This window comes from Moschus berezovskii, chromosome 1 (assembly GCF_049115385.1).
Source record: "Moschus berezovskii isolate FMDL1 chromosome 1, NW_MosBer_1.0, whole genome shotgun sequence".
Taxonomy (NCBI): Eukaryota; Metazoa; Chordata; class Mammalia; order Artiodactyla; family Moschidae; genus Moschus; species Moschus berezovskii.
This window is the reverse complement of record NC_142460.1, coordinates 144400321-144471107: the sequence shown is the minus strand read 5'-3', so window position 1 is coordinate 144471107 and position 70787 is coordinate 144400321. Positions and strand designations below refer to the sequence as shown.

The 70787-nt window shown below is 46.9% G+C and overlaps 2 protein-coding genes across 2 annotated transcripts; one reads left to right on the top strand and one right to left on the bottom strand.

The window, feature by feature from the left end:
• Window positions 1-24544: 24544 nt before the first annotated feature.
• ZIC4 (Zic family zinc finger 4) lies at window positions 24545-38949 on the bottom strand. Its single transcript, XM_088834002.1, has 4 exons — window positions 38878-38949; window positions 36121-36205; window positions 29534-30151; window positions 24545-25023 (listed from the first exon to the last, which is right to left on the bottom strand). Exons 1-4 carry the CDS (start codon window positions 38947-38949, stop codon window positions 24545-24547), a joined length of 1254 nt encoding a protein of 417 aa, XP_088690128.1.
• Window positions 38950-43642: 4693 nt separating this feature from the next.
• On the top strand, window positions 43643-47114 carry ZIC1 (Zic family zinc finger 1). The gene is made up of 3 exons (XM_055418998.1): window positions 43643-44624; window positions 46043-46206; window positions 46917-47114. The coding sequence occupies exons 1-3, from the start codon at window positions 43643-43645 to the stop codon at window positions 47112-47114; spliced, it is 1344 nt and encodes a 447-aa protein (XP_055274973.1).
• The last annotated feature ends 23673 nt before the right edge of the window (window positions 47115-70787 follow it).

The following is a 70787-nucleotide window of genomic DNA, read 5'->3' as shown; positions in this document are numbered from 1 at the left end:
AAGAATATTATTAACACAGAAGTTAATGTGTACTATAGAATCATCTAAAAGATGTTAAAGTTTTAGCATCAGCCAAATGCAATCATTTTACCTTTAATGAACTGAACTTTAATTTCATATGCAAATAGATTTTCAGCAAAGGTTTTCTGAACTACTCAACTCATAATAAATCAGTTACCTTCATTTCTCAACTGTAGTTATAAACTAATTTTAGATCTATTTTTTCCTCTAAGGAAAATAACATTACTATAAGAGCTTGATTATTTTCAGAAATGATAAAAATCTTTCCTCCTTTATTTTCCATTAAAGTTGTGTTATTCATTTGAATAAGAATGGTTTTGGCAATTATGTATCAATATTTTGTGTCAATAAAATTACTATATGTCATCTTGAGCACTGCCAGAAAAAAACACATACAGACTTCACAATATAAATATTTGATGATATTTTAAGTTTGGCCAAAAATATGCACAATTTCTATATGTCTTCCAGCAATAGGATTGAATTGATCATCTCTCTTCAATTTGCTTTATTATAATAGAATAACTAAATGAACACAGAGACTAAATAATTTTTGACACCTAGAATATATGTGAAATATGTTTTATATAACAGATATTTTCTAACTAGATGTGGTTTATTAAAATGTATCTACTTAAAACTAAGCAAATTTGGAAATTTCTTGGTTTCCTAAACTGATTTTTACAAGAACTAGACCTGAACCTCTTTTATATTCATCATCATGGGTTGTGAAATCTAGGTCCCAATTCACCCATAAGCCTGAACAAACTTCATCTTCCTCAAGCACAACTATAGGATAGCTGGAAACATTGCTAGAGGTTAGAAACATATTACTGTCCTGCTTTCTCCATATCATTGTAGAATATCTCAAAGGACTGAGCCCTAAAATGTGCACTCTACCTTTTTAATTTCTAAATTCTCTAAAAGATTGGGGAATGGTGACAAGGGGCAAGGAGGAAAAAGGGAATACCTAGAGTCATTTTACTTTTAAATGAAACAATTTTTTCAAATAGCTTAAATGATTATAAGTTTAAGAAAATAAGCAAATATTCTCTGAGAACTTAAGTCTTATTTCTGTTTATATCCAATTTCCTACATTCCTAAGCCTAAAGGCAAAATACACAGGCTATCATTCACATTGTTTTCTGTGAAACTTACAGACTGTTTTGAAATGGTTCATACCTACCACATTATTAATTAAATAACAAGGATAAACTAACGAATCTTATATGTAAATGAAATTCTTAAGGAGGAATTATTGAAAAATAGAGGTAGTATCCTTAATTTTCTTCTATATCCCTTAGGTTCATACATCTTTTGAGCCCCTCCTGATTCCAGTTCTCTGCAAGTTACTTGTTCTCAAATTTATCTTTTTCTTTTGCATTCTGGGCTTGTTGTTTTTACCTTTCTACTGCTTTTGTGCTACACCAAAATTCTATGGGGGACACAGTTTTTGTTAAACAAACCTCCCCCAGCTCTGACCCATAATCCCTGGGAGTGAAAAAGTAAATTCAGCCCAGAGAGCTAGAAAAGGGCTTCCAAGGAGAACTGGTGACCTGCCCACCTGCAGAAGGTTAAAGGAAACCTGAAAGAGACCTGGCCAGTGTTTGGAGAAACAATAGAGGCTCTCGGGACATTCAAATCTGCATCCCCAGATTGTGTGGCTTGAGTTTGTGCTTCTCTGGTCAACACCATCCTTTTGGAACAAAGTGAACACTCCACTCACCCAAAGGAATGACACTCCCTAAAGGGAGTACTTCAAATGCCCCAGTTCTTTTTAATTTGTCCTCTCTGTTACTACAGTTCTACCTGCCACAGAAATTAAGCCCTGGAAATTTGTGATGTGTTGCCATCTTGATGGCAAAGAAAGGAATGTGGAAAATTCTGAAGCCAGCTAGGAAACAAAGCCAAGGGAAGTTCATTTTTTCCCCCTATGTCAAAGTTCAGGGAAAGGCAGCCCAGCCCTCTAAATCATTTTGGATCTACAAAGTACTAGTTAAAAAGAGGGTTTAAACCAATTTTAGATTTTCACAAGATGTTTTTCTCCACCTGCTAAAGTATTTAGTTTTATTGGAGGAAGTATTCAGAACCATAAAGCTCAAAAGTCAAGAAAACTTCCCCAGTCCCACAGGGTTCCTGGGGCCCCGGAGAGCTTCTTCACTCTCATGGCTCCTCCAGGAACAATAAATCCTCCAGGATCTTCGGGTTCGTTTCCTAAACCTCCCCATTACCAATTGTCCTAAGCATTAGTCCTCCAGTTCTCCCCACTGTTCCTCTCTCCTCCTTCATCCACTTCCCATCTTTGTGGAAAAGTCATTTGTAGAACTACAGTCTTGTGTCATGGGTGTAATCAAACAAGAATTTCTTGACTCCCCCAAATATAAACTTTCCTCCAATACCAGTTTTGTTTCCTGATTATCTTATTGACTGTTTGAAGGGGTGGGGGGAGAGAAAAAAATTAAAAAAGACCAGAGAGAGATGTGTATCCCACACTCCAACTGTCTTCTGTTTAACTAGCAACTAGCAATCATCCGACATTAATTTATACGGTTTGCACAAATACCTAAGCTATTTAAAAGGCTGCTCTGGGTCGTGTGTGGCAGGGAACATCTATCTGGTGAATAGGCAGTGTCACACGGTAGCATGCTCCCTTGTCAAGGCCGATTGTGTTTTAGGCAAACATTTGCGCAAACATAAAGGCAAAGGTCAAGGACTGTTCAGTCCCAGTATGTGCTAATTCACCTAGCGAACCAATGGGGCAAAAGTTGCATTTTATATGCTCGCCCCGCCAGACCCAAGCGCAGAAGTCGCGCCTGCTAATGAACAAAATCGCCTCCGATCCGCGATCAGCTCTCTTGTCAACTTCTCTCTGGCTTCCTAAGTAAGTTTCTCTGGGCTTCCTCAGCGATAACTGGCAAAGATTTGTTTGCCAACGACTGGATCGGCTCTGCCCAACCCTTGGCGCAGCTCGCGTTTTTTCCACTCTCCTGAGTAGGGGAGAACTAAAACTGATTAAAATCTGGCTCATGGAAGACGCTTGCAGGTTACTGTTTAGTGCGTCAATGAACGACCACTCGGCAAGGATGCCTAAATATTCGTGTCATGAAATACACAGCAGACCATCAATATTATTCAAATCACAAAACCGAATCCCAGAGCCGCGGGTTCGCGACAGTAAGTGCATATAAGTACGCATCTCCAACACATATCTGTGGAAATGTGTGTGCGCGCGCTGGGAGCCGCCTTTCCTGTTTCTTTGGGGCCACTTTTCTACAATTCAGCGAGCATGGGGTATCACTTTCCGGTGAGATGTGTCTCTCACACTGATACATGTCTACACCAACTCCCACAGATCACTCCTAGTTATTTTTCCCACCCCTGAAAAAAAAAAAAAAGATATAAGCGATTTCGAGTGGAAGTCAGCGTAAGCAATTCGGAAGTGGAAGACTTTTAGGGTTAAAGAAACGCGCCAGCGCTCCAACCCGTAGGGTTCACTTTGCATCAATAATCATCTGGGCGAGAACCAATGGCTGACTTTTTCCGAAACCCTCCATTTAAGGGGAGTTTTTTCCCCTGGTAAACCGGAGGGTCTCAGCTGTGCGCGTCCACAGGCAAATAGTTACACGTGCAAAATTCATTCCTGCGAGGCGAGCCCCTGGCTCAGCTGCAAAGCGGCGCGGCGCTCGCCCGGGGCTAGAGGCCAGGACTTGTTGCCTCTGCGGCCCGAGCGGCTCTCCAAACCCTTGGCACTCTGGGCTCCGGGGCCTCTGGGACCGTGATGACAGGGCTCGGGAAGAAAACGCCTCCTTGTAAAACACCCGCAATAACAGAGCAAAGTAGCAGGAGGCAGCCTTCCCAGAAGGGAGGCTGGAGTCAGTTTCTTTTCCCTAAAAACAACAGGAAAAACTCTCCCCGAAGTGCACTTTTACTGCTATCCAAAACCAAAGAGAACATAGAGGAAAAAAAAAAAGTAACTTACCCCGACCTGCCACAATACTACATTTTGGGCGTCCTTTTAACACTTTGATTCTTCTTTAAATGCTGCAGCCTTTTCTTTCCTCTTGCCAGAAACCAACTTTCAAACTAGCTACAATGTAAAAAATAAAAATACAAAAACAAAAACTAAATAAAACCGAGTTTTACCCTTCTCACATCTTGCCAGTTAGGATCTGCCTCAAGTACTTCTTCCTTCATTCTTTCTTTACCCAAATTTCCTAAACACCACCTGGGCAGCTTCACAAGGCTTAAAGTTTGTGTGGTTTGTGTGCGCAAATGTGCTAGTGTGTGTGTGTGTGTGTGTGCGCGCGCGCGCGCGCCCGCGCGGGTGTGGGAGCTAGTTGCTTTTAAAAAGACGTCGTTGTCATTCAGAGTAATAAAAGTGTGGCCCCCATCTTTGGGTGTGGGTTTTTACATGCACCTCTCATTTCAGTTAACTTTTTTCGAGCTGAGAAAAGCTGCTAGCTTACTTTCGGGAGACTTTGCTTGTTATTCATCTGTTTAGTCGCCTCAGAGGCACAAAAGCCGATCCGCGGCGTTATGAAAAATGGCCTGGGCGCGGAGAATGTCACAGTGGTCGGCGTATTATTTTAGCCTTCTTAAAAAAAAAAAAAAAAAACTCAGGGAAAGTTTGCTTTTGATGAATTCAATAAAAGCGAAGCTGCAACGGAAGAGATTTTCAGCTAAAATCATACAGCATGGGGCAGAGCTTAAAACAGCCAGATGGCCAAAGGTAGATAGACTCTCGGTTTCAAAACCCAGATCTGGAGTTCCTCCGGCTGAGCTTCTTAGTTTATTTAATCCCGCATGTATCTTTATTTTTTTTCAACTGATCTCCCCCGCTCTTTTTTCACCTCTTTTGTGGTCCCCCACCCCACTATCCACCCCAGAGCTGCTGGCAAGACCCCGTCTTGGGATTTGCAGAAGTCACTTTGCAATTTCCCCTTTGATAATAGAGTTAAACTTTGCAGCGCACGCAGCCTGGAGAGAAGCTAACTCTGAAGGCGGTAGGCCCGCTGTTTGTGACCCATCGTCAGGTTCTTAGTTCAAATGCTGCGGCCTTTGACAGCTAAGGCCTTTGAATATGAGGACAAATGTGTTCATCCCACCCTGCCGGACCGCGACCCCTCCCCCATCCGCAACGCGGAAAATCAAGAGCTCGGCTTACTCAAGTTTTTACCCTCATGGGTCCCTCCCATAGGATCCCAGCCTGAACAGCGTTAGAGTCCCTTGTAAATTTCTTAAGGGTCTCCTATAATATCCTTAGGATCTCCTATAATATCAAACAGGAACAGACTGGAGTGGTCACTGTGGCTTCATTCCGACTTGGAAGGGGAGTTGTGAAATTAACATATATCCTATTTAAACCTTGTTCTTGAAGTCTGATGTTGGCTAAACAGAGAACTTGGGCAGGGGACAGTGAAAACCGATGACAGGACTTAATACCTGCGCCCCTCCTCTCAAGATGTAAGGCAGGATCGGAAAGCACCCAGGATCCCATTCCTCAGACCCGGCCTTCACAGGATTTAATTTGGTTTGCCAGTTTGACCACTGCCTCCAGGAAGGCCTCTGGATGAACTCTGTCCTATAATCACTGAGACTCTCCAGGCTGAGATGGGTGTGAAGGGGGCGGGTCTTCAGAAGGAGTTGAGAATTGGGCGCAGCCTCTTCTAGTCTAAGCCCAGAAGACACCCACCCACCCCCCAACATACACATGGCAGACAGTTAGGGGCATGGCTGGGAAAGGGGACAGAACAATCCAGAAGAATAAGGATTAGCACTGGAGTTTCGACTGGATTAACACTGGAGATCCTGTGGGGGCAGAGAAAGGGGAGGTACCCCCGACCTGCCCCACCTCCCCAAGCCAAAGAGGAGATGCAGCCCAGGAAAGGAGAACCCTGGGGCCTTCAGGGACCCCCTGCTCCTAGTACCTGCTGTGCCATTTCATAAGGGCCCCTGAATAAAATCCCAGCCCTCTGTTTCCTTGTGGCTCAGCTGGTAAAGATTCCACCTACAATGAGGGAGACCAGGGTTTGATCCTTGGTCTGGGAAGATCGTTGATGAAGGGAAAGGCTACCTACTCCAGTATTCCAGCCTGGAGAATTTCATGGACTGTATAATCCGTGGGGTCGCAAAGAGTCAGACTCGACTTTCACTTCTGTTTCCTCATCTCTAAAATGGGCATAAAAGTAGACTCTGTTTCAAACTGGGGGGGGGGGGGTTTGGTTCATTCGTTTTAAATAGGACTGAGTACCAAAGAGCGTACAGAAGGAGCACAATGAACATTTACTGCCCTGTTGTCAGGGTTACTTCTGCTGTTTTTGCTATAAATGCTGTAGTAGGCTTTGTGGGGACAGTACCTTGAAGCATAGGCTCCCAACAAGTGGGTCTCCGGACCCACGTTCTCCCTCTCCCGGCTCTGGAGATCCAGGATCGGGTCCCTGGAAACCGACGGAAACCTCAACAGTCCTGGGGTTGGACTGGCTGTCCCCTTCCGCGTCGACCTGGTCCTAGTGGCTGCCTGGCTGTCCCCCTCCTTTCCCTGAAGAAAGCTAGGGAACCCACGTGCCTCTGGGAAGGACTGGAGTGTCCCCCAACCTGGTCTCTCAACAGTGCCCAGACTCCAGAGAAAGCCTGCACATATTGGAAAAGAGGAGGCGCTCGCTTTTCTTTCAGAAGCGAAGGGAAACCAAATGGGAAAGGGGAACTGGTGGAAAGATGTTGGGGTGGCTGAGAGGCTCAGGCCATGCACCAGCTCACTCCAGGTTAACACCTCGCAGCTTCCCTTGCAAGTGTTTTTTGCAGGGGATGCCTTTTTCTTTTTTTGTTATTTTTGCAAAGGGAGGAAAACTCTGTAGTGGGCCCCGCGGACCTGAGGGCAAGCGGGCGGAGAGGAGGGGGCTGGGCCCTCCGGAATGAAAGTTGTAGCCCCCAACTGCTCCAGGACTCTGGAGGAAAGCAGAAGATCGGAATCCAGACCTCATCTCTGAAATAACTACCATAATCAACGTCCCCATCTTGTGGGACAAACCGCACTAAAAATCCACATGACCTGAGGCTGGTTCACATCAACCAGCTTTAAGGGGCAGGTAGAGGACAAGCCCCTTTACCTCCACTTGGAGTCCTCCACTCCTTTGTGGTGTTGGAAGTTGAGAAAGGTGATTCCTGGTCCCCACCTGGTCTGAAGAGGCCATGAGAACCAGAGTTCCATCAACGTTTTCCCTACTTTGGGCATCTTGAACTTCAGACCTAAATTGGAGCACTCCCACGGGCCCTCAAGAGAAGGGGGTACCCGAAGAGAAGGGTATACAACAAAGTCCAACTGAGGCCTTGGATTCTCGCTTCTGCAGGGGAAGCTGAGTCAAGCATCTCGGACTTTAGGGCCGGGTCCGTTCCCTCCTCTTCTCTCCTCGCTGCCGCCCAGGTTCTTTCTCAGGCGGGTGACAGCGTTCCTGGTCGCGCATCACATCGAATATTTACACCCTCAAGAAGGACGGCGGAAGCGAACGGGATTCCAGGACTGACTTCAGTGCCTAGGTTGCTCCGAAATGGGGGGAATCTATTGACTTTCTTCTGAAGATTTCTGTAGTTTTCACTCAGAAAAAGAAACTGCCTGTGGCCAATAGACATTTGTGGGGGTGGGGTGGAACCATTTACATAACTGTCCTAACACACCTCTGACCTCTGGGCTGAAGATTTCATATGATTGATGAACAGCCTCTGCTTTGCGCTTTACAATTTTAATTAAACTACCAGACACTCAGCCCAGTTAAATACCTGTCCAGCTCTGACGTGATGAACCGTGTGGTCTGTCCAAGGCACTCGCTTAACCTCAGCTTTTAGGGCACTCCATTCAGACAACGCCACTGGGCCAACGTTTACTCACGACACAGTTCACCCCCACTCCCTACCCAAAATATCCCTCTCTTCCTTTTTCCCTGTCTTTCTCTCTCTCCCCCTCTCTCTCAATTCTCCCTGTTCTCGGCTTTCTGGGTCGGGCAAGTATCCATAGAAAGGAACTTGGGCGCAGGGTGGATGGCTTTCCCACCCGAAGTGGAGCTCTCGCATTAATTGTCCCAATAAATTGAGATATAGTGTGCATAATGCAACGGAACAATATGGTTATAGTCCACGTGTATGACTTAATTAAGCTATTTGCAGCCTGATGCTGCAAGTCAACGGGTGTGCAAGTGGATTAACAATTGCCTGCTCCCGTATCCTCAGGATGGCGCATAATTACTTTACTAGCGGTACATATCAATTTTTGATGATTGCGGAAGCCATGCTCGCTTCACCAAGAAGCCGCTTAATAACTCTCAGTTGTGTATTAAAAAAGTAGTGTTTGGAAATATTTTGAAGTCGCTCCCAACGTTTTTATAGGTACTGATGGTGGCCTTTAATGGGCTGCCATTTTATTCCTGATGTATATTTTATAAAGGGGCAAAGGCTAAACTCCTAAATCCCTGCTCCGAGAGAGAATTGGAGTCCCCCTCCTGCTCTCCACCCAGCGAACGCCTCGCGCTTCGACCCAACCCGAGTTGGCTGACGGGTATGCTGTGGATCCCTATAAAGGCCGGGGCGGCATCCTTTAAAATCTCTTTCAGATTCCCCGTGCTCTCTCTCTGTCACACACACGCACTCACACACACACACACATGCACACGATCTCTTTCTACTTAAAGATGATTCAGAGTGACTATGAGCTCCCCCTCCTTCCAGGAGCCTCATCTCAGCTCCACAAACACCACTGTGTCCTGAAGGATGTATGTCCCTCATGGATAAGCCTAAGAAAAGCAAGGCGTCTGGTGGCCCAGCGGGAAGTGTGTATAACACGGGTTGATAAAATTTGCAAGAGGGCTAATAAAATTACACAACCTGATGACAGAGACATTGACATTTTGACTTCCTCAGTTCCTTGTCCTTTGTTTGGAGTAAGATGGCGCCAAAGCCCCCCCTCCCCCACTTCCATCCTGGTGGCCTGCTGGTTGGGGATGGTGATGACGATGTGCATTTGTTTCCTGTGATTTACTATTTGAATCTTAAGTCAAGGCTGATCGTTTGACCTCTCTGGATTGAACTAAATTCATCACCTATAATTTTATTAAAAAAAACCTCGTGGCCATCAATCATGAGAACATGGAGAGCCAACGTTTTCCAGGGAAATGTGTCAACTTCACAGACACATGGCACTTACACCATCCCTTTCAAGCTGTCCTGAACTGAGCAGTCACACACCTAGGGTTCCCTCTGAGGACACAAGGTTAATTCAGCTCCCATGGGTGATGACATTTGAAAAGAGTAGCTCTTTGCTTGCCTAAGACCAAAGCTGAGTGAGATGATGCCAAGATTTAGGCTGAGTTCTAAATGAGTCCCCTTCCTTTGGACTCAAGAGATGGTTTAGGAGCTGTGCGCCCATCCTCAATCCAAAGAAAATTTTAAAACATCCCCAAAATTCCTGTGAAATCAGAATCAGAGTTGATCTCCCTCATTCTTAATATTGCTGCTGTAAATCACTTTGAAACTACAGTCTATCTCAGCCCTACATCTTTCTGAGTATCCATGTTATTGCCTTTTAGTGAAATAAGTGTTACATCAGTCTCATTAAAACAGTTAAGAAGGGTAAAAATTTCCAGTGGTTTTTAGACCCAACTCAACATTAATTCTTAAAAACTAAGGTGACAGTCCCTATTTTGGAGATTTTGTGGTTGAAGTCTATTTGTTCTTCTACCTGAAGCAGGTGATGTTTCAGCAGAGACATCTGAATGACAGCAGGAGTGAAAGACAAATCTAATAAAGCCTAATAAAGCATGAGCATCGAAATGTCATTAAACTTACAAAGATGAGACTCAGAATCACCAAAAAGGTAAATGTCTTCATTAGTCTGATCTCTGAAGACTGTCGAACATTTCATTAATTTATAATTTATGATTGTTTGACAAATATTGAAAAGTATGTAAATATGAGCCAGATAATGTCTTTTCTGCGGGAGATGAGGAAATGACCCAAACTGTACATGCCTGCAAGATTACACACAGGACCCAGCTCTCTGTTATCAAACTGTGCCGCCCCTTTAGCCAACATATTGTGCAAGTGACAAGTGAAATAGTGCAGATAAACCAATGGTTTAAAACGTAATAAAGACAACAGCCATTTGCATTTTTTACATTTTATTACAAAGGTAATTTACTATGACACATTTCTGAATGTAATTTATGAAAACATGTTAAAGCAATTACATCGCATATACAGCCCTCAGAGCTACAAAATTCAGATAAATAATAATATTATAGACCTTCAGAGACTTTCACTATTGAAAACATATCCTTTATTTCAAAAATGGGTTGTACAGAAGAAAATAATGGCATTAAATTTTTAAATTAAGAATAAAAGCTTAGAGAACAATAGAAAGTAAATGAATAATATTATTTGCTGGAGTTGAAAAATTAAACCTTTATGATGACAATGTGCTTATTTCACAGGGTTTATTATCAAGTTTTTTTTTTCCTCTCCTTCCTGGAGTCAATGTTAAGTGCAAAGTATTACAGGCGTTGGGGGACGGAGAGACAAGAGGAATGTCTGTTTCTTCTTTCAAACTTCTGAGCTCATTCTTTCACCCCATTTCTCTTTTCCTGAGCACAGGACTATCCCAGCTTTGAAAACTAAAGAAAAATCCATTCCCTGAAGGTCAGTACTGTCTGAGCTGATCCTTCAAGCAGATTTTCTACATCAGCCTGTCATGAGTTATCAGAATGGGAGAAAATTCTATGAGGGAAAGGAAGAGGAAAATTTACATACTAGAACAGGAAATAAAAATTGAAATTAACCAGGAAATGTTTAATTTCTGCTCTAATTTCCCAGACATTAATTTATTTCATAATAACTTCATATTATGTTTTAAATCTGGAATGCACAGTTAGATACTTTAGAGTCAGCCTCCAGCTATTCTTATCAACTTTGGCTGGGAAGGGGGGATCTACCTTCCTTTTGTCTTTATAGGTAAAATGTTTTGCAAATGCTTTAGCTTTAAAAATTCAATGATAAAAGCAAGCCTGAAATGGGCCCTTTTCCTGCCTGTGTGGGGAATGCCATGGGTTTATTCTGCAACCTTGAGACTATCTGCAAGGCCTGTTGTATTTTTGCTTATTTGCTTGGAAGATCCCTTAAGCAGTGTTACCTGCCATGATAGACTTACAGCCACAATTTCCCTCTCAGCCCTATTAAACCTTCAATTTGGAAAAAAAAAAAAGACCTTGACACAACTCAAATCCGAATTTGGGGGCACTGGAAGCATTTAAGAACTCTGCATAGCCCTCTTTTTCAATTGGGAAATGTAACCAGCTTCCAAAACTTTCCCCACGCCTCCCTATTGGAGGGCTCAACACACTCAAGTGGATGCACAGGTACAAGGGTTCTTGAAGGAGGCCCACAGAGTGCTGTCCAGTTGCCACACGTGGGCCATCGCCGAATGTGACACAGTACTTGAGAGGAGTGGGCAAGTGAGGCCCCGGTCTAGTGACCTGGACTCGCGAACTCTCTGCTCACGAACTTGTGCTCTGCCCCTCCCCCTACTATACAGAGCACGTGCCTGACGTTCCTTCCACCTTCGGGAGAAGAAGGTGGTATCCGGACACTCCTCCGCCAAACATTCCTCGGGTTGACGTCACTGATGGCCAGACCAGCAATTATCCCCCTACCCTACTGGTTCAGTGCCCTGGGTCGCCCTTCTACCCGGCTTTGGAGAGAATTCTCACTTTAACGCCAGAAATGGCCCCCACCAGCGATCCCAAGAGCAGCCAAGGCTGAGGCCTAAGTCTGTTAGTCCCTGGCCCTAGCCAGGTCTCGGTACTCCTCTTTGCCTCCAGAGCTGGACAGGGCCAAGGAGGTGGGCTGTGGGTTAGTTTTCACCAGGGTTAAGTCAGTCCTCAGTTCCAGCTTTTGTCTCTCTTGAAATGTTTAGGGGCTGCATATGCTTTCGTGCTGCAAACAGCAATTGGGGTCCCCAGGAGTCCCTAAGCCCATGCCTTGACGCGAGCACAGTTTCCCTGGACGACTGTGACTCGGTGGGCCTTCGGGTGATGGTCTTGAGCAATCACATTACCACACACATCCGAGCCAGAGCAGACAGGCAGCTCTGCTGCGCTCAAATACACGCTGAAAGTTCCTAAATAACTAAATTATTTAAGAATGAATTGTACTGACGATGAACTCTCTGAATTCAGGGACTAGATGAAGGAGGGAAATATAATGAGGGAGGCAATCAATAAATAGAAGGAGCGGAGGGAAGAAAATACAGCTGATGTGTCAACTGCAATGGGCAAACACTCTTCTAATAACAAATGAAACAATGAAAGGGCTGCATTGTTTCCTGTTAAGCGCTCCATCCATGACCCCATTTCTATCAGCACAGCCATGTTTTGATGACTTCGAGTATATGCAAAAACAAACTTTCCCGTGGCGTTATTTTTTTTTTCCTCCTTCTACTCTGCTTGTCAAGCTTTTCTTTACAAACAGTCAGATGATTTTAAAAAGAAGGCAAAGAAGAAGAAGCGGGGTGGGGTGGGGGTGTTGGGGAGGGAACTCCACCACCATCTCTACCCAAGAAATGATAAATAGCTTCGAATTGCTAATCGCTGGAGGGCGCGTTTACCAATTCATAATCATTTATTCTGGGTGATGTATGACTCTTACTCTTAAATCTGAAAAGCTTCTATTTGAAGGTGTAAATAGCTTTTTTTCTTTCCTGCAGTAAACCTTCCTGCATTAGCAGTGATTGATCTCATGTACAATTCGTCCCAGAGTGCTATTTTACAGGGGGAACACTAGCTTTTGGAGATTAACTGGGGAGTCTGTTACATATTAATGAAGCCGGGAGATATACTAACGTTTTGGTAATTTAGTTATTTGTGTCTGTAGCTATCGTCGTTATTTTCTTTTCGACCCCTGCGGTTGTTATCCATCGAATTAAAAGTGGTCCTCAGAATTATTTTTTTTCCACTGGCGACTAAACGCCATTTAATGTGAAAAACAAATGTTGACTTCTCTCTTGAAGGAAGTGTGTTTCTTGGCAAGACATCAAAGTGTTTTAAACTGTATTAGTGGGTGATGTTAGTTTTCTTACTCCGCGGAGCCTGTGCTGAAGTAATAGCTAACTAGAGGAAAAAGAAGTCTTGGCTTGCCTCTATCTTAGAAAAATTATTTGATCTTCTAGGAGAGGGGGGGTTAAAACTCTAGGATAAAAAGGTTCCTGGCAAAGGGTCCCCCAAAACATTTGGAAATCCAAATCAGTGTTGGGAATGGAGGTGGGGGACGAGGGGCGGAGATTGCTCATTGATTTGCAACTTGATAATTAATATCCCATCAAATGAGACATCAACGTCATTAATGTCTGTGTGTTCCCGGAGAGAGACTTAGTGAATTGCAAACCCGAATAAAAGCCACGTTCAGCAAAGAGATTGCTTCATGCCCCGGGATAAGATAGCACTACTTCTGTGTTCTTGTAAGGTTTTTATGGGGAAGGAGGTTTCCTAAAATGCTCTGGATTCCCACCGAAGATCTGGGGGAATGTCTGCGGGCAGAGTCTCTCCTGACACACCCCAATTTCCCAGGGTCTGTTGGGAACGCGGGACCACTGCCGATTGCGGAAATAGGGATAGGAGAGAAAAGCGGAAAGCTTTGGAGAGAGCGAGCGAATCGGTTTTGCATAGGAAAAAGTGGATTACCCATTTCCACTTCCGGGAATTGCCTGCTGAGTTCAGGAGCGGCCAGGAAGTGGCATAACATCCCCAAGGGACACAACTGACCCCTGGGTCCTGACCGTTTGAATCTTAGCCCCTTGGCCCTTGGGATCGCCTGCCCCAGGCCGGTGCGTCTCCCATCCCCCCAAGGGAGTCCCCTCTATATTCCTCTCCTGTAACCCAGTACCACTCTCCTTCCGGAAACCCGGATCTGGAGTTCTAGATGATTGGGTCCTTCCAGGGCATCGTTTGCAGTGAGGGTAGCTTCTAGACGCAACAAACTTTCTAGAACCGCGAAACACTGAAGCGTGATGGCGCCAGTTGGCTGGGACGCGCCCCTTTTGTTTTCGGGGGGCGATTTATGTTCTTTATAAAAATGTGGTTTGGAAAAATAGAAAGGGCCTTGAAAACGTTGTTACAATGAAAAAGGACAAATTAGAAGACATTTTCCGTGATCAAAGGCGGGAGGGCGAGCGCGCATGGGCATTCACAAAGCTTGACTTATTCACTCCCCTCTTTTGCAAGCCGGGGCAACAAGCGTGTCCCCCATTGACAAGGCGCCCTATTCAGACTGCAGGTGCGAAGTGGGCCGGCGCGCCCGGCCACATTATGTCAAGGTTGTTGGAGATTAGTGTTCGGCCTTAATAACTAAAGCGCTTGATTTACATTGGAAAAAAGCCCCCTCAGCCGTGAAAACAAAATCGTTGAACGCGTGATCATTGCGAGGGCGGCTGATATCCTAATACTCGTATTGTTCTCAGCTGGGCCCAGGCGCGCCCTGGCCTCCTCAGGAAGGGCAGAGCCTGAGTTTCTGGCCTTGGACCAGGTCTCCAATCATACTGTCTGGGTTCTGGAAGAAAAGGTGATGGATAGAAGTTTTACAGGGGCCTGTGGAAGACAGAGTGGGGAAGTCCCTAGGAGTCCAGATCTGGGCCCCAATTTTGGCAAAACCTAGGATGGGAGAATCGTGGGGGATTCACGGCTTCGGGTCCAATGGTGAGGTGTCTTAAGGCTGAAGGGCCTCCAGTGTGACTTTGGTGGGACAGCCAGGGGTGTCATAGGCAAGAACAGTCTTACTCCAAGGTGATGATTCTTTGGAAGTGACTGGAGAGCTGAAGGAACTTAGGAAGGACTAAGACACGCTCCCTAATTTGGACTGCTCCAGGCCAAGTGGCTGAACTGAACTGAGGAAGGCCAGAGTGTTCAGGCCAAATCGCTTCTTCAAAGGAGAACCCCACTTCCAAGGCATCCAGAACTGCTTGGAGCCCCTACCTTGCTTTTCCTGCACTTTCCCTGTTTTATTTTCCCAGAGATGATGGGAGGGGGGCAGTGTCTACCTTGGCCTTGGTCCTGCTTCCCCCTGTGTGGATATTTTAGGGCAGATTCTCTCCCCACCCTCATATACTATATTTGTGCCTCCCAAACTTCCCCCTCCCCGACCCATGAAAAGGAATGCAGAGAACAAGAGATAAGTGGTTGGGCCCTGAGATATGGATATGTATCTATTCTAATTGCAGTATCTTTTTTAGAAGTCTAGCTACTTAAGGCAATTTCCCTAAGATCTGCGCTAGAAGAATAGGTTTGGTGGGGACAAGGTGAGAAAGCTCTTAACTATTGTCTGGCCCTGAAAAGGTCGTAAGTCAGCGCCTTGGTAGCTGACCTGTCAGAGGAAGGTATAAAGGCTTTATTCATGCAGTCCCTGCAATGTTCTCAGCTCTCACAAAAGTGTTTTTTATGATTCGATTCTCTTACCTCTTTTCTTAATTAAAAAGCTGAACCATTAGAATAGCACCTGCATCATGTCCTGACGGGGCCTGCATACTAATTCCAGAGCCTTTACAACATGTAATTATAACATAAAATCAGAGATTGAATAAAACAGAAGGATTTTGCTCCCAAAGCCCTGCTAATCCCCTTTTAAAAGGGTCTGGTGAAATAATTCAGAACAGTATCCGGAAGTTGGATTACCGCTCCTTTATTTTTTTTAACTTTTTACAATGAAATGATATTTCACATTTAAAGGAAGTTATGTTTGTCTATAACAGTTTATATGTGTGTGTGTGTAAGAAAGTTGGCAGGTTCTTTGAATGATACAAAACATTTGACTATGGATTCCTTGCTTACTAAATGCAGAGCCAGAAAATGTAGAGGAAATTTGTACCGACAGATTTGAAACACATTTTCTCAGGTGAAAGTGGCTGCAATGTGATTGAGAATTGCATACGTGCATCAGCAATTGTTCTCCCTTCTCTCAGAGGAAATAAGCAAATCTTTTTGGGTGATAGGCTTGTTTTTTGTGACTTAGAATATGCACATTTCAGGCAAAACACTTTTCACTAAGAGACTGGGTGTACTTTTTTCTAACGCTTAATGACTACATCCTTGAGCTCACAAAAGCTAGATGCCTCCATTATACCCTGAGCAAGATCTTGCAGTAGCATAAGCCAAAGACCTTGAGCTGTCTGCAGTTTCTCCCCAGTTCTGGCAAAGAACATTATCCTCATCTGGCTAATCTGATCTTGCATGGGCCAGTCATCAGTTGCAGACAAGAGAAAACTGGTCATCCTTCTGATTTCCTGTATGAATCATCTGATAATATTGTGGTTGGGGTTTCCCCCTTTCTTCTTCCCATTATTCTACAATCACGTGGCACAGACAAAACCATAGAAATTTACCCGATTTGGGTTTCTTTTCTCTGCAGACATTTCTCAAGCCTGCCCATTTATTATTGAGGTTCAAAAGCATGCACAGCCTGCTTGACTTGTTTTGAAGTGATGAATATTTTTGCCCTGCATGTTGGCTCACACAGAGTCTAAATTGGATCTAAAGAAGCCCAAAATGTAAGACAGGTTTCAAGTTCATCTCCCTGGTCCTATTTATATTTCATCAACTTACATCCTGAAGTAATTTTTTTCTTCCTTTCTCTCTTTCTCTCTGTTTCTTTTCTTACACAGCTGTTTTGGATGTTTGCAAAACTACTGGAAGGTTCAGAGGCAAATGCCAAGAACTCTCTTTGTTGTCTAATGAGTTTCTCTTTTCTTAAATGATTTTGGGGTCTGGACTTGGTAATGTTCCTAGAAAACTCTCCGGCATTTTCCTCATTGAAGATATTTGGCTAAAAATGCAATGCTGTCCTGATGCCCAGACAGGAAGTTGGTGACAAATAGAACATGTTATTGTGGGATTCTCAGTCACTTGGTGACAAAGATATTATTAATTTTCTCAGAACAAGAATGAGAATTCAGCATGAAAAGTGATTCAGCATTTAAATGAGGATTCAGCATTTTAAACAACTATGTTTTTTTTAAGGTTCTGATGCCTTCCTGGAAGGAATGTGCCTTTGTGTGACTTTTGCCCCAAACTGCTCTGTCCTGGGTTGCTCACTTTAACCCCCCACTTGCACATTCCCGCCCTGCACACCTGGACCATGAAAAGGCCACATCTGGATTCAGAGTAACCGCAGAATTATGGTAAAAAAAATAAATCAACATCTGGGCCGGCTGCAGTGTCAGTGTCTTAACAAGTCATGGGAGTGACATTAAGACGATCCGGTTTCTCCTGCTTAGTTTTGCACAGAAATAAACTCGATTCCCTCTCATTTTTCTTGAGCTTTTAAAAATAAATGGCGTCTCTGCCTCTGTGCTCTCCTCCCTCACCCCCGCCCCCCCCCCCCCCCACTGAACCAGCATCTAGAACTCTCAGGGTACATACACTCATGCTGTTTCAGGACCCTCAGGTGCTGCCTGGAAAGACACGCCCTGCTCTGGAGCTTGAGACCTTTGAAAGTGCCTCACTTTCTAGGAGGGTCTGGAGACCTGATTCGGGGAGGAACTAAGGGATGTGTCTGAAAGATGGAGTCTTGTAAGTAGTCCTGATAACGACAGCGTTAACAACAACGCTCTAAATGGTTTCAAGGATTATCCTATTTACTGCTCCAGGCAAACTTGTGAGGACCATTCTTGGAAATTCTCTTTCAGCAGACAAGGAAACTGAAGCACGAGGCCAAGGGTGGACAAACCTAGCCAGTCTTCCCCTCTTACCCGCACTTTCCAGTCGGTGCTCGCATTGGAAGTAGCGAAGAGGCTAAGGGGTCCCCAATCTTCCCTCGAGGCTACCAGTGTGGGATAGGAGGTGGGCAACTTCCCTAAAGATTTTCTCTAGGGTGAACTAGCCAGGGGCACTCGGGCACCAGTGACCACCCCCTCTGCCAAAGGTCACACCATTCAACTTTTCTGCCAAAAATAACTCTTCTCCCAAAGAAACCCGAGCACTCTTAGGGGCAGCGGCACGCAGGTGCCCCAGCACACTTGACCTGTCCTCTCCTTCCCTCTCGAACCTGGCCAGTTCAACCTCGGGTCTTCTACCTGAGACCCGAGTTTCGGGGTCGGGGGAAAGGGGACAAGGGCGGCTGCCCTCCGCACATCTCCTCTTGGCTCCCAGGGAAGGCTGGGCTACGACTCCCCGGGCGACCCCGCGGCACAGCGTGGTCCCGGGCGGGCTTGGGGAGGCATAGCTGGAGGGTCCGTGGTCTCCTCTGGCGGCCGTGAGGACTCCAGGCAGAGGATCAGGCCCAGGGTGCCCTTTCTCATACTCACTTGCTCCCCCAACAAGGATTCCGTCGGTGAACCGGCTTTACTGAGCGTCCTCTCCCACAGAGGCATGGCGCAGAGACCCAAACAGCTGGAGAGGCTCTATCCCGGCCCAGAGCCGGAGGAGGGGGGCCCTTCCGCGAGAAGGACGGGAGGGGGCGCTCACCCCAGGACTAAAGTCCAGGAACCTCTTCCCCCGAGTCGCCCACTGACTGCGACGTGTCGCGGCTGTTCCAGGGGCCGTCCCCTCGGGGCTGTCTTTTCACACTCGCGCGTCGCCCTGGCACCTTTGCGCGCCGGGGTGCCTCCGGCAACCTTCTCTGCAGGCCTGCCACCCTAGCCCTATGACTTGGTTCTCCCAAGGTGTTCTCGAAGGGAACCTAGCATCCAGACCTCAAGAGCCATTGTCTTCCCACTAACTCAGCTCATCTCAAGCCCCAGCCAGGCACTCGAAACCCAACTTCTCTTTCATTAGGAAGGGGTCCGGCGGATGCTGTGCCTACGCATTCGGAGGGAAGGAGCAAGGCACGCGGGTGACCAGAGGTTCAGTGACCGCAGGGGAGGGAGGAAGAAGGCTCTGATGGTTCAGGTGGTACTGATATATCTGAAATAATTTCTCCAGTGGCCGGTTGGGATAAGAGCTTCTCCATCAGGTGCTAAAATTCACTGAATCCCAAGCTCCCAATCGGAGCTCAGATAAGAGTCCTGTGGGCTCTAGCCACACAATCTTCGGGGGGAGGTGAATGGTCTGAGCACCGGCTACTCCCAGAGGGGAATGGCGTCCGCTGGGAAGACTCCTGCGGGCAACTGTACTCGAAATACCCTCATTAGGGCTTATGTTCTTTGCTGTGCTTAGTCATTCGGTCGTGTCCGACTTTGCGACCCGGTGGACTGTAGCCCGCCAGGCTTCTCTGTTCATGGGATTTCCCAAGCAAGAATACTCGATTGGGCTGCCATGCCCTCCTCCAGGGTATCTTCTCAACCCAGGGATCGAACCCACTTCTCCCGCATTGCAGGAGGATTCTTTACCCTCTGAGCCACCAGGGTAGCCCCATCAGGGCTTAGGGAAGACTTGGAGGCAACCTGCCCTCTCTTTTTCTTTGTTTTATTCCTGCCAGGTACCAGGCATCTCTCTAGGAAGTTAGAGGTGGTTTGTGAGAGGTTGAGGTACAACTGCAAGACAGCCCTGCCAGGAACACACTGAAAGCATCGGCCTAACTTTTCCCCTTATGCAATGGAAACCAGTTATTGAGTGCCAATGTTACTGGGGTGAAATTGGGGGCGAGAGAAGTCTTCTTTAAAAAGGGCCGCTTTGGTGGGTCCTTCTGTTTTCGCTGCTCCGAACGACTAGACTTTGGAGATGTATCTGGAAGTCATGAGGGATGGCAGAGAAAAGGAGTGGATACTGCTGGGTGGGCCCCAAATCTCTCCCAAGATGACGAAGCAATAACAGGACACTCGAATGTCAAAGGGAAAGGAGAACATCACATCGTTTATTTCCAAAAAAAAATAGGGAAACATACCTCCGTGTACACAAATATCTTTGGAGGGAAAAGCAATCATGTGTTTAATTCATTTTTACATATTTACAGCAGATTAAGCCACAGGTTTCAACTATATTTTCGTTCAACAATCACTTCCAGTGAAATACATAACAACTTTTTTCCTTTCAAGTTAGTTCATAATTTAAGGATGCTAAGGGGATAGATAATAAATCACTAACAGTGTGGGTAGAGAGGGTACCAAATAGTCTAAGGTTTCAGCCAGGCTTTCTTGTGTGAGTAAATTATGATCACAAAACATTTGCCTGTCTGTATAATTCACATTCATTGCAATCATTACATTTTCCCATAAATTAGCAATATAAACAAACATGTGGGGACCTTCAGTAAACAAATAAAAATCAATATAAGAGACAACATTTTGTAGCAACTATAATAACAGCATGGGTTACAGCTTGGGGAAACTTCTTTACAAATCATTTAGTCAGCACACACAGGGGTAGGGAGGCTGGAACATCCTCCTTTATGTAAAACACCTTTAAAACCACATCAAAATGTCTGGGGAAAGCTGGACTGGGTGAAAGTTTCTCTCTCTCTTTTTCCTGGGCACAAAATGAAATGAAGGACTGCACATGTGGGTGGGGGAGCGGGACGTTTGCATGCACTTTGGGGTCGAGGACCTTCTGAACTCCAATTGCCAAGATGCTGAAGGAAACAGGAAATTATTTAAAAAAAAAGTCTCTCTCCCTCAAGCCCCTCTTCTTTCTATTAATGGCAGAAAGGGCTTGCTGATAGCTGCTAGTGGGAAGAAACACACAATGTGTCTATTTTTAGCTGAGATTGTCTTTGAAGGAGCAGGAAATATGAACAATTGCTCTGCTGCAGCTTTAGGTTCCAAGGATTGGGGACAAGAATAGTGGGAGCTCGAGGGGTCCCCGGGTGACCTGACTTGGACTGATTGAGTGCAGAGCAGCAAAGAGAGACGCAGACCCACAGTGTGGGCTTAGGGTATCTACCCTCTGCCTGCACTGTCTCTGCATTCTTTCCCTCATGTCCCAGAGCCTGGGCAAAGAGCCCCCTCAACATCTGCACACCTCCACAGGCTCTGGACCTGATGTCTCTGCAATGCTTTTGTTTTCCCCTTGGCAGGACTTAGCCCTAAGTTACCAGTTAGTGTAGTGTGCATGTATTTTTTTTTTTAAGAAGTTAGATTTTATCTCTTTAGAAACGGTTTGAAACTAACCGGGCAGAGGGAGTTTGACAGAGAGGAGAACAAATCGCTGACAAAGAACCTTTTACGTTTCATCAGCGTTGTTAGGACGACAAGGAGGAATGTCTCAGATAATAACTCCCACTTCAAAGATTTCTCAGCTGAATAGAAAGCGGACCATCCTTTTTATTCAACCACAAGGACTGGCACTAAAGAAGACTCCACTGTTTGATTTTTTTTTCCACCGTGTTTATTTTTCCCCTATTCACTGGGGTACTTGGATAAAATAAACAACAAGACAATTAAGGGAACATGGACTTCTAACTTTCCTTCCATCTTCCCTATCCCCTTGGCCTTGGGCTCTTAAGTCTGTGTCCAGGCCAGCCAGGCCTGAGGGGTTCCCTACACCCCACCCTGGGGAGAAACAAGTTTGGGGGTGAGAAACTTCTGGGACAGAGGGGCCGAATGAGCTGTGCTGGGGGCCAGAGTGAAATGTCCCAAAGGCACAGTCTGAACTCCCCAGACTCATACAGGGCGGTTCCTGCTCCTTCTCCCAAGTCCCATTTAAATTCAGGCCTCCAACCTGCTCCAGAGGCAGAGAGCTGCTTGGCACAAAACCGAGCTGGGGATGCTCATTTGTTAAGCTTCCGAGCTTGCCCTAAAGTTATTTACTCCTGACCCTGGAGCCTCTTCAGGGCGCAGTCAAGATGCACGGAGTCCAGCTCCTCCCTTTCCTGAAAGCGTCCCTGGTGTCAAGCGCCCCTCCCCCGCATCAGAGTGCAAGGTAAACCCCTAAACGCTGGCAAGGCAGGTCCTAAGGAGGAAGTATATACTGGAGAGCACAGTGACAGTATTAAATGGCGTGAAAGCAAAGGTCAGCGCAAATGTATCTTAATAGAGTGTCTGCAGTGAAGTGTGCCGCCTTTGAAGCGGCCGCTCCCCGCGCGTATTTCCATGGCGAGCCTAACGCGGCATGCTGATGCACCGTCAAACTCACACTTTCAACCCCAAAACCCGACTCTTTGAACAACCCGAGTTTGATTAGACCTTTCTCCTTTTCTTTCCCCTCTTACAAACCATTTCCTCGCCTTTAGAAACTCGCCATCAAACCCAAATGCGCCCTCTGATCACCGCAGAAAGCAGAAACAAAGGGGGCTGAGCGGCGATTCAAGCGGCCCTTTTCTTCCCTCACATTATTATCCATTTTTATTATGATCGGGAACAAGTGCCCATTCGCGTGGGTTTTGTTTACCGGAAATTAAATGAAAATGATTTAGTCCGCGTCAAACAAAAATATATACTTGTATACACAAGAAAAAAGGCCTGTTAGACGTAAATATTATGTCCTTAATGAAAAGCCTGGACGGGCTCCAGGCTCGGCCTTTCAGGATTTCAGTGCGACTTGCCCATTGCCATAGAAATCCTAACTTACCATGAAGATGCACCGTGGCGAAGAAACATTGCTTTGTGCGCGGCCCCTTTGATGTCGCAGGCGCGAGATGCGGGCGCTCAGCTGCGCCGGGCGAGATTACCTTGCGAGCAACGCGGTGGACATCTGTAACAAGCAAATGAAAAATTAAAGGCGATTAGTGATCGACTACGCATTTTTTATTTTATTGCATTATTTTGCATGGGGGTGGAAGGAAAAATGGGGCCTAGAAAAGCAAGAGAAAGAAAGGAGTCCTCTTTGGAGACTGGGACATTTTTTAACATCTTCAGAAGAAGCAAGTTCCCCAGATGTCCCCTGCACCTTGGCGGCGGGGCGGGAGTTGCTGGATGGGAGAGAACCGTTAACAGCCGACCTCCAGCCCTTGGCCAGACGGCCTCTGGGCCCTATTGTAGTGGGGGCAGGGCAGGAAGAGGACTGCAGAGCCCCTTCCACAAGGGAGGATTCACTAGAAATGTATTTGGAAGATTCTGGTTTTTATTAGGGGTAATGAAAACAGTCCCTCTCCAGTTAGGACGTTATTTATCTGATGGAAGTGCATGGCGATGGGGCAGGAGCGACAATCTTCCAATGGTGTCTGAAGAGGAAGGAACAGAAGAAAAGCCAACAGAGTGGCAGAATCTGGGCTGGTTTGCTGTGTCCAGCTTTTTAACTGAGCTCCTTGGGGGCTCCCCATAGGTAGGAGTATCACACCTCTACTTATCTCCAAATTCTTAAGGGACTGGGATGGGTCTACCAAAACTTTTCCCTGTCTTTTTTATCTGCCCCTCCCCCCAAATCTTAGCAAGAATTTTGAGGCAGCGCCATCATCCCTTCAGAGGGTAACTGACTGGGAACCAGGCCCTGATCTTTCCTCTCCCTTGGCAACAATTGCAGACTTTTCCTTTTCCCTGCCCCCAACATCTGGTTCTTTTTCAGGGGATTTGGTACCCAGCACATCAAATACACATTCAATCTAGACCCATTGGGTGTTTGCCTTCAAAATATTTATTCTTGCAGTTTGTCTCTTGTCCCATGCCCCCCCCCCCCATTTTTAAAACAAAACAAACATTGTGTGATTTTTGACAAAGACCATCACAGAATTGCCGCGATTCACCCAGACACTGTCGCCTAGGCGGGATCCCTTTGCTGTGGAGGCCTAGGGTCAGTGACGTCATTGGTCCACTCTGCATCCCAAACCGCCAAGCACCCACAAGATTCCACAGGCAGCTCCTGGACCAGGGTGGGGTGTGGGGAGAGCGTGACTGGTCTGTGGAGTCCTCAGAGGATTGACTCCCAACCCTTTAGCACACTTTCTTTTGTATTTCCTGTGTTGGGACTTCTCTCCTACCCCGGGTATAGAAAGCATACCGCAGCCGCAAACAAGACCGCAGACTGTGTGCCTGGGCCAGTCTATGGAGGAGGGGCATATAATCCGCAGGGAAGGTGCTTAACCTCCCCCTCCCACACCCCTACCCCCCACTTCCCTATCGTGTCCTTTACAGAAGTGGCTGGAAAATTTTCGATCTGGGACTTGAACAGCAGGGAGAGGGGAAGTGTAGGGAGGCAAAAGAGGAGGAAAACAGGAGGGAAGATAACGGCTCATGAGTTTCCTCTGCCATCTTCCCGCGTAGGAATTCCAAGGAGGCTCCGACTGGGAGCTGGGAAGGGAGTAGGGGTCGCAGTCGGAGAGGCCCAGGCCTCGAGGAAACCATTTCCCATTCTGTGAACCACACAGGGCTTTGTGGTCTTACTTTTGCCACCTGCAGTTGCCAAGATTGCGCAGAAACTCTAAGATGTTTTCTGGTTTTTTTTTTTACCTTCTGCCTCTTTCTCTATTTACCTTACCCCAACCCTGGCTTCAAGCTACCCAGTCGAGGGCATCTGGGTGGGTGGGCAGGGTGCTGGATGTGACTGCAGAATCCATGTGGATACCATATTGATATTTTGAGACAATGTACATTATATCAGCATATTCGGTGAGCTCTACCCCTATTGGTGGTGACCTTCCTCCCTGCTTCCCTCGCTTCCTTCCTCACTCTCTCTTCAAGCCTCAGTAACCCGGCCTAGACCTGCCAGTCAGTGGACGTGGAAGCATCACCCACAGCAGCAACCTTAGCACAGGCGGCGGCGGCGGCGGCGATAGCGGCGGGGCCAGGCGGCGGCGCGGGGCTTGGGGGCGCCGCGGGGGCAGCCGCTCCGGGGCCCGCGCCCTGACACACGTACCATTCGCTCAGGTCGGCGCCCCGCGCCGCCACCGCCGCCGAGGAGGCCGCCGGGGGCTCGCGACCGAAGTCTGACGAGGGCGACACGAGGGCAGACGGCGTGGCCGAGTCGTAGCCAGAGTTGGGCGGAGGCGGCGAGCGCCCGTGCACCTTCATGTGCTTGCGCAGCGAGCTTGGGTGCGTGTAGCACTTGTCGCAGCCGCGCACTTTGCACGTGTAGGGCTTGTCACTCGTGTGCACGTGCGAGTGCTTCTTGCGGTCGCTGCTGTTGGCGAAGCGCCGTTCGCAACCCTCGAACTCGCACCTGAAGGGCTTCTCCCCTGGTGGAGGCAACGCAGAGACATTAGTGCGCGTGGGTAACATCGTTACCCTTTCCCAGTTTCTCTTCCATTTTTGGGAAGAGGGCCACACACAAAAAATTCAGAAACCTCTTTCCCCATCGCAGCAGGCCCGGCACCCCCTTCCCCCACTCAGAGCGCGCCCCCCCCCGAGCTCTCTCCTGCAAGCCTCCAGCCCTCCCCCTCTCCCGCCTGGGCCTGGGGGGAGGGGAGGGAGGAGGAGCGACAAAGACTCCATCTTAGTCGAGTTGCCTTCCTTGGAACATCCCGATCCACTCCAGTTGTTTTCCTCCAAATTTTCTTCACTCGGAGCCAGAAGCACCTTTGCCCGGAGAGTAGAGTTGATTGAGGAGCTCGAATCTGCTCAATTTAAAGTTGCTGTTCCAGCCAAGCGTCTCTGCTCGCCCCCCTGCTACCCGCCCAGTGGTCCACCCCGCACACATCTAGTCCTGGCCCACATTGTTTCCAAAAGTAGGTTTTGTGCAAACGCCAAGACGATGGAATAATTTCAGGATGCGCAGCCGATGCACACGGCGTGTGCCTAATGTGGACTCGTGCTGCAGGGAAAGGTATTCTGAGAAATGATTCACTTCAGACGCGATTTTTACGGGAAATGGAGCCCCCTCCCCCTTCCCCTTTACCCCCCGAGGGCAAACATTTAGCAGCATTCTTCAAATCTTGCCTAAACTGTCCGGGATCCCTCCAGATACGCGCGCAGGCAATAATATTTTATTATGCTGCTCCAGCGGCCTCCTGGAGACTGTGCCTCGGGCAGCCGTCTCTCCCAGTCCAAACTGACTGTGAGAGGTCGAGCGGCCTCCACAGACCACCCACGGCCCACGGTCCGGTCTCCCGGGTCTGAGCAGGGAAACCAGCAAGGCAGGTTCTGCCCGGGCCGAGCGGGATCTGTGGCCTCTCCAGTGATCCCACCCTTGGTCGCGGCGGCTTCAGGATGAACGCAGCTGCTGCGGTCAGGCCAAGCCTGGCTTGGTGGACCGGAGGGCAAGCGTGCAGCCGGGATAGACCCGGGAGGTCTCGGCTTCGCGGTGCGATGCCCTGTAGAGCCGCGGGAAGGCGCGAGCGCGCGTTAGGGTGGAAATACTGGCCTCGGACCGAGCCCCAGATGGGGAGCTCACAGCCCGCTGGGTTCGCTAGCGTCTGGGGGAGGAAAGGACCCCAAGAATCCGGAAACCCAGGTTTCTGCTGGAGCTGCAGATGCTGCGGGAAGGAGGGGAAGAAATGTCCGGGCGCTTTAAACACTTGGAGGCTGTCGGGCGCCCTGGGTGGAGGGAGAGGCTATCAAGCGTCTGGATAAGGAGGAAGAGATGCACGGCTGGAGGACTGTTTGCCTTTGTGGTCCTTCTCCCGCCGCTTCCAGGAGAGATGAGTGCTTTGGGGCAGGTTTAAATAAACAAAGCCCCTGTTCCCGAGTCCCGTGGAGGCTTAGGATGAACCAGAGGTTTGCTCACAACCCTCGCCTCCGCCAGGCAGCGTGTTAGAAGCCCAGGGCTCCCTCATCGCGCGGCCGCTGTGAGTTCCCACTGCAGGAGTATTGTTAGTTCAGTGGAAACACTGGACAGTGCTGGCATCTGCCGTTTCTCGGCACACTTGTATAATTTTATTTTAAAAAAATAGGAGAACGATGCAGAATAAACCAGTGTCCCGATATGCCTCTCCTTTTCTCCCTTCTGCTCCCTGTTAGCATCTGCAAAACTAAAACTTTTCTTCCTCCCTTCCGTCTTCTCTTTCTAAAATCACTTACAAGAACCATGTAATTCAGAGCCTGCAAAAGAAAGCAAGATTTGCTAAGACAACAGAGGAGAAATAGAATTTGAGGTTGATTGCAACCCCCAATATTGCTTCCCTCCCCGACCCATCTTGTGAGCGCCTTGTTGAACATTCACCTAAAACAGAAACAATGATTTCGTCCCAGCCGAGGTACTGAGGCGAAAAAAGCTGGGCACTGAAGGTGATACGGGCAGACTGGTAGTTCGCAGGCCCAGGGGAGGCCAGGTGAGGCCGCGCCCCGGCGCCCTCCCGGCCTCTCCCCAGCAGCAGGAGGAGCCCCGGACTCCTCGCCTAACTCTGCACACCCCATCCTACCCCGCCCCTACACCCTACACGCAGCCTCCCGCCCTCTCCCTCCCACCAGATCTGGGCGCTGCGCCCTGGGTGGGTGGGTGGATGGATGTGGGGAAGCAGGGTTGGGCCGGGGTCCTGCAGCCCGCCCCGAGCAGCCTGGGCCTGAGGCTGAGTCCTGAAAGGCCGGCAGTCTCCTCCCAGAGGCTTCGCCGCCGAGAGAGGCCTCCTTTCCCGGCCGGGCGCCAAGCCCGCCCGACAAAGTTGGGCAGCGGTGGGGCGGTTCGGCTCGCGCCATTTTCTCGCACTTGTGGCTGGGCCGGGCTGTCCGAGCATCAGCCCCGGCGCGGTCTCTTCTCCTCTTCCTTGGATCCCAGCCCTGCCTCCCTCTACCGTCAGCCTGGGAAAGTGGGGCGAGCCACCGGCCCAGGGGTCCGGGCAAGGGCGCCGGGCAGCCGGCCCGCGTCTCCATCGCGGCAGCACCATTGTTCCGGGATCGCTGTGACCACCGCGAAGAGAAAGCTTTCGGAGTGGGCTCGGAGCCGCTGCCTCTGAAGCCAGGCCCGGCATTCGGATCCGAGAAAATCTCAGCTCCCAAGAAAGCGGCTCCTGACTGCCGCTTCCGCGACTCAAGGAAATGAAACGCCATTAATATTTGAAAAGGCAATTATTTTCCTGTTGAATCGAGAACTGTCTTCATGAATAATTTGTAGTGAGGTCTATTGCCATTTCAGAAACATTTTGTTGTAGTTGTTGTTTTTCTCCTCTTTTCATTACTTAGGAGGAGGGTTTGAGGGAAACGCCAGGGCAGAAGCTCTGTAAATTTTTTTTTTTTTTTGACTCCGCGATAATGAATCAGGACTGCCATTAGGAAGGGAAAGGATGCACTTAGAATTCTGTTCTGAATAGACGCAAACCTGAGCCAGCTCGGGCGCACTGAACTTGCTTCTCTGCTGTAGGTCGATTGCACTGAGAATTTAACCATTTTCTGCTTCACGGACTTCAAACAGTAGGCCGGCAAAGAGCAGTAAAAGTTTGTTTGTTTAAAACCCCCTGTCATTAAAAATGAGTTCCTTCTCTGGCTCAGGACTCGAATCTACCTTCGCGGTGCGGGTCGCCAGCTCCATGAATAGCGAGCCTGAGGGCGGCGATCTGGGTCTCACTTCTCTCCTTCTTCCCCTGGATAAAAATCGGAGGGGGCGGGGAACAAACTCTTGCAAGAGACTGTGGCGGGGGGTGGATCCTGGAAACAGCTCGGATAAACCGTACGTTTCCGGAAATAAAGTAGGAGACTAACAGTGGACTTTTCTTGCCTCCGAGTGTGCCAGTTTCCTGACGAAGACCTTCCCCAAGACTGCAGAGTTAGGGGGGATAAAGTGGGATTTTAGCAAGCTTCTTTTCCTGGTTAGTGCCAGCCTGGGGGAATTCTTTGATAATTGCTGATGTTTCCACCAAGAATAGAGGTAAGGCAGAATGCCAGGGAGTAAAAAGGGGCACTAAGCTGAAACTTATTTCATCCTTACTGTCTCTCCCATACGTGCCCTTCTCCCGCCCCCAAAATGGAGGAGGGGATATGTTGACTTCATAAACTTTGAGGAAGCAGGGCAAGAAAACCCTAGCTAAGGAGAGCGAAAACACTGGCTGCTAAACTAATTAATGTAACTTCACAGACTGTTCTGGGAAGTGTGAAAACTTTCTCCTTGCAATTGCATTAATTAGAGCTGCTTCTGGCCAGAGGAGTTCAACTTTTCAGGCTCTTGAGCTCGCTCCTTTTCTTTCTGTTAACTAGAACTAACAGATGTTGTTGACACATGTCCCCATTTCACTTAACAGCTCAGTAAATGACATTTAAGGCAGATGAGTCTCCTTGGGTCTCTGCTAAAGCAAAGGGGTCTGTGAAACATCCGCAGTATGGGTGGCCAAGGCTTCAGGCAAAGTTAGCCCATGAGACTCCCAAATCCTAAAGAAGGCACCAAGGGCCTGGTGATCTCTCAGTCCAGGTGGTAGTCAGGTTTTCAGGCTGACCACTGGAAGAGTACTCCCCACACAATTCCAAAGGGACCAGGAAAACAAACTGTTCCTATGTCTTTACAACTCTGATGAACAGTGCCTTTTAGAATACCTTAATATCAAACTCAATAAGCAGGGACCACACATTTGCACACACAGAAACTCAAGCACCGCCCCCCCCCAAGCAGAAATCGCACACTATCCTTCCCACACACAGCCTCAGGAAACTTCTGCGATTCTAATAGAAGGGCATAATTAATATTTTATGAACTTGGCTGATGGAAACACCAAAATATTTCTCCTCCCCCCAGGTGGAACTTGAGGAAATCCAGCTCGAAGGCCCCAAGGAGGCTCCCTTTTCCCCCAGAGGGTCCGCACGAAACAGACAGTGCCGAATACTGACCTGTGTGAGTTCTTTTGTGTATTTTGAGATTTTCTGATCTAGCAAAGACTTTCCCACACCCCGGGAAAGGACAGGGGAAGGGCTTCTCGCCCGTGTGCACGCGGATGTGATTTACAAGTTTGTATTTGGCTTTAAAGGGCTTGCCCTGGCGCGGACACTCCTCCCAGAAGCAGATGTGGTTGGCCTGCTCAGGGCCTCCGACGTGCTCCACGGTGACGTGCGTGACCAACTCGTGCATGGTGCTGAAAGTTTTGGAGCAAAGGCGCGGGGGCACAGGACCGTCGGCCGCCAACCACTTGCAGATGAGCTCCTGTTTGATGGGCTGGCGCATGTAGCGGAAGAAGGCGCCGGGACCGTGGGGCGCGGCGAGGTTCATGGTCAGGTTCATGCCCCCGTAGCTGTGCAGGGCTGCGGCAGCTGCCAGGGAGTCGCTGCGGGCCACAGGTCCCGGCGGGAAGGGTTCAGGTCGCGCGTACATGTCTCCGGGGAGCCCCAGACGCAGGAGTCCATTCAGAGTGCCGCTAGGGGAGGCCTGGGGAGGCTGCTCATGAAGGCCCGGGAACACCGAGGGGCTGGAGGCGGCAACGAGCTGGGGGCCATGGTGTCCGGAGCTGCTACCTGTTGTTGAGACAAATAGTGTGAATGAGAACGTGTGGCGTGGGCTGAGCGTTCTACCGGGCCCCAGGGGGCAGGCCCAGCCCAGCCACACCACGGCCTCTGCGGTCAACGCCGCGACCGAGAGTCAGATGGCAGCGGTTGCGACCCGGGTGGACATCGCGGGGCAAACGCCGCCACCGCGGCCTGGCTGCGCGGCTGTTTCGTAGAGCCCCCTGCCGCTTCATGAGCAGGAGGGTGATTGTGGCGGCGGGGTAGATGGAAGGGGTAGTGGGGTGCGCAAAGCTGAGGCTGTGGGATGCTGGGGGGCCCCGGGCTCTGCTCCAAAGGGGTCCGACTGGCTGCTCCGAGTGCGCTTTGGCGGCCAGCTCCCCGGGGGAGTGGAGGTGGGGGAAGTGGCGATGTTGTAGGTGGCGATGGTGCCCAAGCGCCCCGGCCATATATACGAATTTCAGCGCCCAGATCGGCTGAGAGGAGACTTGCTGCATCCCGGCCGGGGCTCCCTGGAGCTCCTTGGGTCGGGGCACTCACGCCACCGTCACCTAAAAGCGCGGAGGGGAGAGAACAATCACAAACAACTTCTGCAAAGTTCTCCCCCCGCCCCCCGAGTTTTGGGTTGTGACTTTTTTTTTTCTTCCTCTCCCTCGGTCTTTAATGTCTACTTGAAATCCCTTACACTACAGAGGCAGCAGCGGGGCGCGTGAGGAAGTGAATAGAGATTCGGGGCCGTGGCCCGGGCCCGCCGAGAGGAACAATCGCCTAGGTCGCCCATTGGCCCGCGGCCCGGCCCGACGTCAGCGATGACAGGTCTCTCCGCACGGGGGACACACACATACACACACGTACAGAGTCACAACTGCTCGCGCTCCCCTCCCCACCCCCCATCTCGCGCTCCTACTGCTCATGCGCTTTGACCCGGGCACGGATTCTTTTCTCTACTCGTGAGCCCCCTCCCCCTTCGCTCCCGAAAGCTAGGCAGATCTGCTCGGCCTCCGCGCTCTCGGAAGCGAGCGAGGCTGGGTTTTGCCTCCAGTCACCGAGACTTCGGGGAGGGGGCGTTGCGATGTGCGTCATGTCCTCCCCGGCGGCCCGGAGCCCCCAACCCTGCCACCGCCGGCGCGCGGGGACGGCGGCCTGCTTCGGCAGCTGGTCCCAGGTGTCGGGAGGAGGCGAGGGCTGGGGATCCCGGGAGGAAAGGCGGCTGCAGATTAGGAGGCCGAGAGCAGGGGAGCTCCCGGGCTAGCAGCCCTTGCCCCTAATATTGTTTTCTCGCTTTCTCCGAATTTGCTCGCGTCGCTCAGCTTTCTCGCTCTCGCTCTTTCTCCAGCTCTCGCTCTCAATTCCACGAGCCCTCTGAAGACACTTCGCCTTCCTACTTAGATCCTTTCTTCTCCGCTCCTCCTCTCTCTACCTTCCACTCCATATTTTTCCCGTTTAGCCTCGTCGGACCCTCTTCCCGGATGCCTGGAACGTTTAAGAGACTGGCGGACTCTAGAATCGGGCCCGGAACCGAGCCCCAGGAATGGGTCAGAGACGGTGATGACGTAGGAGAGGCTGGTTTCGAACCCACGCCGTCTTCCGGAGAGGGCCTAAGGATCCTTCCTCCCCGCCGCAAATCACAGCGAGCCTCGGGTCGATGGGCCACAGAGACAAAGGCGAGGGGAGCTCAGCGAGGAGGGCGGGTCCTCGACCCCAGGTCTCTCCCCTCGGTCCGCCTGCGGTCCTGAACTAGGTACCCAGCCGCCAGACGGAGCCCCTGGGAAAGGAGACTTGAGCATCACTTCCACTCTGAGTGCCCTCAGGCCACTTGTTGCCCGTGGCCGGAGTCTGTCCTCTACTTAGCTTGCCTAGAGCCAAGGCCACGTTTTCCGGCCGGGCTGTGAGAGCCACGGCCGGCCGCGGCCTCCTCTCCCCGGACGCCCTCCCGGGCTGCGGGTTCCTCTGTCTTGAGGTGGAGGGTCGGCCTGTGGAAGAAGCCTTCAGTCTTCATTCCTGGCCCAGCCGAGTGTGGCCTCAACGGGGGCGGGGGGGGGGCGCGGGGAGCGGTTCTTTGTTTGTGCCAACCGGTTGGGGCCGGCTGCAGCACCCGGCGATTTAAAGGGCTGCTTGTCTTCAAGCCGGCCTTGCACTCAGTAGCTGAAAATGCCAACCCAAGTTCTCTCGGGCCTCCCGGCGGCCACAGAAAGCGCCGTCAAAGCAGTGAAAGACTTAAGAAAAGTTTTAAGGATTGGGTAAAAGACCCGGCTCCCCTAGCAGGGGATGAGGAGTTTGGACAGGTTACTGGGAACCCTGATGGAGTTGACTGAGTTGTCTCAGCCACCCCCAGCACCAAAGACTATTCTTAAACATTTCCTGGTCAGTCAATAAGGATTTCTTTTAGATTTTTAAAAATAATTAACTTATGTATAATGGTTGGCAGAGTCTTTGAGACTTTCTTCATTTAATGCATTGTTCCTTGCTCAGGGCCGCAATTTAGTGAGGGATTAACTTCCGCAAGATTTCCCTCGGCTTTGACAAGTCCAGGTCTTTCTGCTCCTCTGGCCGGAAGAGCTTAAGCAAGCTACCAATAGATGCTGCGTTAGCATTAAAAAAAAAAAGGAAGAAGAAGAAGCTGAAGGAGAGCCTTTGACAGCCGGACGCCTTCTGCTGTGAAATCAAGGGCTTCCACCCAGTAGTGCTGAGACTAGACTTGGAGGATTTGTCTCCTTTCCCGGGCTTTCACCCACTCCCACACTCTCCCTTGCTGGTTTTTATCCCCTCTGCCCACAGGTGCCTCCTTTCCGTCTGCCTGCCGCCCATATTCCCTTCCACAAAGCGTTGGTGTCAAGGCGTCCCACTGAGAAGGTGTCTTTTGAATGGTACAGTGATCTAGGCGAACCCATGAACCCATGATGGGTTCTGAAAACACATAGTCCAAAAACAAAACCCAGTGTTTTCCTTTTGGGGACCTCTGGCCCAAAGGCTCTTTCTCCTAACCATTTATCAACATACAACTTAGATCCATCCTCCTGTAGCATTCAGGCCTAAGTGTAGGGGCACTGCTGCAGTAATCCAGCAATTAAATTATTTTCTTTAAATTAAAGTATTTTCTTTCCCATCCAAAACTAGGTGATCTACAACCTAATGTTTAGGTTTTTTTTGTCAAACTAACCATCTACTTTGGCTTCCATTAAAACTGATTTGCACAAAGAGGACCCACTTAGTATACGCGCTGTGACCCCATTTGTGTCAAAAGCTTTGAATAACAACACAGAACAGGAGTATTCAAGTTGGTCTTTGGTTGTGGACTCTTTTGGAAACCTGGTGAAGCTAGTGAACTTTAATAATCCTGTGTTTGTTGCCCACACTCATAGCATATAACATTCCATTAGAAGGTGGTAAAAATAAAGATGCTTTTTTTTTAACCATCTGAGTTTGTGGACACCCCTTCCCCCAGAATTCTAAGCACTTCCACAGAAGCCAGGGATAGTAGAGGTTTTACATACATAGACTGTTACTACACCACACAGTGTCTCTTGATAATTTTACCCTTGAAAAGCTTTGAACATGTGTATGACTTTTTGTGCCAACGGTGAAAGGGCAGATGCATCTGATTCAGCCAAATTCACGGACAGTAACCCGGCCCCATGGAGCTCCTTCCCAGATGCAGCCTTCTCTTGAAGCACTGAAAACATCTGGATGCATCCTGGGTAGATGCTTCTTGAGAAGTCAGGGGTCAGTTGACCTAAGGTCACTAAGGTTGCTTAATCTTTGCAAGTGCCTTGGAGCCACGTGGTTCACACTTTGGTTGGCTAAACACAGAATGGAACCATGCATTCTCTCAGAGGGACATTTCCCCAGGGACAGATATAGGGAAGGAAAAAAAAACATTTTACTCACTATTATTTATAAAGAGGGACCTTTGGGGTGATTACATAAGGGTCTTCAAGGTGATTCTCTGAAATAAACCCCAAAGCAGTATCCAGCTAGTCACAGATGACAGGTGGGGCACCAAAATCAGGGAGGCATATTTTAGTTTTCAAGGCTCTTCCTCTGAGTCTTTCAGAACCCAGGAAGCAAGTATTCCAGGTTCCATTGACTATTGATTGGGCAGGCTGAGTAGCAGGTGTCCCTCAGTAATGCTCAGAATTTTTCTTTCAGAAAGTTATCTCACCACACTTACCCCAAATACCAAATGCTTGACTGGAGCAGTCTACTTCTAACCATGCTGGGGAGTATAGCATTGTTGAGCCCACATTTCTGCTTAATATACAGAAGGAAAAAAGATACATTCTGCAGCTCGGAGATCTTCAGCAGAGTTTCAAGAAACACTGGGGGTTTTCATAGGAGCCTGTTTGGAGCAAGTCCACCACTAGACTCCAAACATCCCTCCAGACCTCAGAATCATGCCCTAAGCATGGTTTACTCCAGCCATGATAAAGCAACATCATAAACTAAAGTGATTTTCTAGTCCTGCTGGATAGAAACATATTTGGTGACCCTACCGTCTGCCATAGCTCCTCACATCACTGGCTTAAGTGGGCAAAGGTCTAATTTCTCTTCCTTGGAGAGAAAAAGAAAAATGAGAGAGATGTACAGTCAATAGCTGGGCTATTTTTTCTATTTTGATCTTTTCACCAATGCTAAGTGATGATCTCTTGCAGGTTATGCTGAGAGCCAGGATCCCAAAAAACTGAGGGCCATTGCACAAAGCCTGGCCAAGCACTAACCTTGTTGGCTGAATATTCTGCATCTTGGTCTGCAGAGTCACTGGTTTAATCTTTTCTTCTCTGTTTCTAGCCAGGGTTACACCCAAAGCAGGGGGGCAAATCCTTTCATAGGCTATTCACAGACAGAATTCAAGATTCCTAGAGTGAGAAACTGTCTCTGGTCTTAAGGGGGGAAAAATACCTTAAACCCCTGAAGCCTTCTATGGGTCCATGACCACATTATAAGAGGAGGTGAGATCTAGCAGGATTTTGAAGATAAAGGATGATACTCCTCCCCTCTGCTATGAAAATTTGGGGTTTAATTATCATTAATGGAAGTGCATATGAAAGAAAATATACTTGGATAAAATTTAACTTCCAAGCAAACTGTCTTTTGACAAATGATTAGTAAACATGGTTAAAGGAGCTTCCAGAATAGCATTGAGGAATTAAAACAACGGAATTTACATAATAACCACATTTCTCTAGAGAATTTTGCCATCAAATCCTCCCAAAATAATAGAAGAGAGTCATTTCGTAAGTTGTCCATTTAGCTTTTGTTAAGAAGGTTGCTTTTCCTACCAACAAGGCAGCTGTTGGTATTGGAGGCAACCTCAGCTGGTGGTATAGTTGAAATGAGGCAGACTAGATGCCTGAAAGGGGAAACTCTCAACCCTAAATCATATGCTTATTCTAAATAGAATATTAAATTAAATTCTTCACAATGAAGGTATTCCTGACAGAGCGGCTGTCAGTCACTTCCCGTTCAGACACCACATTGTGGGAACATCGTGGCTGCCACATTGCAGAAGGCTGGTGTCCCTGGTAAAGATGATGCATATCATGTAAACCCCATCACCAAGATCAAAGTCTCCTCCTTTCATAGAAGCCAATACATGTCAAACCTCATTCCAATCAAATTGTCCGGAAATGAATTCAAGATGAATATGTCATAGAATAATGTGACAGTGGAACTGCAGAAGGTCAGGGGTTGTTGTTTCAATGAGAGAGTCGTCAAATATTAATTCTAGAACGTCCAGATGAGTAGACATTGAGGGGGATTAGCTGGCTGCTGGTGGGAAGTTGTGTTGTTGATTTGTATGCAAATGCATCAAACACTAAGGTGTTGTTTTAAGTTTCAATGAAACTCAAGAAATACCCCAAACTCACAACCAACATAACCAAAAATCAACAACAACAACAATAAAACATACAAAAGTAACTTACTTCCTACTTAAAAAATAACTTCAGCAGACCAATATTCAAATGAGGATACTAACTTACTTGACTCTTTCAGGGCGTTTCGGTAAAGCCGTATTCGTTTCCTCATCACCAAAGAAGTCTTGGATCTCATTTTCTGACTTTGAGCCTGTTTGGGAAGAGAAGACAGCCACTAGTTAAATGATTTCCTAACGTGTTTGTATGGCAAGACTGTGTGGACTGAAGGTATGAGTGAAAGAAAGTGCTGGTCTGAAGAGCTTTTCACTGTTTTTTTGACTATTTTCAAATTTGGAAGTGAAAGAATTCTGCTGAGAACTATCCCTCTTTACAGCAAAATAATATATCCTGGGTGATGAAAAATATTTTAAAAGCATCATTTCCCAACTAGATTTTTATCTGTAACTTATTTGTGGGTCTCTTCGAAAGTAGAGTTATGCACCCTTTCCATCAGCCAATGTTTGAACATGTCTCATGCCAGAAATTGAAATTTTTTAAACCTGAGAAACCCCCATCATTTTCTTTAAACTTATTAATTAATTAAGTTTAGCAAGAAGGAGGGCTGGGTGTCCTTTGGGAGGTGAGCAGGTTAAAAAATGAGTTGTAAGTGCTGGAACTGAAAGGAGAGGGAGTTTTTTGCAGGTGCGTAGCTCCTGTTATGCCCAAGGTGATGTGGAATCCCTAAACCTCATATGGCTTGCACCTTCTCACCCATTTGGAAGCGTAGCTGTTGGTTTTTCAAAGTTAATGTAAAATTCATTGGATTGCGGGGAGATCGTTTCTATTATTTGGTCCTGGATGTCTACATTTCTTACTCAAGAAGCTCAGAAATGACCCACCCCCACCCCCAAAATATTCGCATTCCTTATCAGATTCACTTTGTGGATACAGCTACCCAGTATTTGGCCATCTTAAAGACTTAAACCCATCCTGGGGAATCTCTGCATTTGTCAGGCAAGGCTGAAAGCAGTGGAGCAGCCAAACAGGCGATTCACCCAGCCCCAACCCTCAATTTGGACTAGAAAGACAAACAGTCATTGAAAAGTTCTCAGGCTGGACAAACACAGCAAGCTCTCTGTCAATGAGGACGTCTGCCTGTCTTGACACTCCAGCCCACAGAACAAGCAGTTGTTTAACTTGTTGAACCACAGGCCAAATCCAAGTGGGGCTCTGCTATCTCAAAGGCTTTCCAGTTCTCTGTGCTGAAAGATTTCTTTCTCTAGCATTCAATCCCCAACCCGGGCTTGAACTGGCTTAGGTGTTTTCACCCTTCCCTCTCCCTTCTTTTCTAGGTTCAAGTCTGAGGGGTGGGGGTAGGGGGTTAGACTCACCTTTTCCCAGAGTGTTTTATTTATTTTCAATTCTTTCTAACCAAAAGGCATCTGTCCCCAAAGGTAATAAGCTCCTTCCTGCACAGATCAGGAAAGAAAAGAAGCCCAACTTCGCATTCCTACAGAAGGGCGGCATGCTGGGAGTCCTTGCTCTAAAATTTCCTCATGGCAGGATGTCTGGCACAGGAAAAGTCCTGGTTGGTTGGAACTAATAGAATTTACTTTTTTGCTTCAGAGGGAAATGGGTGTGAGTTTCCCTAGAGACCTCTGTCCACCCACAATGCTGCCTGAGCCCTCCCTTTAAGAGGCTTGGGTCACTTCTACCCCCAGTCCTGGCGGTCCTTTGTGCATTATAAACCCAAAGGCATGCAAACAAATGTTTCAGAGGCTGGACTTCAGGCAGGCAACTGGGACCGACCTTAGGCTGCTCCTGTAGCAGCTCCATCACCGGCCTGTGCACGGAACCTGGGTAAATATCTTCTCCTTTGGTTAAAACTCTGACCCCACTTAGCAAGCCAGTCATCTCACTAAAGGAGGGGTAAGAGAATCTAGGAGCTGTCCCTGGACCCCTGGACCTCAGGTTCTTGCCAACTCAGGGATCTAAAAGCCCTGAAAATTCTCGGCTTGGTTTCCTCCAAATGGTTGCTCCTGACTTGACTCCTCACCCCAGCCCTGGGCACTGAATCCCCAGCCAGGAACACAACCTGGAAACTTATTAGAATCAGCCTTCCTTCCCTTGAGACAAGGAAAGGGTGCCAGTGAGCATCGGTAATTCGTCGTGTTAGGGGAGAGCCACGAAAGTGGGGCCAGTGGGTACAGGCAAAAGGCATCATTTTTTTCTTCTCGGGGGAACAACACTGCACGTTGTGGGGTCGTGAAATCCAAAGGGAGTTTCCTGCCCAAGGTCAGAGGTCGTCTTCTGCCTGCTTCCCAAGCCAGCGACCTCAGTCCCGGAGCCTTCCTCGCTGCTCCACACTGATTACCCCGCAGGCGCGCCGGCAAAGGGATGCCCGCCTCTCGGCCACAGCTCAGCCAGCGGGGCAGGTGCAGAGCGGGGGGCGGGGCGGAGGGGGGTCCCTGCAGGATGCCTAGGAGCGTCCCGGCTAAAGGCAAAACGGCTCCCGGCCTCTGCCCGCGGTCTGCGCTCGCCAGCTGCACCCGGCACCTCCCGGGCTCCCCTCCGTCGGGCCCTCAGGCGCCAGGAAGGTGGGCCGCGAGGCTGAGTTGTGCGACGGCCTTGGCTCATTCTTCTGTTCCCTAGAGGGGAAAGCTAGGGTTCCTCCAGCTGGGGGCTGAAGTCTGGGCGACCTCCGTGTGCCCAGAATAGAATCTGCGTTAGTGGGTCCCTTAAAGGACCAGCCTGGACATTGAACGGTCCCTTTGAATCGCCCCCTGCCTCCAAGCTGCCGGCGGCTAAAGTGGAAGGGTACGTGGTGCCTCTTCGCGGGTCGCTCTGAGGCCATTGCTGTCGGAAAAGGGGTAGAAATATGACCTTGAAATCCAAAGGGAGTTTCCTGCAGACGGTGCAGGCCAAGTTGCGGCCCCTCCAACGCCCCTTCTCCATTCCTAAGACCTCGCTGGCTTCCAGCTGTCCCCACGGACTATTCATCAACTCCGAACTTTCCTATTAAACCTTTGGGACAGTGCTAGATTTCTTTCACAGTCAGACTCTGTTCCCGCCCCACTTGTCCCTAATTTCTAGGGCCTCTAGATGTCTAGGGTAGTGCCGAGAACCCCAGATAGCTGCGGCCTTCTCCCTTGGGAGCTAGTCATAGCCCTGGTTCGCATTCGGGAGAAAGAAAGCCAAGTCCCCAGTCCACGGGCGGCAGCGCGCAGAGAGTGGGTCCCAGCGGTCAGCGTCCCGAGGCAGGACCAGACCGCAGGAGGGCGAGGATGCGGCCCCGCAGCTGACCCAGCCGGCATCTCCCGGCAGGTTGGGGCGGAGAGGCTCCATCATCTTGCAGCCAGCCGGCCTAACTCGGCTCCTTTGACCCCAGAGAGGGGAAGCCAAGTCCTTCCCCGCCGTCCTGGCTGGGGGTGGGGGGGCAGGACGGAGAAGCTGCCTACAGGGGCCCCCCTCCTGCGGGGGCCTGGGGGCAAGGGAAGCTCAGGGCCATGACTCCCCTTCTGGTGCCAACGGTGGGGCACCCAGGCAATTTACAGAGAGGGGAGGGAAGGCGGGCAGGCAAAGAGCTGCTCTTGGTCCGAGTGCCAGTGGGAGCCCCATTCATCCCCCTTGCCCACCCCCCTCTGAGAAGAAGGGATGGACTCATCCCCAGCGTAGCCTCTCCTCGGAAGGGCCCCCTCCTCCCCTCAATGTCAGTGGGGTGGGGCCTATACCCACAGTTGAGGGGCTCAAGAGGGGGGGATGGGGAAACACATCAGGCTGGGCCTTTTACCCCAGAGGGGTTTGGGTGCCAGTGGCCGAGATAAGGGTGCGTTCTACCCGGAGGCTGGGGGTACAGGTCTGGTCCGCTTGTCCCCCGGACTCACGCACTTACCCTGCTCCACCTGTTGCCGGGATCGCCTCATTTCTGCACATCACTTTGGGGTGGCTGAGGGGGGACCACAGAACCCTCCAAGCCTCTCTTTTGTGGTTCCAGCGAGGCGGTCATCTTTCATTTCTCCTTTTCCAGCTTTCGGGAAGCAGTTAGGGAATGTATGATGAAGCAGAAATGAGCCGTCAGGATGATATTTTAATGGCTTATATGTCACGTTGGTGCATGTGGCTTTGAACTGGAGCCGCTTGCGTTTCCTGCAGAGAGCGCCGCAAATCCCACTTGATAACTTCTACAACCCACAACTTTTTTTTTTTTTTCTCACATTCACTCTTACTCTGTATATTTGGACGCGTTTCCTAAAAATACCCTCTTGTCAACGTCCCCCTTGGATATTCCACGGACTGGAGAGGAGAGGACTGACTTTTCTTTTATGAAGAATTATTTTCCCTCTTCCCCCCTCCCAACCGCTACCCTTCTCTCCTCAGTACCCCTCCCTTGCTTTTTCTTTTCCTTTTTTTTTTTGCAAGGCAGGCGAGGTGGGCTCAATATTTGTTCTCCCTGGTGAAAGCAGTACAGCCTCTAGAGAAAACTTCACCTTGCAGATAAGATTTTTATGACTACCGTGAGGCAGGATCCAAATTCCCCTTACAGGAAACAGAAAAGACTCCGAGTGGCTCCTCAATATCTTTTTTGAACAAAGTGTATGGCAGTTAAAAAAAAAAAACCAAACAAACCCTCAATCCCTTTGCCTTCATTCCCCATCCCAGTTCTACTCAAAGTTGGCAGGGAATTCGGGGGCTGCTGCACTCAGACTTGTTGCTGGGGACGGAACATTTGATTTTTTTTTTCTTTCTTTCTCAAATTTCTGTTTCCCAGCACAACAAGCTCAAATGCTCAGCCAGGTTCCCTCAGACACCAGGAAATCATCCCAACTAACAGAAGTCCAGTTTTGAGGAGGGAGAACCCAGGAAAAGAGCAGCTCAGCTCACCAACCCCAAGCGGGAGTCTAGTTGGTGAAAAGACCAGAAAACCAGAAAGGAGGAGAGGCCGACTCTGACCCTGCCTTCCTGCAGCCAGTGCAGCCTGAGCAGGCGGCTGGTCAAAAATATTCATTTTCATTTTCCTCTGGCCCAGGCAGGCACTGGTGAGTTTCCTAACGGGCCGCCTGTGAAAGGATGAGTTGAGGTCTCTTTGTCTGAGAAAAGAGTTTAGGGCTCTGATTCAGCTGCAAAGAAGCCAAATGAAGTTAGAAACAAAGGGCAAATTGAAGGATTCCGACTCTTGGCTTTTTGTGTTTTCCTTACTACAAAATAATTAGACCTAATGAATATGCAGACGCTTCTGCTAAACCCTCGGCCCGGGCTGCTGGGTTTTAAACAGAGCTGCGGAGAAATGCAACCTTCATCCCCCAACCCCTCGTAACTGCATGCATTTTTTGAAATGCATAAATGTTGCTCGCCTTAATTGATTGAGTCACAGGGATTTTTTCCCCTGCTTTTAAGTGCCATACTCCTCTACCTTTCAACAATCATTTTAATATATAGTCAATGGCTCTTTGTGGACGGGACAAAAAGCAACTACGCGCAGTTGTTGAATAGACTTTGCGCTGGGCAAAGACAGGTTAATCGAGGGCCGCATCGCGAAAACAAGCGAGTGTTGTATGTTTGCACTGAATCCAAATGTCTGCATTTTCCTAACTAAATCAAAGGGAGTGTTATTTCTTTTTCTGCTCACTCATCTGAAGGTAAGTAAATTTTCTCTGGCGATCAAAAGCCTGGTCGGCAACAAAGACCGCGCCCGCTTTTTCCACCGTCCTGGTGTGGCGAGTTGCGGAATTTCAATAACTGTGACAAGGGTGACTGATTTGTGAACTAGAAAAGGTTTGAATGTCACAAAATTTACATTGGTCCTATCTATCGGAGATTTAAATACCAAAAAAGTATTCGGGGATTTCTAGGGAGCTCTGGGCAATCCTGAAGAACAATGGCGCGTTGGGAAATTTACAGTTTTACCTGAATGAAAGGGGCCCGGGTTGGGAACACGAGTGCAGAGGGAGGGGTTAGCGGGAGGGGCAGACAAGGGAGACTAGGGAAAAGGGAGAAAAGAAAAGAATAACACAGGAAGGGAAAAAAGAAAAATCGGCAATAATGTTTTTAATTTGCTTAAATAAAAAAAATCAAACTTCAACCAGGAAAGTTAGAGCTCTGATCCACCTGTGCTTTTTATTTTTCTGGCGGGGGGGTGGGTAGGGCGCAAATAGCCTGATTGATTTAAAAACAGTGAGAAAAATCGAGGCAACCGCTCATCCTGAGAAATAACATTTCTTGTGAAGAGAGAGTGGAGCGTCTGTGTGCTCCCGCGATCTTAAATTATAAGCAGGAGGGGGACGAAGCAAGAGGGAAGCAAACTTCAAAAGGACCAAATAACAAAAGCCTCCTTTGCTTCCCTTCAAGGCGGGGACAGGGGGAAAGAAAGAAAAGAAAGTTGCTGAATCGGGACATTCTGGAAGTGCCTTAGCTGTGTTTACCAGCCCCATCCCCGCCTCCTGTTCTCGGAGACGCCCGAAGTCGCTAATCGCTCAGCTAAGAGCAGGTTTGCAGAAGGACAAGATAGAGAAAGACAGAGAGGTGGAGAGGGAGAGGGGTACGAATAAAAAGAGAGAGAGAGCGAGAATGTATATGACCGCGAAAAGGAAAAGAAATCGTGGCAAAATTTTTTTTCCATGAGAAGAGGGAAAATTTTGGCTAAAAAAAAAAAGTTGCTACTCCTGGCAGCCCTGTTTGTCAAAAGGGGATGTCAAGCGCTTTACAATACCTGGGATTGATGAGGCGGGCGGGCCAATGAACGGCGCGCGGCGCCTCGGCGCGCCCTCCGTTGGCGCGGCGGCTGCGGGCGGGGGGAGTGCCGGCAAACCAATGGGCGCCCGCGTCAGCAGCACGTGACACCTCCCCCTGCTCCCATTCATCAAGGGGGGGACGGTGTCGTCCTTTCAATTCATTTATCTGCAGGAATGATTGCTGCTATCAGTCTCGCGCTCACCGCCCGGCTGAGGAGGTGAAAGTTTCTCCCCAGGAAGATAAACCGCAAAAGACAATATTGTGCATGATTTGCGCCTTTTCTTTGGCTTTTTCTTTCTTTCTTTTTTTCTCCCCCTCCCCCCCTTTTTTTTTTGCAAAAAGCAGAGGGGGGAAAACGGAGAGTGAAGGAGCGAGGAGGCGAGCCTGAGAGAAAGGAGAGAGAGAGAGAGAAAAGAAAGGGCGAGGGGCTAGTGGAGAAGTGAGGAGGGGCGTACGGAGCGAGGCGGAGAGAGAGCGAGTAGTCGCGGCTCCGGCGCTCACATTCCTCTATGCTACAAATCCGGGAGGAAGTTTTTTTGGGGGGCTGAGATGCTCCATGCCTTTCCCCGGGCAGCCTTGACGCGGGGTCCTCTCGGCAGAAACTGAGCGACGAGAAAGTGAGAGCCGGGCCGGCAGGGTCCGCTCGGCGGGCGCCGGAGCCCGCTTTGCTCGCGGCCCACAGCCGTCCGGCTTCCCTGCGCTTGGCCAGGCGGGCGCCCCGGCACGCCGCGCCGCTGCCTGCGGGCTAGGACTTCGCGAGGTGGGTCGACTCCTCCTCCCTCCTCTTCTTCTTCTTCCTCTTCCTCCGCCTCCCGTTCCTCCTCCTCCACCACCACCTCCTCCTCCTCCTAATTTTCCCTCCTCGGCGGGCGAGGGTGGGGGGGGCGGGGGAGGCCGGGGCTCGCCCCGAGCAGCCACGATGCTCCTGGACGCCGGCCCCCAGTACCCCGCGATCGGCGTGACCACTTTTGGCGCGTCCCGCCACCACTCGGCGGGCGACGTGGCCGAGCGAGACGTGGGCCTGGGTATCAACCCGTTCGCCGACGGCATGGGTGCCTTCAAGCTCAACCCCAGCTCGCACGAGCTGGCCTCCGCGGGCCAGACAGCCTTCACATCCCAGGCTCCCGGCTACGCGGCTGCGGCGGCCCTGGGACATCACCACCACCCGGGCCACGTTGGCTCCTATTCGAGCGCAGCCTTCAACTCCACGCGGGACTTTCTGTTCCGCAACCGGGGCTTTGGCGACGCGGCGGCTGCAGCCAGCGCGCAACACAGTCTGTTCGCGGCTTCGGCCGGGAGCTTCGGGGGCCCACACGGCCACACGGACGCCGCGGGCCACCTCCTCTTCCCCGGCCTTCATGAGCAGGCGGCGGGCCATGCATCGCCCAATGTGGTCAACGGGCAGATGAGGCTTGGCTTCTCGGGGGACATGTACCCGCGGCCCGAGCAGTACGGCCAGGTGACCAGTCCGCGTTCAGAGCACTATGCCGCGCCGCAGTTGCACGGCTACGGGCCCATGAACGTGAACATGGCCGCTCACCACGGCGCTGGCGCCTTCTTCCGCTACATGCGCCAGCCCATCAAACAGGAGCTCATCTGCAAGTGGATCGAGCCTGAGCAGCTGGCCAACCCCAAAAAGTCGTGCAACAAAACTTTCAGCACCATGCACGAGCTGGTCACGCACGTCACTGTGGAGCACGTCGGCGGACCTGAGCAGAGTAACCACATCTGCTTCTGGGAGGAGTGTCCGCGCGAGGGCAAGCCCTTCAAAGCCAAATACAAACTGGTCAACCACATCCGCGTGCACACGGGAGAGAAGCCCTTCCCCTGCCCCTTTCCTGGCTGCGGCAAGGTCTTCGCCCGTTCTGAGAACTTAAAGATCCACAAAAGGACGCACACAGGTACGGAAACGGCTGTCCTAGACAGCCCTTGGTTCCCTATCCCGGCCCTGGGACCCGCAATTCAAAAGTCAGCGGCGGGGGCGCACAAGCCCGGCCTCGGTTGGGTCTGGAAATCAGATTTCAGCAGACAGACAGCGAAAGTGTGCTCTGGGTTTTAGTTTGAGGCTTGAAAGTCTCATAAAGTATAGAGAAGGTTGGAGGAGAAGGATCTGGGCATATAGATTTTTAAATAAGAACTACAAAAGGCTGGGAGAGCTAAGAGACAAACCGGCTTTGGGGAGCCCTTGGTGCGCGAGAAGCCGGGAGAGGTGGCTGGCTCCCGGCGGCGGTGGAGGCGGAAGCGCCAACCGCTTCAGCTGCAGGCAAATCTAACCGTTTGCTTCCAGCCAACATCCCCTCTCTATGCACCTTAGTGAGGACTTTGCCAAAGGGAGGAGTTGAGGAAACTGGAGGAGATCGGATGAAAGGGCATAGAAACAAAAACAGAGACAGAAAAGAGGGGGTGGCGGTGATGAAAGCAAGTCAGTCGGCCTTTGGAGGCTTTTGGAGGTTTATGCATATTTAAAGAGCCCCGAATTTAATAATGACTTGTTTGTAAGTAGATTCGAGGAGTCGGGAGAATCGGCAGAAGGCGGAGAATTCCTTTTTGTCAATTAGATTCTATGAGGACGTTTCCAAAACCCCGAATACCTTGAGTTGGCCTTTAAAAATAAAGAGACCAGTCGGGAGCAGTTAAAAGAAAAGTTCGCGGCGAGCTTAGGGCTGAAATCTGGGTCGGGCAGGCCGTTCTGGGCTTATTGGGCCAGCAAAGCCGGGAATTCGGGCTGCTTCATGGTTCTGGTGGGCCCAGGTGATATCTGAGAATCGCCTTTGGAACTTGGCGCTTAACGCCCGAGTCAGAGAAGAACTTGCAGTGCTGCGCTCTCGGCCCAGATTATCCTACAAAATGTGTATATAGGAGGTGGGGTGGGGTGGGGGCGGCGACGGCGAAGAGGAGGGGGTAGGGGGAGGAGAGAAGAGCCAAACTGTAGGAGAATCAGCCCGGAATGTGAAAATTAGAAACCGGGAGCTAGGTAGACGCTTCCCTGAGTCGTCTGTATAGCCCCGGGCCTAAAAACCTGCAGCCAGACCTGCTGCTACTCTGGGATCTAAAAAACTACCACCACCAAAAAAATAAAATAAAATAGTAAAATCTGGATCTAATTGGATTGAGTTAAAATAGTTCAGATGTTTATAATTCCAGCGCAGATATATGATTTCATTAACGACCCGGGTTTTGAGCTTGAAAAGTGCTAACCCTGAGCCGCTGCTTTTTTTTCATTTTTGTCTTTACTTTTAATATTTGTTTACTTTTTTTTTTTTAAGAGCCGCGGGGTTTGCTCTAATCAGACCTCTCTGTTTCTCGCCTTTCGCACCAGGGGAGAAACCCTTCAAGTGCGAGTTCGAGGGCTGCGACCGACGCTTTGCCAACAGCAGCGATCGCAAGAAGCACATGCACGTGCATACGAGCGACAAGCCGTATCTTTGCAAGATGTGCGACAAGTCCTACACGCACCCCAGCTCGCTGCGCAAACACATGAAGGTAATCGCCGCGCTCTCGCCGCCCGCCTTGGAGCCAGGAGCCCTCGCGGCTCTTCGGCCGGGGTCGGGCGGCGAGTGGCAGCTGGGCGGTGGCAGGAGCCGGCAGAGACGTAAAGGCCACGATTCCTCTCTGCAGACTGCGCAGAAAGGGCGGGGGCTGGTAAAGGGGATGCGGGTACCCAAGGCCCTTCTAAATTTACTGTTTAATAATGAAAGTCAAAAGAAGCGAGCAGAGGCTGCGACTGAGGGGGAGCCAGGAGAGTTCCGGCGGGATGATGCTGCCGAAGTGGCGGCTTCGGCGGCTTGGCTGACAGCGCCTGCCCGCAGTTGGGGTCTTGCATGCGGACCTGAGTACTGGCTCACCTAACCTTGAGCCAGCAAATTTCAGCGGCTGCTGGGGGGCGTGTGTGTGTGGGGGGCACCATCTCGGGCTCTGGCCTCACATCCAGCCTCCTGCTTCCCACATCTCTTTTCTTTTGTGAGGCGGGGGCGGGGGGGGGGGCACTGTCCTTTCCCGGAGCCGGGTCTCTGCATCGCTGAGGCGGCAACCAAGCCCAAGTCCCACGGGTCGGGCCTCCTTGGAGTTCAAGGGGATCCAGGACTCCGAGGTAGGGGGATGGGGGGCGGCAGGCAGCGCTCAGCCTTCGTGCTCCCTAACCGGCCGCCGTGGCGGCTCTTTATCTCCGTAAAAACGCGACTTTATTCCCGCAGGTCCATGAATCCTCCTCGCAGGGCTCGCAACCTTCGCCTGCCGCCAGCTCGGGCTACGAGTCCTCCACGCCACCCACCATCGTGTCTCCCTCCACAGACAACCCGACCACCAGCTCCCTGTCGCCCTCATCCTCCGCGGTCCACCACACAGCCGGCCACAGCGCGCTCTCTTCCAATTTTAACGAATGGTACGTTTAAAATCAGAAACAAAACACCGAACAAAACCCTATTTAAGAGACTGAGCACACACGCGTATACAACACATAACTGAAAGAATCCTGAGCGTCAAAACAGCATCCCCACCCCCAAATCCTGTTTTTTTCTAAACCTGCCGATAGAACCAGGACCGAATGAGAGAAAGCACTAAACCTTTACTTTTTTTTCTTTCTTTTTTTTTTTTGGCAAAGGCTTGGTAGCCAACGGGTGGGAGGGTGGGCGAGGAGAAGGCGGCCGCCTGACCAAATGCCGCCAACCCCGAGGGCCGGTTTCTCCTGGGAATCGGAACAGGCTCTCTGGGATTCGGCCTTTTTTTTTTTTTTGCTTTGCATTCTTGTAAATACAGAATTATTAGCTTAAAACTGTACTGTTGGATTCTGTATATAGTTCTATCTCGGTTGGAACGGGCGGGTGGGATCGTGGCGTTGTGGTCTTTGCATTGGGGGAGGGGGGAGGGGCTGGGCGGGAGCGGGAGGGGGAGGGGTAGGGGGGTTGGGAGGCCGAAAGCCAACTGTTTGTACTGAATGGCAAGAATGTTCTAGTAAATGTGTACCAAAATGTGAATTACTTTGTACGATTACAGTCTCCACGTCGACCTAACAGAATATTATTGGTATTAATGTGCTTTTTTTGTATAAAGTGCAAACATTTCGTCCCAAAGTCTAAGTACCTTAGTGCAGTAAAATGTTGTTTCACGTCCTGTCAAGAATTCGTATAGTACGAGCCTGGATCTGCGTGTCAAACTGTTCCATTTGTTTATGTAAAGTGATATTAAAAAAGATATAAACTATAACTGTCCAGTTGCTTTTGGCAAAAGATACAACCACATAATGTATATAATTCCTAGTTTCCATATTTATCCGCATGTAAAGGGCCGGTTTATTCATGTTACAGCTATTCAATATTTATGGCTAGAAGAACTCGTATGTACACTTTAGTTTCCAGAACTGTTTGGTAACCTTTCGTACCTTATTAAAGTTTCTGAAATATCAGTGATTGTGGTAGGAATTTCTTCTTCACCCCCAGCAACCTGCTGCCTCTTCTACCAGCCTTAGTGGGTCTCGGGAAAAGCTCACCAGTCTTCCCTTTCTGTCATCGCAGGTCGTATAAACATGATAAATGAAAGCTACCCTGCTGGCTCTCGGAGAGGGTGTAATTAGTATTTATATCAAAATTTATGAAACAAATTTTCGGCCGCAGTATAATTTAAATGACCTTTGCAGACATAGAATAACAACCATAAAAATAACAGAAATAGATTGCCCAGGCGACATCAATATTAATGTAGGCGAATTGTCGAAGCTCAGGGGCTGGATCTGCAGCTTTGTAAATGAACTTGCAGCCTAGGGTTCCGCTGTCCCCCAAATTAAATTCCCCCAGCTGAAACCAAGTTGCAGATTTACAATATCATATTTTAAATTGCTGTCTTCAATTAAACCATTTATGGCCATAACTAATTTTCAGGATGTCGATGCATGCTTTTCCAGGCCTGCCTTCTTTGTACAAAAGTAAACGTCCATAAAGCGTTTTACTTATATTTCTTCAAACGTGATGCTAATTTAAATTAATTACCTCCTATGATATGTTATTATTCCTATAATTTTGCCACTGTTATTAGTTCTCTCAAAAATACATCTAGGGAAGAGAATTATTTTATGTAATTTGATTATCTTTCTATCTCTTTTATTTATTTCTCATTTACTTAAGAAATTCGTTCCATTGGCTGGCGTTGATACAGTAAATTTGTAAATGAGGAGACAATATAAAAAATCTAAATTACTTGTGCTTAATGACTGTAGCAGAACGCCTTTTCTCTAAATCAGATTGTCTTTCTTGCAGTTTAGTTTGATAGATTTGCAAGCTATGCTGCTCCCTCGAAGTTAGCTGCGCTGGTAGGAACGCAAGCTTCTTTGTCTCTGGTTGTAGCTTGCATGATCGCCCCATTAAGCAGACAGCGTAGCCGGAGATGACAAATCAGGGTCTTGGCTGTAGCTGCAAGGGTGTGGATGGGTCAGAGCTGGAAGCAGAAACTGACCCCACTGAAGGCCAGGAGCAACCCAGACTTGGATGTTTAATATACTGTGTGTATTCAGGAAGTCACAGGCCACACTGACCGTGAGAATGAAAACAAGAGGGAAAAATACTCAAGAGTATAAGAACACCTTAAAATACTGTTCCAAAGTATACCTTCAACCCATTACAAAGTCAAAATGTTAAATTCTCTTAAATCTGGGGGGGCCTGTCCTTTCATTGCTTGCTCTTTATATTTGTCACTTTTGGTCAACAAAATTTTATTGGGTATGGAGGGGATTTGCTACACTTTCTGCAGCACATCAAAAAACTAGAGCTGGTGGTGTTTAACTTAAAAAAGAATGTTATTATGATCTATAAGAGTAGATATCAACCTTTCATGAAAAGAGCGCCACCTTGCAAGGTTTGGTGAGATTTAAGGAAGTTGGAACACCTAAGCAGGAATTGCTGCTGGTTCTGAAATTTTGTGAGAGTAGAAGCTGGGCCCCAGTGGCTTTGGAGGTTTAAAAACTGACTAACAGCATAGTATTTGAAGTGACTACAGACATTAGGCCCAATAATTAATAAACCTAGAAAGAAGAATAAAAATAGCTCAACTTTCTAGGAAGGAAAAGCAAGCACCTCAATAAATAATCCTTTCCTTTAGAGGTCAGAATTTCTGGGAGCCTGATATAATAGTAATAATAATAACAGTACTTTTGTAACTTTGTTAGGATGTTAACATTTAGGAAGATAGTCAATGAGTGCATTTTTTCTTTGAAAAATTCCTGAAAGCAGTTTACCTCAAATTTTGAAATATAAATGTCTCATGATTTGTTGTATACCTGGTACTCTTTTAAACTTTAATAACATAGTGTAATAATGTAATGAAATATCATACTGTGATATATGAGTTAAATAGGATATTTTAAAGATAAATTTTAGGGATAAATATTTACTTCACAACTACTTCATAGTGTAAAATTTTTTTTTAGACATTGAAGGTCAAATAATTAAAAAAAAAAAAACATAAAACCATTTGAGGAGTACTGTATGTGTGAATAATCACACTCACCAGAAAGGAATTTTTCTAGTAGCAGCCAATATTTATGTCAATTCCTCTTATGCATTCTCTTTTCTAACACTTACCACAAAGAAAAAGTCATTGATGATGTAGGTTGCCTAAAATAATGCTTCATACTTAAATGTAGTCTATTATTTTGCTGGTACCTTTAATGTCTGCTTGTTGAGATGTATTCTTCATACTTTTCTTCATGGGCTATTAGGTTTTGAAATACATGAATGTGAACAGCGAAATATATTGTTAGACCCTATTTAGCAGGAGCTGAAGATGCTGCAAATGGCTGGTTTCCGTGTGTAGCTGTGGATTTTGATTTAGGCAGAAAGTTGTCCTGGTTCATATTTTGACTGAATTGTATTCTGTTACTATCAAATGATAAGAACAGCTAACAAGTTATTAAAAAGTTATATTGTGTCAACAAAAAATGCCTGAGTACAAGCAATCATATTTGAGAAATGAAGAGAAATGAGTTGTGGTATGTGTGTGTGTACATTTATAGAGTAAGCATGTAAATATACAAGCACTATTTATGTGGGGGCTAAGTAATTTTCAAACATTTCAGGTCCTTTGTTTTCTTCTTCAAAAGCTACCCCCAACTGCTTTAAGCATTTGCAGCTGATGATTTTGATTTTTTAAAGTCAAGCATTCAAGTTAACCTTTAAGAAGCAAACCACCTCCAAAAGAAAGATGTAACCTTTCAATTGCCCCATATGCTTATCATTTTTTTTCTTTTTCCTTTTTTTTTTTTGCTTTAGCTGACAATGAAAATAGCACTAACCTTCTTTGCTGATTGGCCTGGCATTTAGATGTTTTTATTTGTTGATGGGGAAGTTTTCTCAGAACTTTTAAAGGCAGGCAACAGAACTAAATTCCCTAAATACCTTACCCAGCCTTGAAACCTTCCGGATGTTCCCTTTTTGAGGTCAAATTGTGATCAGTGTCCTGGAACCCTTGTGAATCAGTGCTAGTGGAGTTGGTACCTGAGCATACTGCTTTACAGGAAGCAGCTTGGGGAAGGCCATGGTCCTTAAAGAGCATCAATTTATGATGGGTTGGGGAGGAACTCACTATATGTAGTTTGGCAAAATCAAAATGAAGGCACTGAGCTTGTGCCTTTGATTATTTGTGAGCTAGGTGTGATGTCAGCAGATTCCCAACTCATTTCTTTCTTTTTTCCAACTCAAAATACTAATTACAAATTTTTCTCCTCCTGTCTAGGTATAGAGTTCTCCTTGTTCCTAGCATCAAATGTAGTTCTTAGAACTATGTGTTCATATAAGGAAAACAAAGTCTTTGTTGTTTTCATAAAATTTGCTACAGTTGATATCACTCTCTGGTTTTAGAATTCTTGAAAATAGAGTGGCAATGGAAAGATTTATGTCATCTATGCCAGGCAAACCACTAAAGGTTCATATTACCCAGGGTTTTTTTTTCAACTTTTTACCAATCCATTCACATCAGTAATATGTATCCATTTAAACTGGTTATATATACAGAATATAAGATTTTATGGGGGTAACTATAGAGCAATCTCTTTTTTTCAAATGGTAATCACTAGTTTGGGGTTAGGAATAAGAAAAAAATGTTAATAACTTCCTATAGCATGTCACATTTGAGCCTTTCCCTCAAAATTTTTTTAACTATAATGGCATAATATTAAAAAAATAAGGGAAGTGTTCTCTATTTATCTATGCAAGGCTGGTTCACTCCAGAACGTCTCACCAAGCAAGAGGAAACATGATCAGGCCAAACAAACCAGGGGCTATTTTTACCATGCAAACTGAATTCTGGATTAGTTCCTAACGTTTATTTCCACTTTAGAGCAAGGACCTAAAACAGTATGAAGTTTCCAATTGATGCTATACCGGAGGTGGGTTTTTAAAGAATAAGAAACTGACTTTAGCCATCTAGTATGGAAAAAAACATTGCTTGGCAATACTACTAGAGACTTACCATTGTCTGTCAGTTGTCCACAAAATTTTGGCTGTCTCTGACATAGCGGATGTACTTTGTAAGTCTATGCGTAAGAATTCATGGGTTATGAAACTTAAACACAGTGATATTTTCACCTACAGCATACACAAGAATCAATTATTAAGCGTGTATATAAACAGATGGGAATGCTATCTTTTTTTTTAAAGACGTTCAAAGTCTAGCGACTTTAGCAAACTTTTAAAAAGTATGATTATTTTGCATCAACTTTTGTGTAAAAATCCCCATTAAGCTACAGAAAACATAAGGAGAAAAAGGTGAGAGAAGCTCACATCCTAACTCCTTTAAAATTTTTTTTCTGTTTATCCGGGAAAATCCTAGCCTCTGGCAAAGAAAACTGAAAGTTGCGGAGGAAGGTAAAACCACGAAAAAGGATTGGGGTGGGTGAGTCTGTGAGTCAAGCAAGATTTTTGTCCTGGAGATTTTCTTGAAAACATATAGACAGAGGCTTTGGAGGTGAGTTTGTGATGGTGGGATGGAACACCAAGGCTTCCCCACAGCACCTCCACCGAAGGTCTTGCGGTCAGCGTTTGACTGTCCCCCTAGGCCACCCTGCAACCCGGCGAGGTGCTTTCCAAGTCACTGCCGCGGGCTGGGACTGTAACTGGGAGAGTAGTGCGCATGCGCGGCCCGCGGCCCGCGATTCCACGTGCTGGTGAATATGCATGAGGCGCCCCCCGCCCACGCGGGCCGCGGAGGAAACAGCTTTGAGGCTTCGGCCTGCGAAAGCCTGTGACCTGCCTGCCAAAATAGTGCGGCGAGGAAGCTGCACGTGTTTGTTTTGAAACCTCGCGGGTTTAAGTGAGATCACCAAGCCAGGCAGACAGCGTAGGTTCCAGCAATCGTGTGGGCCCTGCAATTTCCCCTTCCTTAAAGACCGCCCCGGTGGACCACGAACCATGCCGCTTAGAAGCGGTCCTCCTCCTGTCCCCTTACAGGGAGCTGGCATCATGGCTGTTCTAGTCACCTGGCACGTCTCCAGTCATAGACCGCATGCCTGAGATGTTGGGCAGAGTACTAAGTGTTTTCCTATCACCCACCCTCTTTCTTTGCTCTGATCCAGGCCTTTGTCTTTCTCCCTCCTTTCCCCTTTCCTTTCCGGGTTCCCAGTCCTGTTTCTGACTGTCCCCTAGTCCCTACCCACTCATCTGGTGGACTATCAGCCCCTTGTTTGAACAACTGCTCTATGGTTTTCACTCGACCCTTCCCAAATAAAACGTCCGCTCACGCACGTTTAAGAGCTGGTGTGGTTCTATTAAGCTCAAAAGTAGCCACTAGTGGAGAAACTACTCTGTCCAGACCTGGAAAGTGTAGGGTTTGGGGAGAAAAGCCCAGAGTTCAGGCGCTGGGCTATTGCTTTGCTTTCCTGGTGATGTTCTTTGGGTTCTGCACTTTGCATAATATTTTGTGGCCAATGTGCTGACATTCCAGAGCGAGTGCATAAATTGTCTGGTGGTGTGACCAACACTTGTAAGCAAAGGGGAGGGGTAGTGGAGAGCCCCTGGGTTCCTCCATCCTCACACACCAGTGTCCATGGAGTTAGGGTTTTCAGTGTTTCGGTCAAAAATCCTAGGTTCCATGACATCAGAAAATGCCTCCCAGACAGGTCCCAATCCTCTGAATTTTACTTTCAAGTAGAGGCAGACCCATTCCATGGGGCCCTCACCTTTTACTCCCCTCACTGCCAACAGGAGAGGCCTTTTGTCACTGCCCGGTTCTCAGTGCAGCTAACCAAGAGCCAGCTTCACTCCTACCAGTTCTGAGATCCCGGCGCCATAGCATCATTTCACCTGGCAGCCATCACTAGCCAATTCTTCAGCTTTGAAACTGGAGTTGCAGCAGAGGGGTTTTGGAAACGTTCCTGCTAGGAAAAGGCCTACCCGGAGGCCTCCGAGTCTCGAGTCTCAGAGCTAAATAACATAGGGGTGTCTAGATTAGAGCTGCCGGGGACCTGGGCCTGGGGAGGCCTGGCAGAAGTCAACCAACCTGGGATCGGTCCCAAGGACTCGGAGGAAAGGGGTTGGCGCATCATAGTTCTCTTGTTCGAGGTCCCGGGAAGACAGTGCACCCCGCGTCTATTTAGGGGAGAAGAGGCCCTCGATCCACCGAACCTCCATTGCAAGGGCCACCCCACAGGAAACTCGCTCCGATTTGGGTCCTTTTATATTTTAATATGTTGGGGGGTGTGTGTGTGTGTGTGTGTGTGCAATTTTAACTCTTAACTCCACGCTAATTATGAAGTCCTGTGTCGGCTCATTCTAAGCAGAAAGCTCAAACCCAGCGTGGGTTCCTGCGTTCTTGCCCCAAAGGCCAAGGCCCAAAGAACCCTTTTCATTTGGCTTAGGGCTAGAGGGGAGGGAGGGGCGGGAACGGAAGCGGGCCGGGGTCCGCCAGCCGGCGGCCCTGCGTGGCGGACAGGCCCGGCTTCCCCGCTTGGCCGCCAGGGTCCGTGCGGGCGACGCGGTTGCCCTCTCCGGGCCAGAGAGTTGGGGACGCCCCTTCCCCGCCCCCGGCGCCCCCAGCGCCCCCGGGGTCGGCGCCAGAGACCCGGCGACCCGGAGGCTCTGACTTGAGGCGGCGAGGAGGGCTCTGGGGCCTCCCCGGGCCAGGCCGAGTTTAGTCTGAGGAAGCGACGGCGGGGGACACGGGTCAGAGCCAAGGAATCGGGGACCCCAAACCGGACAGGCGCTTTCTTCCCCTCCCCATCCCTCCGCCCCAGTCCCAGCCCCTGCCCAAGTTGCCTGTCACCGGTAGGACTGACCGTCTGCCCGGCCTTACTCTGCTGCCAACCTTGCCCGAAATCTAGACCCCAGAGCCGGTAAGTCGCGTTCTCCCCTCACCCCGCCCCGCCACCTTTCTAGCGGACTCCGCGGGCGGCGGCGTGTGCGCGCGAGCCGCCGGAGGCGCGCGCCGAGAACTTGGGCCCCTGCGGCTGGTGTATGTGAACACAGAGCGCCCGAAGCAGTCAGAGGTGGCGCGGGGCTCCCCTGTGAGGACGGAGCGGAGGGGGGTGGTCCAGCCTCGCTCCTCTGGATCCTCTTTGTCCCTGTGGACACTCACTAAAGCGATCTGTTAAGAATAAGCTTTCTGCTGGTCTCTAAAGTGTGTGTGTGTGTGTGTGTGTGTGTGTGTTGGGGGAGGGAAGCAGGGGGAGGAGAATTGCCCCTTCCCCTAAGCAGTTTCTAATTCCTGAGGTCCCCAACAAAGTTTACTCATGATTTCCATTCGAATGCTGTGAAGTTATTATCATTACTATTTCAAGTGAAGATTTCTGAGAGTCACAGCTTCTCAGATATACGTGCCTCTGGAGGGCATTTCGACAATTACCTTGTCCACTAACTCCTCTCCCTTCCCACTGGAAAAAAAATAAACTTAATTTTTCAGTAGTTGCCTTAGGACACGTCGTTTACAAGTCCCTAATGTGAGGGAAGAAGGGAAGAAAGAAAAACAACCTTGGCATTTCTCGTTGGGACTCCGCGTGCTTTTTTATTGAAATGTGAAAGATGGATTTTTTGGGGGGAGGGGGAGGCAGGGCTCTGGAAGAGTGCTTTTGAACCGCGCTGCCCTGTTGCACGGGGCTGACCTTTGGCTGACACGGCCACGGAGCCGGCCGTTCGTTAACGAGGATTTGATACATTAGACATTCGAGCTGGGCGTGTAAACCCACACTCTGAATCCAGATTTCGCTCAAATTAGTGTACGAGGAAATGATCTTTTTAAGTCCTGAGGCTTAACCAAGTGTCAGGAGGGCCGACTGCTGCCTGAAAAGGGCAGCGAAAGACACTGGGTAAAAGGCACATTCACTGCTCCTTAAAAAGCAAACAAAATCAACCCCCCAAATCATCTTTGGAAAAATTTCCGAAATCCTCCAAGTCGCTCCTTTTAAGTGTTGCTTATAAATAAGGCTAATCATCTCGTTCTAGTGAATTCTGTTGTATTAATTCCTAACACGAGGCAAAGCTGTGAAGACAGTGTCACAGTTATGGATATATATGTGTGTGCATGGAAATATATACACATATATGATATATATGTAATGCACATTTATATAATTTTTTTCTCATTAATCGCTGGAGATGTTAGCATGTGACAGTTCATTTCTGACAAGCAGTGGGGCACATATGGAGGGGAAAGTCACAGATTTTAAAACCGTTTCAAAGTTGACGCGTCTCGATTTAATTTGGTTCGACTCGTGGCCAGACTTCGGAGCCCATCAAGGGAAGGCAGGCTGGCCACGGGGATTCCGGCCTGGCGCGGCGGCGGAAACTGCAGCTCGCCAGCCTCACGGATGTGACTGAAGTTGGGGAGTTGGCTGTGACAGTGGAATAGGAGGCCAATTGGAGGCTGCAGCGGCTCCCGCGGTATTTACTGACTTTGGAAATGTGTGATTTTATTTAAGTTGACAACAGAGTTCCAACTTAAAAAAAAAAGAAGCACCCCTAGAAAATGTTTTTCTCCTCCTTCTCCCAAAAGCAGAGCCCGCGAAATGCTCTGAATTGGAGAGAGGGGTGAGAAATTCGCTCCGGCGCGAGTTCCCAGCCATTCTTAGGGTGGAAAGGGGAGGAGGAATTTGTGCCCTGCAGCCCTGCAAAGGCCGATTTCCCTCAACTACCATCCTGGGGGAGGGTCGCAGCGGCTGTGGCAGTTTTCTACACCTGAGTGTTGGCTTCTGCCTCAGGGTTTTGCTGGGGCTGCACAGGGGCGATTCCTGGGATCAGAGTTTATTAGGCGAAGCAATTTTGGCCTCAAATCTTTGCTCTGGGAGCCTGCCTCCAATCCCCTCTTGTCCTCTGAATGTGGATGAAAAGATGGAAAATTAAACGACAAAGGCACCTGCTATCATGAAAAGAAAGAGTTTAAAAACAAGGATGCTAGGGGAGAGAAGTGATTCTCCCAGACCTACGATGAAGAAAGTCAGACAGGGCCCAGGAGAGGTACAGGATTCATTCCAGACAGAGCTCTGTAGACCCAGTCCCACGCACAGGCTGACAGGCTCGCGTGTCCCCGACCTTTAGGATCAGGGCAGCTGAGCGGAGGGAACACTTTTCTGGATTCAGGCTCTGACCTCCTTTCGAAAAATCACACCTCTGCACAATCTTGAGAACGCCCAAGGTTTGGGAGGGTTACAAAAGTTGGCCTAACGATGAACAGGACAGTAGGGGAAGAAAGAAAGGTTGGGAGTGGAAAGAGCAGTTTGCTGCCAGTAGTCTTCAAGATCGAGTTCATTTTTCCCTGGTGGAGGGTCCCAGGTTTGGAGCATCAGCAACCGGTGCTTGGGGGAGAAACTCTCCGAATCACCAGCTGCCAAGTTGTGTCAAGTTTGAGGTAGAAAAACGGTGGGTCTGTTTCATTTTAACGTCCACTTCTGGAGTCAGTGGAAACCATCTAACGTTGACTTTTATAAAGAGTGGAAGGAAGGAAACCCCCGCAGCTTGCAGACTTGTCTGGAGTTTCTTTGGCCCTCTTGTCTAAACCGCCCACCCACGTCCAGCGCCGGGAGACTCCACGAGCGTTGGGGCCTCGGCACGCGGTCCCGAGTCTGGGTGCCCGCGTGTGCTCGGAAGCCGCGGACGCTGTGGTTCTGACTGCCACAGGACTTTCTGGAGGGCGCCAGGGCTGCCTCTTTCGCCGCTTGGGGGTTTCCTCCGGCCCTGACCCGGGCTCCCTCCCCGCAGCCCCCCAAGGCCCTAGGCCTGGCCACCCCAGGGGCTGCCCTGGACCTGACGCCGGCAGAGCGGTCGCTGACGTCAAGGGCTCCCAGTGACCCGAACCGCAGCCCCGGCCAGGAGGTGCGCGGCACGGGTATCATTAATTACCAGACACTAAATGTTACAAGGGAAGCTCAAGGTTTTTCAGGAGGCAGCTGATTTTGAGAGTTATATGTGTGTGTGTGTGTGCATGTGTGTGTGTGTGTGTGTGGGGAGCGAGAAAGAAGAGGGTGGGGGAATGAGAAACAGTGATTCGATTTCTCAAAGCATAGTGAGTAACTTCTCACCCTCCAGTGTCCAGGTCCGCCCCCTGTGTGCACCCTTCCGTAGGTGTGGGCTCCTCACTTTGTAGCTGGTTTGGCAAATTTTCGGTGGAAGCGCTAGTATTTGTTCCTACGGGACTCGCATCGACAACTTCCCTGTAGATTCAAGCTTGAGGAGTTTAATTATCTCCAGAACCCAAGGGGGTGAGATAGGGTGGGCATTGCGCCCTAAAGATGGATCTAGGATGTTCCTATCACCCTTTCTATTTGGTTAGATCTTTAGCCAGAGATCTGATATTATTATGGTTCTTGTTGAGTAAAAAGAAGGGGGGAAACCCCATGTACACCGATAGGGTCAAGATAAATGAATAGTGAAATTCGGTATTAGCACCAAAACCTTTCACTGGTAATGTCAAAAGCAGCTTTCTTTTTTTCCTTTGTTTTAAAAGGAATTAGGCATGCAATATCTAGCTCAAAATAGAATTTTAAGCGGTAATAACGTCTTCAAAATCACACCAATTCTTGGTTCTAGCTCTAATACATTTTTAAAAATCCTTTCTCCGAGGATCACTGCCGAGTAAACATAGGCAGGGTCACTGTGAGGCATAGTCTCTCTTGGGCCCTTCTCTGCAAAAGGAACAAAAATCCTGCAATATGATAAATTCCACAGGTGATAGTGAAGTGATTTTCTGAAAAAAAGAACAAAGTGAACTTAGAGTTAAACTAAAACCCCACCTAAATTAAATTTTTAATGTAAATGGAAACAATAATCCACAAATTCAAACATCTTAAATATTATATTATTTGCCATAAATAATTTCCTCGAAACTGGCTAGTTGAATTAGCCATTTGGAAGATCTTGAATATGAAAATAAAACTCACATATATCACTGCATATCATCAGTAAATAGCAACTCTCACAAATATAAAATTATCTTCATACATGTGAATACAGAATGTATCTGATAGTACCCAGAGTCAAAACACAAAGCCTCTCTAGTTATATCTATAGGAGGTAGAAATATCCTGAGAAGTACTTTAAATAGCAGGTAATTTGTTAGAGTTTCACTGACAGAAAAAGAATGAACTGAACTTTAATTTTTCTTTTGAAACTTTTAGAGCCCTGTAGGCAGCTTTTGATTCAGGTCTGTGATGATGACCATTTTATTCTGAAATCAGTAATTTATTTTGAACCAATAATTATATGATAAACATTTAACAAGTATATACTGATTTCTCAGAAGAGACCTAGTTCATAAAATGTGAGGAAAAATGGAGCCCATGCTTAATACCAAGTGTAAATATATTTGTAGTATAGAAATTCTATGGAGAATTTTAAAAAGCTTAAAAGGTCATATTAATACCTGTATTGAATACAAAATTCCAGAAACACACACCAATAAAAATTTCCAGGAATTGTGTTAAAAGTATTTGAAAAGAGATATTTGCATACAAAGAGAAAAATAAAAAATAACCTCAGGGTAAATAAAAACAAAGGTCCAAGTTCCAACCTTTTTTCTTTAATTATTATTATCTGTTTTCATGGCTTGTACCTAGATTTTTATTTAAAATTCCAAAAATGTGTGTTAAGTGTAATAAGAAATATTTGAAGTTGAGGACAACAGTTAGTCAGCATCCAACAACTTCAGTGCTATTTTACTTACTACTACTTTTATATACTATAAATAGTCCCAGAGAGTTCTGCTCTTTTTTGGTGCAACAGGTTGAAATTTATGGGTCTAAGATATTTTCCAGACTATATGTGTTACGCTCTGGCTGAGAAAAACCTTAATATATTCATTAGATTAAAAAACTCAGCTAATATTGCTATAGTTCCTGAATCAATTAATTATTTATAGATTTAAGGCAATAATTGAATTGAAATGCCAAATTTCAAGGTCATTATGTATATATGTGTATCTCCACATAAGTAATCTGTACAATTTGGATAGTATCCTATGGGGCTTATGTGATTTTTGGTGTTGCCTCAGTCATGATTTCACTTGCTGACCCAGTAAAGTCAGTTGATATCCTTGACTCTTAGCTTTTTCACTGTAAAATTAGTGCCCTAGATAAGATGCTCACTGAATTTTTATATAGTTCTTAAAGCAATGATCTTGCTTACTCTTACTTATAGATTGATATTTTAAAAACTTTTAAAGATATTATTTTATTTGTGAAAAAATTAAATCAGGAAAATTTACTTAACTGATTGGATATAAATGTAATCAGCAATTCCTATTGTAAAACTCATGGTTAAGGTTTTTCTTTTGTGTGTGTGTACTTGAGAGAGAGTCCTGTTTTAGAAATATGCATTCTCTTAAACAAGGGGTGGGGGATACAGGAAATCTATCTTTCTCTTTTAGTTTGAAAAGGAAATAACATATATTCCTAATGTTTTGTTTATGTGAATTACAAGGACCTGGGGCAGAGAGTACTTAGGAGATGGAAACATTATTAAATTCAGTTGTTTAAGGGCATGCGTTTGGGAATTGTGAACTTTCAAGTTCTGGCTGTATGCAAATATATGTAAATATGTTTGCTGTACATATTAATTCACTTAATTTATAAATCCCACTATGTAAAATAACAAAAATAAGAAGAAAACACAATTCTGCACACTCTCATTCCTGGATCAGTATGAAGGGCTAAATATATTGAGTATATTATTTAATCTACAGGTTTTGCAGCTGTTGCTTGTTACTTACCTATAAGCTGACTACATTTGACTGGACCAATTAATTAATTGATTGATTAATTAAACCAACAAACATTAAAGTCAAGTATGGTAGTTGTTATTGAGACTGTGGCATTTCAAAAAATATTCCAAATGCTTTCTTCCCTCCAGGAATACAACGGGAGAGACACATAGAATTAAACAGAATTTAAGGTAAAATATGGTATTTGTCAGAAGGGAGGCATGAAGAAAATATGGTTGGGCAATGTTTGACTTTCTGATCACTTGCTGATGTACCAAATCAGAAGAAAATATTGCATCACAAACTTTTCTTTCTCTCTGCTTCATGCTCTCCTTTTCTCCATCCCCTTCCTTGCTCTCCTCCCTTTTCTCTTCCCCTCTCCCTGACTCTGGAACCTAAGGCAATATGACATTTGCAAAAGACCTTTCTCAGGGTGGTGGTAGTGGGTCTGTGAGCTTGCTGCTTGAGTCCTCCCCAGGTCTTTGTCTTTGGGGAGCAGTTTTGTCTGAGTGCCCATCTATAGCCAGCTAGTCTGGGCACCCATGGATGAGCTTAAGCTCTGTGAATGTGGGGCCTTAGAGATGGGTCAGAGGTTTTCAGGTACCAGAGTGTCCATTTTTCTGGTTGAAGTGGGTCAGGCCAAGCAGAGACCAAATTCTGACAACTCCAGGCAGATACTTGAAAAGAGAACACTGATTGCTTGCAAGGACGTTTACACTTTGCAGAACTGTGCAGGATTTCTCTCTCCTCTGTTACTTATTTGATCTAAATGCAGGTTCCTTGTCACTAATAAATAAGTCTTTTCTTGCTTTTATGATGGTTCATTTGTTCATTTCTATTCAATTTTAAATTTATTTGCTATACAATTTTAGCATACTAATTGTTTCATAAATTTTCGTTCTGTTCTGTAATGTTAAGCCATTGAGCTATGTTTTTCCTTACCCCGAGGCTGACTTGATTTTCTGGCAGTATTTTCCTGGGAAATTTTATGTCTTGCTTATAGTATTGGATAGTCATCCCATGAAACCAAGGAATAATTAATTTTCTCCAAAATAGGTTGCATTCAAGTGTTTTAGAAGCTCTAAGGAGGACTAACTTGTAACTAACCAAAGAAGTAGAAGTAACTGGTCAGGTTATATATCATTCAGATTCCTCTTTTCTTCTTCTTTGTTGCTGTTCTTTGGGTTGATTGGAAAGTGGCACAGCCCAGACCAGTCTGATTAGTACTTACTGGCTGTTTGGATGAGTAGATTCAGGCAGGAGGGTTTGCAAAGTGTGTCTGAGGACATTTTTGTGTGATTCCTATCTTCTTTATAAAATAAAGTTTTCATTCTGAACAATTTCTAACATATACAAGTAATAAATCTCCATTACCCTACATCAACATTTATCAACTCATAGCCAATTTAATTTTGTCTATATTTCCATCCACCATTCTCTCCCAGGATTATTTTGAAGCACATTCTAGGCATTATATTATTTAATATGTAAATATTTATTATTTAACTATATATAGTTAATGTTTGCTATAAAGCAGAGTAGCTTTTTCAAAGCAACTAGTGTGTTTTTCTGAAACACTGCCTGGTTTGAGCTTTTAGGTTGCTGTACTTGATCCTTTTAACAGTTTTACTTCTAATAAGAGAGCCTTTATTAGCCACTGGAATCAAGGAGCTCTGTAGTTCTCAAGAGGAAAAGAATAATTCAGTTGATTATCTTCATAATCAATGAAGATGGAAGCTTCAAGTGGAAAATCTCACAATTCCCAGAGTCTAATAGTCACAGTGGAATCAGAATAATTTACTCAGAAGTTTCTGAGTTTGGAAAAATGTGATGACTATAAAGTCCTTTTATAAAAAATAGGATGAACGAATAGTGATATGGAAAAACCATTGTACTTAAAAAGCTATCACCTATATGCCTTGAATTTCAACTTCATACTACCCAAGGCAATCCCCCACCAATTATTCATACAATAGTAAGTATGAATTCATGCACTGTGATTTATGTATAACGTTTTCTTATCTTATTGTATGAACGCATATGTTGTGGTTAATTTTTAAAAAGAGTACTGATCCTTTAGAGTTCTATGCCGAACTATTTATGGATGAGGTAATACAATGTCTAGAATTTGCTTCAATAAACTTGGGTGAGGGGTGGTAAGTGAGTGAAAGAAGAATAAAGATTTTTATTGCTGAGTGAGAGGTACTTGATGATATTCTCACTACTTCTGTAAATAATTTTTTTCTTAATAAAATAGTAAAAAAAAAAAAGCCAGGAGAAAAAAAAATCCCACTAAACCATCTATCACTTTAACAGTGTCAGCAGAGAAGTCAAAAGTTAGAATGAAAATGTTTGGAATTTAAAATTAAAAAGGTGGAGGTTTATTTCCTTCATCTTGGACTATCTGTGTGTATACTTGAAAAAGCCAATGAACCTCTTTTAATTTGCATTTTCACATGTATAAAATACTCCATCTGGTTTAAATAAATGCCAGTATTTTTCCATATACCCCTATATATTAGATATAAATTCCTAACGTGACTGAAAGTAGGATCCAGCTGCTCGCCACTCAAACGTCTATAAAGAGGCCAGGTTAATGGAAAGGAAAGTTTGCTTTATTTTGGAAGTTGGCAACCTTAGACTGGGCATGGAGGGGGTAGGGGGGGATGCCTATATGAAGGCCAAATCTCCCTGGTGACAATCAGGGGACAAGAGCTTTTATAGACAGAGTAAGAGGGCTACATGGCGAAATAGTATAGTCAGCTCTGACAGTCATCTTGAAATTGGTCATGCCGTAGTCTGACCGGCGTCATCTTGATTGTTTTTAGGTACAGAATTGATGCTTTTGAACTGTGGTGCTGGAGAAGACTCTTGAGAGTCCCTTGGACTGCAAGGAGATCCAACCAGTCCATTCTAGAGGAGATCAATCCTGGGTGTTCATTGGAAGGACTGATGCTAAAGCTGAAACTCCAATACTTTGACCACCTCATGCGAAGAGTTGACTCACTGGAAAAGAGTCTGATGCTAGGAAGGACTGGGGGTGGGAGGAGTCGGGGATGACAGAGAATGAGATGGCTGGATGGCATCACCGACTCGATGGACATGAGTTTGAGTGAACTCCGGGAGTTGGTGATGGACAGGGAAGCCTGGCATGCTGTGATTCATGGGGTCGCAAAGAGTTGGACGTGACTGAGCGACTGAACTGAATTGAACTGAACTGAATCTTCAGTTCTAGGGTTGGTTTGTTTCCATTTCTTTGAGGTCAGTTCTCAGAATTGTGGCACTTTATAACACGGCTACAGTCTGGTCATCATGTAGTCAACTTCCCCACCTGGGGTTTTACTATCTATAAGACAGCTTGCAGGATATGAATCAGAATATTATATATGGCCCTTGAGAATGAACTGAAGGTCTTTGACTGTGCTTAATGATTAAAGTATTATTTGTTCTCCTTTGACTGTTTTCCTTTGTTTCTGCATCTTCTCACTTCTCTAATTAAACTTATTCTTTGGCTCAAGTTTTTCCACAGACCAAAGGCAGGCTGAGGACATAGGGGGCAAGACCATAGAGTCCTGCTCTGTTTTGCTAACACCTTGCTAGTGAAAATGTTGCTTAATAATTTAAACTTGCAGTTACCTGAATGTTTGCTGTCTACTTGTTCTGAAATCTCTGGAAAGACTTAGTTGTTACTTTCTGTTTGTACTCGTTTTGTGCATTGATTACAATAGAACCGTTCTCAGTATGTGAGGAAAATGATAGCTGTAGATTTAAAAATGAGATTATTGCTAGAGCATAATGCTGGGCCATCCACTTTCCTGGTGGGGGATGGAGACTCTTGAAGTTCAGGGTTAACCCCTGCCTCATTGTTTCTTCTTTTATAACACATCTGCCCTTCAGACTCTCTGGGCCATTCCTGCTGGAGAGAGAAAATATAGCATCCTCAGCTGTAATTCATTGTGGAACTTGGTGCTGAATCATGAGTTTTAGACTTGGGTTTTCATAACATATTATGTTACCCTTCCCAGTTTTCTAGCCTGGTCTGGAATATTAGGGACGAGGACAAATAAGTCCTTCAAAGTGGCAAGTTTACCTTCCTCCTGACTGATCTTCCCATAGATTGGGATTCTACGTGTGTTGGCTAAGCCAGGTTTTCCTGCCTTGAACTCAGATCTCCCCTAGGGTACAAAACAGCCCTAGACCTGAGATTGAGCACTAGATCAACATTAGGAGCAGCCTAGCCCTTTCCTTTCCGGGGCTAGATCCTGGTCCATTCATCTCCAGTAGCAGTGGTTATTCTGACCGTACTCAAAAATGGTGACTTTTTTTTTTTTATCACTGTGCTGTGCCTACTATGACAGATTTCTGGTACCAAACCATTTTTGAACATGCCAAGCTTTGGATGCCATGCATTGAACTAACTAACCTTCCCTGGTCCAACCTTTATAGTCAAGTTAAACTCTCTCTGGGCCACCATTTCCCAGAGGGTTGGCATCAAAATCATTTGGAGGATGTTTGTAAAAATTCATATTCCTTGCCTTTACTCCAGGTCTAATGAATCAGGATGTCTGGGATAGGATGCTCATCAGGACTGTGAATTTTATTTTATTTTTTATTTCTTTGGTTGTGCCCTGTGGCTTGTGAGATCTTAGTTCCTCCACTAGAGATTGAACCCACCCTTGGCAGTGAAATCATGAAGTCTTAACCACTGGACTGCCAGGGAATTCCCAGGAAAGCGCATTTTAATTAAATGAAGCTTAAAAATCACTAACTAAAGCCATAGACTTTGCCCTTGGATTTGAGTTTTTTTCTGAGCCCAGGTTTTCTTTTCTTTCTCTGATTTCCATTGCTATGATTTTAAATTTGCCTGATTCCTGCACTTGCTAGTATCTTGACTTTAGTAGAAATGTAGAAAAACACAAACAAGACTGGTTCTTGGCATGCAAAAGTGGTTGTCTCAAACACACTACTTGTGTTACCACCAGTCCCCTTACTGCAATTCACTGTCTTCTTCTTGATCTAGTATTAGGGTAAGAATAAGTACACTATGTTAGTAATAATAATGCACATGAAAGTGCCTTTTATGAAGTTTAAAACACTATATAAGTGCAATGTATTATTTAACAAACAGTTAATGAACTCATAGTCATTTGGGGGCACTGTATAACTTGCCCCCTGAACACAGTACAAAGAAAATGAAGGACATATTTTCTGCCCAAGGGAAGTCTATAATGAGGATAACAGGCACACATAATGTTACATGAAAACGATTGGAAAGCAACATAGCTGATTCATACCCCAAATATTCTCTTTAGTGATGCAAATCTGAGTTCCCTGGATGATACTGAGTAACCTTGTGTTTATATACCAACCGTTGTATCTGTTGATGTATCTATGAATTTATGTAGTCATCCTTCTCAAATGCCTGGTATTTATCATATCCGTATTTTTCTGCTTTTAAAGTGGATGTGAGGTAGTTAGAATATAAGCTCCATGGGGGTGAACGTTTTTTTCTGTTTTCTTTACTGATGTGTTCTCACTACACAGATTATGTCAGCTCCATAATGTTTGTTCAATAAATATTTGTTGTCTCACTATCATTGTGGTTGACTAAATGTAGTTAATCAGAAAAGATTTCCAAAAGGTGATGAGTATAAGGGAGATCTCACAGGTGCCCATAGGTTGGTAGGAAATGGTTACAGGTGGAGGCTATGGGATTGTAAGATAAATTGTCTTAGAGGGGTAAATGTCTTCATGATTGACAGCTTTCGTCTGCCTCCTATGGGCTAACCCAGTTACTGATGACTTGAGCTGGTTATAATTGTGATTTTCTGGCTCTGGGGAGGAAACTGCACCCCCCTTTTAAATCTGAGACTGTTATGAAGGGGAACTTAATTCTGTTTGGGGAAGTAAGCACAGGAAGGTGGTTTTTGGAATTAGAAAATTTTCTTTAGGAATTCTGTCTGTTTGCCTATAGAAATATATTGAATGGTAAAATACATGTAGCAAGTCTGATTGGTTGTGGTTTTATTGTAGCAACACCTCCTTTGCAATTTCAGTTTCCAGTCCATATGAGGAAAGAAAGGAAGATTTTCTCTTGGAAACTGTAAGTGCAGCTAGTCAAAGTTGAACCAACAACTGACCATGTACTACTTGTACCCAACCAGGATTTTAAATCTATCTGAAATATAATTTGGCAATCTTTTGATGTATATCATATGTGATATTTTAATTGTTAAAAATTACTTATGCTTATAGCAATTTAGTTTGTTGTTTGAATCCAAGTACTGAAGAACAGCGTAATAGTGTGTGTAGGCATATGTTTTAAAACTGCAGTTTTCAACCTTTCATTCACTCACTTAACAAATATTTATTGATTGCCTCTTAAAAGTCAGGCCCTCTTCTAGTTTCTAGAGACAGGTGATGAACCAGTCAAAGTTCCTTGTGGAAATTACATTTCAGTGAGTAGACAGGTGATGATAATAAACATGGAAAGAACACATATAAATAGGAACTTTGGGTAGACTTAAGGGCTGTGTTAAACCAAAATAAGGTGACAGGTTAGAGAAGACATTGAGGGATGGAGAGTCTAGTGTAATCAGTGGTCTTTCTGAGGAGTCAGTGATTGAGCTGAGACCCAAATGCTGTACAGGAATCAGCCTTGAGAAGAATAAGGGGTGGGAGATTCTGGCTGAGGAAAACAAGTATAAAGGCCCTGGGGCAGGAACATCTTGATGTGTTCATTACACCATCCATTTATCCTCTCCACAAGTATTTGCTCAGTGCCTATTTTGTGCCAGGTACAACATACTCTAAAGTGCTAGGGAAATGGTGAAGAGCAAAACAGACAAGTTGGGTTCCAGTTCTCTCAGAACTATGTTCCAGTGGGAAAGACAAAGCAAAAGCTAACGAGAAAAGTATCAGATGATAGTGAACTAATACTCAGTGAGAAAGAATAACATGATAGAAACTTTTTTGGTGGAGCCAGAGAATGCCTTTCTGAGTAAGTGACCTGTATATTAAAAAGGTGCAATGTGAAGTTCACATTTGTGTCACCTACTCCCTTTGAATATTTCAAACGATGGACTGGGCCCTAGTAATACAGGATGAAGATAATGTGTGACTCCTGTAGATTTACTAGTAAACCCGACACTTTCTCTTCCACTGTTGAATGTATGTGGGAATGCAAGGAACTCCAGCTGTGTGAGTTTATAAAAAAGGGAAATAGTTTGTAAATTTATGTACTTTATTAGTAGTAGCAAATTACATACAACTCTTCTCACCAAGGGCTTGGGATATTTAGGCTCAAAACAGCTGTTTTAATGGATGGGAATGTACGGCAGAATTAAGGAACTTTTGCTGAATAAATGTTAAATAATAGCTTTAATAGTGATCAAACTTAAAATTAAATAATGAGGGCATGCAAATTAATGTGAATATGAGCAATCCTGCAACGGCAAGAATCAGGCTTGGTTTTTGCCTTCTTATACTTTTTAAAATTAAAAGCAGTGGATTCAGCATTGAGGACCTTTTTTTGTATTTTATATATTTTTTTCAAGTGTTGGAATATTGTCTTAGTTTGTACCATGGAAAATATAGTGGATATTTAAGTTAAGAGTCTAGCATTGTAAGGAATCCAATTCTATTTAAAGTAATTCATGTTAAAGGGTGTTTATTGTTAGGAAAGAGCACGAGTAACTAAACAGAGCTTAGATATGTGGCTGGCACTGAAAAGTGGAAGACCAGATGTCTCTCTGTCTCTATATATCTGCACCATCTATTCTGTTCTTCCTTCTCATAAGCTTTCTTTCCTTAATTATGTTTTTTTTTTCTGTCTGAAAATTCACTTTGCATATGGTGTTGGTTGATAATAGTCTCAGACTCTACGTGGTCTATAGTTTCAGTCTTCACAATACTCTGAGTGACTTAATCTCTCCACATCTCTATTCCAAATTCCTGGGAGAGATGATCTGATTTTTTTCCCACCTTGAATTAGATATATACTCTCGCCCAGTTGACTTCCCTAGTGGTTTAGTGGTAAAGAATCTGCCTGCCAACGCAGGAGATGCAGGTTCTATCCTGAAGATCCCTGGGAGGAGGGCATGGCAACCCACTCCAGTGTTCTTGCCTGGAGAACCCCATGGACAGAGGAGCCTGGCAGGCTACAGGACATGGGGTTGTAAAAGAGTCAGATATGACTTATCGACTAAATAATAACAACTGATCCAATCAGATGTAGCTGGAGTATGGGAACAGCAGATAGGGGCTACATAGTAGTACCTGTGATACATTAGGTGATTATTAACAAATAATCGATTCCCCATTACATAAAAATAATTAATGACTATATCACACTTAAAAGCTTAAAACAGTCCTTATCAGAATAAAGTACCATATTTATAGACTTTCTAGCCACACCAATCCTGAGCACACTCACCAACCCTCCCACCCCATTACTGCTCTCCCTAGAGCTAAACTAGGTTTGGAGATACGCACATGTACACATGGGCTTCTTATGGGGTGCAGTGATGAAGAATCCGCCTGCCGATGCAGAAGACTCAAGAGATGCGGATTTGATCCCTGGGTTGGGAAGATCCTAGAGGAGGAAATGGCAACCACTGCATTCACTCCATTATTCCTGCCTGGAAAATTTCATGGACAGAGGAGCCTGGTGGACCACAGCCTGTGGGGTTGCAAAGAGTCAGATGTGACTGAGCACACACATACACACAGTTGTGCACTGGGGATTTAACATTGAATGAAATGGATAAAAAAATAAAATGAATAAAAGAATCCTTGCCTGCATGGAGTTTACCTTCTAGGGTATGCAGAGAAAAAACTAAATAAGTGTTATATGATATTTGATAAAATCATAATTGCTATCCAAAAAAATAAATCCTGAGGATAAATAGGAAACAAATACAGTGGTCAGAGAAGAACTCCAACTGAGGTGAGATTTGAGCCAAGACTAGTAAGAGGTCATCTAGAGAAAGGACATTCTAAGCAGAAGGAACATCAAGTGACATGCATGTTCAAAAAACACGAAGCGGTTCTGTGAGTTTGAAGCAGACTGAATGAGAAGAGAGTAGGAGTGGTCAGGGTGACTGAGAAATACCGGGAGCTGGGGAAGGAGCTGGGGGACTGATCATTCAGGTTCTCACTAACAAGTTAAAGGCCTCTGGCTTTTATTCTCTGATGCTGGGAAAGGTTGGGGGCGGGAGGAGAAGGGGACGACAGAGAATGAGATGGCTGGATGGCATCACTGACTCTATGGACTTAAGTTTGAGTGAACTCCGGGAGTTGGTGATGGACAGGGAGGCCTGGCGTGCTGTGATTCATGGGGTCGCAGAGAGTCGGACACGACTGAGCGACTGAACCGAACCGAACAGAACCTGATCTGACATTTAAAAAAATTATTTGGCTGTGCCAGGTCTTAGTGTGGCATGCTGGGCCTTTTTGCTGCAGCATGAACTCTTAGTTGCAACAGGTGGGATCTAGTTCCCTGGCCAGGTTGGGCACCCTGCATTGGGAGCACAGAGTCTTAGCCACTGGACCACCAGGGAAATCCCTGATCTGACACATTTTATGTGGATCATTATGATTTCTGTGTTGAGACCAGACTGAAGGAGACTGGCAGTGGTTGGATGTTAGGAAGCTGTTGCTATGATCCAGGCAAGAGCTCACAGTGACTTTGACAAAGAAGTATGTAGCAGGTAAGTGGTGAGTAGTCAAGATTGTGGACTGGTTCTGAAGATAGAGCCAACAGAGGTTTCTTACAGATTAGATGTCCGCGCGAGAGAAAGAGAGAAGTCAGGGATGACAACAAATTCTTGAACTTGAATAACAGGAATGGAGTTTTCATTAGCTGAGACACAGAAGACTGTGGAAGGAGAAGGTTTTTAGTA

What these genes read in the sequence shown, in the direction of transcription:
- ZIC4 (XM_088834002.1), bottom strand. Translation starts at nt 38,949, where the DNA reads ATGGAGAAGGGGCGTTGGAGGGGCCGCAACTTGGCCTGCACCGTCTGC. An exon ending in AAACGCCCTGAAAGAGTCAA is followed by an intron (nt 30,152 to 36,120) that starts GTAAGTTAGTAT and finishes TCTCAACAACAG; the next exon opens with GTAGCAGCTCCGGACACCAT. An exon ending in ACACAAAAGAACTCACACAG is followed by an intron (nt 25,024 to 29,533) that starts GTCAGTATTCGG and finishes TGCCTCCACCAG; the next exon opens with GGGAGAAGCCCTTCAGGTGC.
- ZIC1 (XM_055418998.1), top strand. Translation starts at nt 43,643, where the DNA reads ATGCTCCTGGACGCCGGCCCCCAGTACCCCGCGATCGGCGTGACCACT. An exon ending in CCACAAAAGGACGCACACAG is followed by an intron (nt 44,625 to 46,042) that starts GTACGGAAACGG and finishes CTTTCGCACCAG; the next exon opens with GGGAGAAACCCTTCAAGTGC. An exon ending in CGCTGCGCAAACACATGAAG is followed by an intron (nt 46,207 to 46,916) that starts GTAATCGCCGCG and finishes TTATTCCCGCAG; the next exon opens with GTCCATGAATCCTCCTCGCA.